The sequence below is a fragment of the Balaenoptera physalus genome (assembly GCF_965194825.1).
Source record: "Balaenoptera physalus genome assembly, chromosome: 6".
In the NCBI taxonomy this organism is placed as follows: Eukaryota; Metazoa; Chordata; class Mammalia; order Artiodactyla; family Balaenopteridae; genus Balaenoptera; species Balaenoptera physalus.
Genome location: NC_138885.1, coordinates 121165894 through 121237982, shown reverse-complemented (window position 1 = coordinate 121237982; position 72089 = coordinate 121165894).

Below are 72089 nucleotides of genomic sequence, written 5' to 3'. Positions count from 1 at the left end.
TGCTGGCCATTTTTTCCCTCTTCTGCTTCCTCCCCTCAAGTCCTCACTGAGAATCGTACAGCTAATAAGTGGTAGAGCCAAGCCGTGACTCAAATCCAATTCTGTCTGACTCTGAATCTGATACTCCTAACCAGACCAGATTCTCACTATCCACTCCCAAGAAAGAATGGATCTTGGCCAAATTAGTGCATTTCTAACAGTAATAACCCAGAAGACATTGACCATATCCTTATGAGCTTTCAGGCCCTAACTTGAATACTCTACTGTTCAACTAGGAAAAGAAAGTGAAGGCCAGTTTGTAACGAAAATACCATTTCATTCACTCATGCATGTATTTCATTTATTTATTTACTCAATTGATATGTTTAATTAATTCTTTCCTATTTTGTATTCATTCTCTCTCTTTCTCTCTCTCTATATATATATATTTGTTTATTTATTTATTTGTTTATTTAGTATCTATGAACTAGACACTGCTTGAAGCTGATCATATACCAGAGAACGGAACAGCCTAGCCCCCCATATTCTTGGAGCCTACAATGGAACAGAAATTCATGTCTTCCAGAAGGCTTCCTTTCCCTAATACATCCTGCAGATCACCAGGCTCACATATGCCCCTCAGCTCCAAAATCATCAGTGATTTGACAAACGCAGCACAATTCTTTTCCTTATCTTTCAAGGGCCCTGGTGAGATCTTAATCTAACTCGCTATCTCTAAGGCTTTTACTGAAATAATCATGCCACTTTAAACATGATGCAGTCGAAAGCCCACTAGACAAGGAGAAAAGAGGAAAGTAGATTTGAATCGCTTCTCTGCCACTCTTAACTCTGGAAACTTAAACAAATAAGTTAATTTCTTTGAGCACCAGTTACTTCATGTATTAAATTAGAAGAGGGAATATATTTGGATTCAACATATTTAAGGATTATTCATTGAACACCTGATATGTGTTTGAATTTCACTAGGCATTTCCCCATATTACATTATTCGCTTTATTTAAACCTCACTTTAATAATGCGCAAACTGTAGGTAAATGATGTTGACTTGAATAAAGTTACATACCTACTAATTCCATAGATTTTGTTTGAACAAAGGTATCCCAATTCCACTTTAAGACCTGACGAGATGACCACAAAGGACTCTTCCAGCTCAAAATTCTATTCTTAGCACCTTTGCAGTTTTTTTTTGTTTTTTTTGTTTTTTTTAATTTATGTCTGTGTTGGGTCTTCGTTTCTGTGCGAGGGCTTTCTCTAGTTGTGGCAAGTGGGGGCCACTCTTCATCGCGGTGCACGGGCCTCTCACTATCGCGGCCTCTCTTGTTGCGGAGCACAGGCTCCAGACGCGCAGGCTCAGTAGTTGTGGCTCACGGGCCTAGTTGCTCCGCGGCATGTGGGATCTTCCCAGACCAGGGCTCGAACCCGTGTCCCCTGCATTGGCAGGCAGATTCTCAACCACTGCGCTACCAGGGAAGCCCCACCTTTGCAGTTTTATCTCTATTTCTCATCCACTCAGAACCAACTCTTTAGCCAAAGTTGATTTTCCACTGTTTCCCATACATGCTTTCCTTTGCTTATGGAGCCCCCTTTTCCTTCTATCATCCTTTAAATCTCTATGTAATTGAGCAAGATGACCTTCTCTTTTATCCCTTACTATTGGTAGATATCTACTAGTATGTATTATTCATGGGGTCTAAGATATTTCGTATTTAAGCACACCAGGTAGCATGTGTGTAAATTAACCATTACATATCAAAATACCCTAGGTGTTCTATATCAGGCAATGTGTTCAAAGTCCCATTATAGGCAAACAGAACAAAAGCCCAAGGATCTATATTAGGGGTAACTTGTGATAGGGGAATTTCTCAGCTAATCTTGACAAGAACAAAGATATTCCAGGGATTAAAACATCACAGGATTTACACGCGTCCCTGTCTCTGGCATCAGAAATCAGAATATTGAGGATATAAAACCTGTGTCCATGCCAGATGGTTGGGCCATTGAAGAGGGGTTTTCTCTGTTGATCCAAGACACATATGCTGAGACCTAACCATTCTTTTGACAAATGAGGGAAATAAGCCAAGAATCTCAATCTACCCAAGAAGAGCTCACGTTCATTGCATCTTGAGATGGAACTCACACCTGAAAAGTTCCAAATTCCTAAGCGTATAGCAGGAAGATAGGGAAAGAACAGATACAAGGGAAGAGTCCTACCATGTTTCCTTTTACGGCTGCTGTTTACCCTTAATGGGATTGTTTTAAAAGCCCACCTCTCACAAATGTATCATTTAAGTGAATCCACACTGGTTGAGAAGGAAACTGGTAACCAGAGATGGTACTAGGAGTTCCAAATCTCCTCTTCACTAGACTTAGCCACGGCCCTTCTGGAACAAGAAGCCTAAAAATCTCTGCTGTATGGTCAAGATCCATCTTAAACACCAACCGCTCTGTGAAGTGTGTCTTGACTCCTCAGCTTTAAATGGCTCTGATCATTCCTATCTTCCTTTCTTTCACCACCACTCCTTCCCCTGATACATTACACCTATCTCTGTCTTTAGTTCTAAAGCTCTATCGCTACTTTTATGGCTGGATATTCAGGCACCTAGTGGAGTCCAGATGCTTTTTCCCAAGTGTTCCTCAAGACACTGGCTTCCTCTGACTTGAATTCCATATGTGCTCTGGCATGATCTTTCAAGATGCATGTCCACCTATAAAATCTGAATCACCTTGAAACTCACCCAGGAGTTCTTTGAATATTTTCCACTCTTAAACCTGTGGGGTACTCACATGAATTCAGAATTAACCTCTCCACAGTTTCCTCTTTGCTCTTGAATGCAGAATGGGATTCAAAATAGCCAACTCAACACTGTTTCTCTGACCTGACATTAACAATTTGAAGCTAGAATTACACCAGTGCTTCATAGCATGCATGGGACTCAGTTGCCTTGTCCTTTAAATGCAGCTAGTATTGTTCTGCCCATCAGTGCCTAGGAGGCTGGTAGAGAGTCTCTTTTGTCTTTAACTGCATATTTGTCTCAGCTTTGTCTCCCTCAGCCAGACCATGCAAGGGCCCAAGGTGTCAATTTTCTAGCACCCACATGGGCCAGCTGAAGTGACTCACACATGTAACTCTCCCTATAAAAAGAGCCTCTTGCCTGTGGACAAAACCTCCAAAAACTTCAGTCATTCACCAAGGTCAAAATACTATGTGCCTGTCTTAAAGACTCTCATCTGGGTCACAGTAGTTAAATGCCAACTATATAACTATAAAAACTCACCTGGGCTAATATGAACCTCAAATCACCCATGTCAAAAGACTCTTCCCTCACACCAAGTCTATGGCCAAAAACCATACATCTTGACCACCAAAAGCCTTGCCACGTGTATAATTTGCTTCCCTGAATTTCACTCTTTGGTTTTAATTTCTTAGTACCACCCATCAATGAAAAAAAATATTGGAAGATTTTAAAATTATTACCTGAAAACTGCAGCATCACTCCTCCTATCTGCCACTTAGTAGCAGAAGACCCATGCAGGACAATGCAACCTAAAGCAAACGTGCTATGCAGGGGGCTGGACTTCTAGGTAGAAGGGCAGAATCAAGTCAGTTATTCTTCCCAAATTTACTAATCAATAAGTCTCCTACACTCACTGATGGGGAGTGAGTTACAGCGTAGAGAGAAACCAGGAGCTATACTAGGTCATGGAAACCATCAGGAGCGGGGGCAAGCCATCTCTCCTGTCACAGTGTCCTATACATCACTAGCAGCACCTGGCAAAAAATTTCTCACTTCATGGATGCTCCATATATAAGTAGTCATTGGCATGAAACTGAACTGGAAAGAAACCTGGATGTTTTTCCTTTTCTGTTTTACTGTCACCCTAACAGAAAACCTTCACAAATGTGAAAGAAGCAAACTCTCCTGGCAGGTATATTAATTCCTAACTCCCCCTAGCACACAGGGTTAGTCAAGGGATGAGATATTTTATGACTCTGAGAGGTTTAATTAGAGAGTTCTTTAAAATTAAGTTCACAATCAGTCATTTCTCACTCTGGCTCAGGACACGTTTCCAACCAGCTGTTTTAACGGGTTTTTCCCACGTGGACTAGTAGGAAATACCAGAAGAGGCTTTCACCCTGGAAACACTGCTGTACTGATTTTCCAGGTGGCTGTCCCAAGGCTTAGCCAAGACCAGGCTTCCCTCGTATCTGCATAACTGCAAAATGTTAAACTGGGAAGGATAACACAAACCATCTAGGATAACGCAGTCATTTTTGCTCAGTTTAAAAAACTGAAGTCGAGATAAAAAACTAGTGATATTTTCAGACTCCTTCAATATCTGCAATGGCAAAACCCAAGTTGGAATGTAGGTGATGTGACCCCATGAACAGGAATCTCTCTGCTCTGATGTCCTCTTCATAGCCCTTGGACCAAGGGCCACCATTTTGATTGCTCTATTTTAGTGGCTGCGATGTCATACACTAAGAAACACGGGAACATGAGCTAAAACAATTATGATTCCACCCAAATCGCCTTGCGTATTTCTGTTAGGGCCAGGGATGGGGAGGTGCGGACGTTCTTCATCTAAAGCTGTTTGACCCCTGTGTGATTGAAAGCAACATCTGGTCTCCAGGCTTCCAGTGGTGTTTCTCCTATCGAAAGGTAGCCAATTGCAGACAGATGTAACATTTCCTTAACATGCTCTGTTGACATCACTGACATATACCTTGTTTGAACAACAGGCAGCCAAGCTTCTCAACACCTTTAAATCCAAAGCAATTCCAGCCCAAGATGGCGGAAAAGCTATTCTCTGCATAGATTTTCCACAGAGAGATGCAGAACGAGTCCAGATCCCATGCTGACCACTCCCCCATATTTTTTTCTGCTCCATATCCTGTCACTTAAGCCTCAAGTCATTCCCTTTCATACAATAAATGTGAATCACAGACACAGAGCTAAAGTCATGAACGGGTATATGGCCTACAAAAAACAATGGATACAGTTTAAATTTCAGCCACCCAAAAGCCCTCAGATGAAACACTCTTTTACAGCTGTCATGTCATGACTTAATTCTTACTCTGAGCCCCCAAACTCTCCCTAATTCATTCTTTCCTACCTACCTCTCTGTACCCTTGCTACTCTATACTTGATAAAGTTGGCAGGCAAATACTATTACCTCCAACTACCCAAAGAGGAACCTTTAGTTCAGAAACAGAATGTAGCTGACCAGAAGTCACTCAAGTAGCTTGTGGCAAAACTAGCATTAGAACTGGGGACCTGATTCTAATTTCCATGTTTATTCTGAGAGATAAAAAAGTCACACAGGGTTTCCCTGGTGGCACAGTGGTTGAGAATCTGCCTGCCAATGCAGGGGACACGGGTTCGAGCCCTGGTCTGGGAAGATCCCACATGCCGCGGAGTAACTGGGCCCGTGAGCCACAGCTACTGAGCCTGCGCGTCTGGAGCCCGTGCTCCGCAACAAGAGAGGCCGCGATAGTGAGAGGCCCGTGCACCGCGATGAAGAGTGGCCCCCACTTGCCGCAACTAGAGAAAGCCCTCGCACAGAAACGAAGACCCAACACAGCCATAAATAAATAAATAAATAAATAAAAATTAAAAAAAAAAGTCACACAAACACTCAAGAGTTACTATTGTGCCACGAAAATGCTGTTATTATTATTTATATTGTCAGTGTTATTATTAATTACAGCAGCTAGAATTATCTTCTCGATCATATTTTCTCAGAAAAGTGGCTGAAATAGCTCCTCACTTTGTGAATCATGTCGACATCAAGGGCATTGCTTAGATTTTCTTCTAGATCATTTCTCCATCTTGACTTTCCTCATTTCCCACTTTTACCTATAAATGGTATTTATTGAGAGCTTGTTATATGCCAGACACTATTTAAAGTGAATTAACTCATTTGATCCTCATAGGAGATAGAAATTGGTATTACCCTTATTTACAGATGAGGAAAATCAAGTACAACTAGTTAGAAATAGAGACAGGATATAAACCCAGACAGGTGCCAGAGCCCATGCCAGGAATCACTGTGCTGTAATCCCTCAAGGCACATACCGAAACCCTCAGAGCTATAGGGTCAGGTTCAGTAGTTGTTTAATTAATTGAAAAAGTTAAGTAAAGCAATAAGTCATTAAAAAGAGAAATATATACCTACATTTATTCTATGAATTTATTTAAAATTAAAACAGCATTTTTTAGCAACTCACTTTTTTCAAGTCTTTCCAAACCATTCCACTTAGTTTTCCAAAAACCAAGTCATTTTTTTGATGGAGGCTCATACCTCGTTGGTCCACACAATTATAATAGTAAGTTTTAAGGGGCATAAATAGGTTTTTCGAAGAAACACAACTGGCTCTTAGAAAACAGAAATAAACATTGAACATTCAGCACACCACAGATATCATTGCAAATGTTAGCAAGAAGGAACGAAAAACAGTAAGACCAGTAAGTTGTGTAAATGGGGCTTAGTTAATGTAGCTTCTGCTATATCTAATGCTAATATGCTATTAGATATGATATTATGTGGCATATCTAAGTGGCAAACAATATCAAAATTCTGCTGTTTTTAAATGAAAATTAATAAAACAAGGGCTCTTGCAAGTACACTAACTGTTGGTTTAGATAGAAAATGTTACATTAATTCAGCAAAGAAGTAGATCAAAGGAAGAACATAAAAGGCTTAGGAACTCTCTAATTATAGGAAGAAGAGAAGAGAGTATACAAAAGCAATTCTGAGTTTTTCTGTCTGGTGTCTAGGAGAATAAACCACAAAATGAGGTTGAGAACATTTGATGGAGGTGGGATGGCACTTTCAGACTACATAATGAGTATTATTAATTTGAAGTTAGCAGAACATCTATGAGTAAATATCAGGGCTTTGGGATCGAGTGTTGAGTCTTGGGACCAAAGTCAAGATTGGAGAGCCCAGCTGAGGCTATAAATTTGGGTAAGTTCTCCAAGGAAAAGAGAGGGGGAAAGGGAAAACAGATTTTTGAAACAACAGCAGAATCGTTCCAAAGTGTCAACAAGTGTGAATTAGGGGTCTAGAGGAAAGCAGTAGAGGGGTGGTCCACAACTTCCCTTCCTTGGCAGCTGGCACCTCTTCAAGAATCTAAAGTACCAAATGGCGCCACTTCCTTTTAAAAGCTCTAATGCCACGTGATTCTAGAAATGTCCTTGTTCCTTTTTCTCTAGAGTCTTCCTTGCATGGTGACTCCAAGACTTTGAGGAACGTCTATTCAGCCCAAGGGATCGGTAGTGGATATTCGTGTTTTGGGAAGAGAATGTAAGACAAAACAAAACAAAACCCCAAACGACAACTGCTTAGCCATCCAAGAAGCTGAATTATCTTTGAACTTCAAAGGGACAGAATTATTAAAGGGTTCATGTCTGAAGATTAATCCAGTTTGCCTGGATTAATTAAGTGAAGGAAAGAAGGCAAGAACAAATTGATGTAGATGGGATTAAAAAAACAGATTCGAGCAGGACAAGGGAGATAGGTGCCTTACGGTGCTGCCATTGAACATGGCGGACTGGCCTCCACACACTGATGAATTATGGGTGTGTTTATGCATTATCAGTGAAACCTTCTAGCTAACCCAGTAAGCTGGTCCACCCCTCTCTAGAAAATGGATGTGTTTTTAGTCCAAGGACCACTGGCACAGTCCTGCAGTTAGTGTTCTCTTCACCCAAGGATGAAAAAGTAATCTCCCGTCCCGGCAGAGTTGTTGACACAATTAACTGTCAAAGTTCCATTCTTCCCCTGGGCCCAGTATCCCTGGTGTTACTATGCTTTAATCATATGCTCACACATACACACCCACACTCTTAGCTGGGTCTTTCAGCTACACTATATGCCTAAAATACATCTCCCAACCTCCTCATCCCAGCTCTAGAGCAGAGCAAGTTCCCTGCATCTCAGTCCCCAAGAGGACTTCCATTCCTGTCTGGGAAGGAGGATTTTCTTTCAGGCGAAAGACTCATTCTCATTTTTGCTATTTTCAGCTCTCTGTGCTTCTGGCTAGAGAAAAATAGATCCAGTTCCATACTGGGCATTTGTTGAAAACTTCCTACTGAAATATTACTGTGGTTTAGTTGTCTGCATCAGAACTTTGGCTAGATCAGAAAAAGCAAAAAAACAACCAAACAAATTAATATTTAATAGTTGAATCATACACTCTATTCTTTCATAGATGTTTTCCCAGCAAACCTTAAAGCCCTCTACTTAGTTGATCATCTGCTATTTACTCCAGCCCTTTTCATTCTTACTTTGCACTTTTCAATTTTTGCACTTCTACTAAGTGAGAAGCCTAGCAGAGAATTTTAGTACTGGAGGAAAGAAATGACCTATGTTCCCCAGAGAGTGGAGTTTGGACAGGACTTGGTGACCATCCATAAATTCACTAACAGTCAGTGTCCCTAAGATATCTGCTCAGGGTCACACATATTGGTACCACCATTAAATCAAACACCATGTTTGCAGATCTTTAATTTTAGTGCCATTTCTCCTTAGATGTGTTACTTTTCTTGATAGCTAGTAACTTAAAGGAAAAGAATTAACTCATTTTAAAGTAACACTATCCACTCTACTCATTTTGGAAAATTAGAAAGTGATTTAAAAAAATTAAAATCACCCATAGTCTCACTCCTCCTGATGTAGTTGTCATCAACATCTGGTTATATTTACTTGTCTTTTTGTCCCCCGTATTTTATATATTTGGACATTTTTGCACAAACTTATGATATTGCTATGTTTTAATTATATATCTGAATTATTTGATGTATATTTTATTGGAAACATTTCCCACCCTAATAAAAATTATCAAAATTATTTTGGTGGCTACATAAGATTCCAATATAAAAATTTGTCATCATTTGTATAATCCTTCCCTACTGTAAGACAATCAAGTTATTTCCATTCCTTATATCATATACATCACTGTAATTACCAATTTGAGGATAAATGATCATTCACAACCATCAGCCGCTTGATCTCAGACAAGTTACTTGAACTATCTTTAAAGTCATCTGTTCCTCCATCTATAAAATGGGGATAATAACCCTTAACTCCTAGGGTGGCTTAGAGGATTAAGTTCATATTTGCAAAGTTCTTATAATAGTGCCTGGAACCTAGTAAGTAATATAAAAGTTTTGATGAAGAAATAAGTAAATTTTCAGTTCTTATTATTTGCACAGGCCAACCAAACACCAATTCAGTGAGCCCCCTTGTGCTGGGGGTTACGAGGAAGAAAAGAGAATTTTCTATAAGAAATAAGAAGCTCCTGTCATCCTTCTCTCCTTTAGTGAAGCATTTGGTGACCCTACACAGAGCACATAGCAGGTGATATTTCTACACCCAAACACAAAATGTTTCTAATCTCTTCAGAAAGCAATGTTCTTCTTTCTACAAATCAATAGCTAAATAAGTGGATGATTAGTGTCTATAATGAGATGATGAAATTTTACCCATTAGATCATTGTAGAGAAATTCTTGTCTGTTCCCAAAACATATGTTTCTCCCCCTGAGGATTTTACAAACTTTTATTATTTTATTGTGTTTATGTTTAAATTTTATATTATGTATATTTGTTGACAGAATAAATACAGGCAAGAAGAAAAACAATCTAAAATCTAATTAAGTGTAAACACAAATATTTTTGTGACTATCTTTTCAGTGTATATTCAGGTTTTCCATTTGTGCCTAAAAAATATAGTGTCTATTCAATACTATACCTATTATTTTGTAACCAGCATTTTTACTTAACATAATACAAGTATTGTTCCATACCGATAAATGTACAGCTGTATTATTTTGTGAAAAGCCATTTGATGAGTGTACCATAACTGGCTTAAATTAACCCCATTAATGCACAGTTATAACCTTCTCACTCTTGTAAACAAGACTATAATAAACATCTTGAGATAAATATCTTTGTATACCTGTCCAATTCTTTCTCTTAGGATAAATTCCTCAAAAGAGAATTGTTGATCCAATCATATATATATTCTAAGGCTTTCGCCAAATTGCTGGCCAGAGTATAAACTCCCACCAGCAGAGAATGAGAGTGTGTGTTTTCCTACATCTTTGTCAACACTAAGTTTCATTCTTGTGGTTTTCCACAGCGTGATAACTAAAATGTAGTATCTCATAAATATATTTACATTTCTTTAATTATAATAAAGTTTAAACTTTTAAAAGATATTTTATTTTAAAATGGCTATTAAATAGAGTCTAGGAGTAAGGGGCTGAAGACTAAAGATACTTGTAATGTAATAGTTCTTAACGTTATTTGGGTGTGTGAACACCTGGATTTGATGAAAACTGCTGGGTGGAGCACAGATACACAAAATGCTGAATACAATTTCCTACATCTCCTATAGTTTATCTATGGGCTTAATAATGTCCACAGAGGTGTCTGCTTTAAATTAGTGTTAAATGAGAAATCACAAATTCATCATGCTTCCACCCTACTTCACTGGAACACATCCAGTCAGTTTCTGTTTTCCAGTAGCTGTGCACAGAATTAGAACTAATTCTGCCAGCAACTTCTCCAGCCGTGCTATTATTTAAACAAAGTCTCAACATGAGAAAGGTAAGCCAACTGGAAAGCTCCAGCCTTGGTAATGGATGATTTGGGTAGATGAGCCATTTTTCTTCAAGGCATTTGAGGCTGTGAGGTCTAAGAGGGGAGCCCAGGACACGAGCAAAGGAGCGCTGAGGTTGAGTCATTAATCCTCAAATAAGTCACATACAGCTCCAAGAGCTATTAGGCCTTACAGATTTTATAAAGCTTATGAGGGGAAAATGAGTACAGGCGATCTCCTCTGAGAAAATCTGCCGTAAAATAGCCAATCTTAAAGAAATACATTAGGGGATAATTATTAACTTTTCTTAGGGATTTTTCTTTTGACAATGGGTTTTATTATAGGTCTCTTCTAAATAGTACCTAAGAGCATTTAAAAATAATTCCATTTTCAAAAATGTGATTTACTTCCCACTTATTGTGTAAAATGTCTTGTTCTTCTGAGACTAAAGATGTTCTATGCCAATAAACTATTTTAATACATCATCTGTGGCTCCTTGGGAGACCACAAATCTTGATAGATAGCAGGAGTAATCCACTGTGTTATTACAGAGGCTGTACTCAGAAGGATAATCAATAGATTGGTGTCAACCTGAGGAGGAGAGGGGGACCATCACTAGTGGATTTCTTCTTGACTTTGACTTGAGAGTATTGGTATTCCATGTTTCTGCCAGTGATCTGCATGATGGAATAGTTAGTACAACATTAAGCTTTGCAGGTGACACAAATCTAGAGTGGCTGGCATTTTGCATTGGAAGATTAAATGCCCTTGTATATTTGAAGAGTGTTTAGAAATAAAGAGAACTGAACATGAAAAGGATAAATGAAGGAGAGTGTCACTGGAGAGAAACAATGTGAGCAACCGACTGAAAAAACACAAAGGATAGAGGACCTACCTGTCTTAAAATAGCACAGCACCCAAAAGGTGCTGTAAGAATCAGATTTGAAGATATGATGACCATGGTCCAATAACTGTGCTTCAATTTTAAAAGAAACCACTCATTTATTGATTCCATAATCAAGCACCTACTCAGGGCCAGACCCTGTGATGCTGAGATATGTAAATATAGGCATCATTATCCTGTCTTTCCAACAGATCATTTTTTGATCATAAAATATATTTTACTAGAGGCTAAAATTCAGTAAATTTTTTCTCAGTTTTGGAGGAAGCATGAAGATTTTAGAAGACTGCTGAGGGAGAGGCACAGAACAAACAGGGTTAAAAGGTAAGACCTCAATTGAAAAAATGAAGTAACTGGGGTGTTTCAGCTACCTTCAGCTGGAGGTAGCCAGCTATTTTGCATTTATTTAGAGTGGAAATTCTTTTAAACGGGTCTATACACTGCACAATGGTGTAAGTAAAGACAATGTTTGGGACAGTCAAAGTTAAAATAGGATTTGAGTGGATAATATGGGAATCTGATTTGTAAAACTCTGAAAACTCAATAATCCCTTTTGGCTGGGGCCCCTGTTAAGCAGAGGATATGGTTCATGACCTCCCATATCCCTTCTAATTGATTCTGTCTATAAGAGCTCTACTTCAGCAATGCTTTTCAGATTCCCAAATTGGAAATTAGCCCATCACCTGGACAAGAGTAAACATTTTTTGGACTTGTTCGACTCATAGGCATTTATCTCCTTACTGAATTACAATTTATTTCAGCCACTGTCTACATGGTCTTAAAACTCTAATTGATATATGAGATGATGGGCCCTAAACTGAAGTACCTATCACAACGATGACATTTTAGAGTTCGTGGATATTTCTCATCATATAGACACAACTCCATTCCGTAGATGCTCTTCTTAACCTTTCCTAGTGTTTATTTCTAGTAACTATTCTCTATTTAAAAGGTAACATGTATTTACTAAGGGTTTAGAAAATTTATTTAGAGAATTTAGAAAACTCAGGTAAGTACAAAAATAGAATAAAAATTACCCCAAACCCTATCACTCAAAGATATCCACTATTCACATTTTTATTTCATTTGGCCCATGATTTTGATATTTATCACTTCCCTCTGTGACACACACTTTCACATGTAAGATATTCCTATGGGCTTACCCAGATTTGGACAACTTAGCTGCAACATGCAAAAAATAGCTTTTAGTTTATTCACAACTCCAAGTAATTACATCCATTTCTCAAATTTGAAGCAGGACAACAATGTAAAATGTGGAAATGTGGCATAGTGGTTGAGTCCAGGTTAGACTTCCTGAGTTCAAATCTAACCCTGTCACATTGGTGTGATCTTGACCAAGACAGTTAATATCTAAGTCTGTTTCCTCATCATTAGAATAGCTAATAAGATTGCCTATCTTTTGAGCTTATTGTGAGAATTAAATGAATATTCATAAAACATGTCCAGTACAAGGCCTGCCACACAGAAGAGACTCAGTGAATATTGGTTTTTTTTTTTCTATTATTATTATTCTCCAAGTGAGAGCCACTGCTCTGATGTAGCCTCCCTTTTTGGATGTTACATATAGTGATCATCTGTCCATATTAATAAATACTATTCTAAAACATAACTTTTAAATGTCTGCATAATATTCCATCATTTGCACTATGACAAGTTCTTTAACAATTCCCTTTATAAGATATTTAGGTTGTTTATAACTTTCCAGTTGTTATAAATTGTCATGTGGAAATAGAGTATCATGGAGCCTGCAAAAGTCCAAAGCTCTTAAGATGCATTGCTGAACTGCCCTCCAGAAGATCTGGACCATCTTACAGCCCCACCACCAGTGTATAGGTTTGGGGGCCACTCCTTTCACTCCCCAAAGCCCTATCTACCTTCACTTAAACCTCAGGATGATAATGAAAAATTCAGTTATTCCTCTGCTTATTAATATCCACCTGGCTGGTATTTCAAACTCAAGCTTCACAAAACTGAGATTAACTCCTTCTGACTTCCTGTCTCTCAGGGCCAACAACAGCTTCAGCAGTATATGTTTAAAATTCACCTGGTCATTTACTCTTGTAACTCTCCCATCTTCTGTATGAAACTGTGACTTTTCCTCCAGAATATCTTTGGGTCCTACTTTCCCTTCCACATCCACTGTCAACAACCTAATGGAGGGCTTCTCTTGTCTCTGGCTAATACCATTTCAATACTGACCCAACAAACCCCTTTATATCCCATCTCTCTCTTTTGCAGCTTCTTCCACCTTGCTGCCATATTAATCTGATCATACTGGTCTGCCCTAAAAATCCTCCAGAGGGTCCACACTCACTGTGGAATAAAGCCCAGACTTCCTAGTCTGGCATTCAACATCATTAAGTCTGTCCATATTCTGCCTTCCTTGGGCTCTGGTCTCTCTGCTCCTTTAGGAAAACCTTGCTCCCACCATGCTCTGCAGTATCCACCTGCATATATTTGTTCCTATGGTTTCCTTTACCTATATGATCCCTTGGGAATCCTCCTTCCTCTATCTGTTTTTTCAAGATTGAGCTCAATGTCATTTTCTCCATGAACCCTTCCCTGGCTCCTAGCCCTAAACATCTCTTTCCTCTAAATTCTCATATTCCCTCATTTGCTTGGGGAGCTGCAGTAGGCAGAATAATGCTCCCCCTACAAAGACATTCACATTCGAATCCCCAGAACCTGGAAATATGTTATGTTATATGGCAAGGGGGAATTAAGGCTGCAGATAAAATTATAGGTTGCTAATCAGCTGACCTTAAGATAAGGAGATTATCGTGGGTTATTTGGTGGGCCCAGTGTAATCACAAGAGTCTTTAAATGTGGAAGAGGGAGGAAGAAAAGTCAGCGTCAGAGCAATGTAATATGAGAAAAACCTGATCAGTCATTGCTGGCTTTGAAGCTGGAAGGGGGCCACTAGCCAAGGACTGCAGGCAGCGTCTGGAAGTTGGAAAAAACAAGAAAACAGATTCTTCCTTGAGCCTCTGAAAAGGAACACAGCTTTGCTGACACCTTGATTTTAGCCCAGTGACACCCATTTTGGACTTCTGACCTTCAGAAGTATAAGATAATAAATTTGTAGAGGATTAAGAGATACAAACCATTATGTATAAAATACATAAGCTACAAAGATATACTGTACAGCATGGGAATATAGCCAATATTTTATAATAACTATAAATAGAGTATAACCTTTAAAAACTGTGAATCACTATGTTGTACACCTGAAACTTACATATTATAAATCAACTGTATTTCAATAAAAAGGATAATAAATTTGTGTTGTCCTATGACATTAAGTGTATGGTAATTTGTTATAACAGCAATAAGAAACTAATACAAGAGGCATCATACTGTGGTAAAAAGAGAATATTTGATGTAAATATACCTGAATTTACATCCCAGGTCTGCCACTGACTAAAAATGTGATACTGAACATGTTTTTGGTTTTGGTTTTGGTTTTGGTTATAACATTTTTGTACCTCAGCTTTCTTATCTACAAAATATAGGGAAAGAGGTTTACATCATAGGGTTGTTGGAAGGATTAAATTACAATTTTTTATGTATTTAATGCCCAAGATAATGTGTCTGGCACACAATAGCACTCACTAAATCTTTAACAATTAGTCCTGCTATTCCTTCATTATGGCCTTTAACACGTTCATTCTTTAATCATTGATATATTGGGAACTTGCCTTGTCTTTGCCAATATATTAAAAGTAGTTAATGTGGATTTTTTTTTTTTTACTTTTTTATACCAGGTTCACAGTAAGCCAGATGGAGGGAAGGAAGGAAGGAATAAATGAAGGAAGGGAGGGAGGGAAGGAAAGAGAGAAATTTGAATAAATTTATCAATTTTCAGGTGGCACTTTCTATTATATCATTCTAAAATATTCTGCCAATATGAATATGAAAGAAAAATGTTTTATAAAATTCTTCACAAGAGAAGAGAAATAAAAGTATGTTTTGTTGTGTTGTATAATTAAATTTTAGCTTTTTATGAATGTTCTCCATCAATCAATGATACATTTTCAAATTGCAAATAGCTTATGATTATCAAAACAAACAGCAAAAATAAGCCACAAATTGATACAAATAATTTTCTCTCTAAGGTGCTGATTGAACAAAATGGAACCTCATTGAAATCCAATTAAGAAGAACTCACCAGGAAGCCATAATTGACCCAAGGCATCTTGTGGGTTTACAAAAATGGCTCACAGAGTGAAAGAAACTATTGTTTTTGCTTCCATCTTTGTTCAAAATATTGTTTTAAAACATCATCTTAGAAACTAGTTGCATATTAACATAGAAGTTTTACATTATGGTTAAAGGCAAAGAAGAATAGAGGGAAAAATGAAAAAAAAGGAGACTAACAGTTCATTTGCTCTGCTCTATCCCAAGCCCATGCTGAGTGCTTTTATATGCATCTCATTTAATTAAGGAAATTGGAAGTTTCAATTTGTGGACTCCAAAGTAATCCACTGGGTTGTGAGTGAAGGATGTAAGAGCACGCTGACAACAAACTGGTCTCTCAATGCTGGAATACAGACTTAAGCCCTGAGTTAAGGGAATTCAGCTTTTGTTGAATTAATGAAATATTTTTAGCCCAGCAGGATTTGTTTTTTAATTTTTTTATTCTGGAATGAATCAAATTCAATTTCCTGAGATTCAACCTTCCAGTCCAATTTTCAAGGGAAAAAAGTTTTAAAAAAAACCAGTATCTCCCTCTTTTGTAAAGAAAACAGACCAGCCCTGATCAACCATGACACACGGTGCACTTTGAAAGTGGCAGGTAGGGCTCCTCTCTCGCCATTGATGTCTCACATGCAAAGGGACAACTTGTCTACCATCATCACCAAGCATCCACTAGGCATCTAATGGAATGGAGAATTATGCAAAGAGAATTCCACAGACACAGCTCCCTGTCCTCCTCACCTTCTTAACTCATGCAAAATTAGCTCCCTTTGATTACAGCTTTTTCAGAGGATTCTGCTGGTATCTGATACATGCAGTTTGTTACTCTGAGAAAACTGTGTTCTGCCACAAATCATAAGAACAGACTATCAGGCTGCCAAAACTTGTCCCTCTATCCTCTATTATTATTGTTGTTGTTATTGTTGTTGTTAAGCATTCTGCCCAACCAAGAATTATTTTCTGGAATGTGAATTTAATACAAGCAACTACCAAGACCATCTTTTACCTATTTCATGTTTCATCTATATCTCAGTACAAAAATAAACAAAGTTAATGCAATAACTACAAATGGTCTTTCAAGAAGAAGAGTTATCATTTACATCCCCACAACGTCATAAAAGTGCCAGAGTGCCAGAGCGCAAATTTCAATTTTATTTATTTTATTTTATTCAGCCCCAATTGCTCAGTCCTAGCCACTGTGTCATATGGCATCTCATTTAGCACTCATAATAATCCTATTGAGTAATTACTATTATTGCCTTTCTAGATAAAGACATGAAGATTTACAGAGGCCAGGAAACATGCCCACATACTGTGAGCAAGTTGCGGTCATGATTTGAAGTCAGTTCTGATTTTTTTCTCTTCCACCATTACTTAATGCTTTCTTACACCCCCGCGCACTCTTGTAACAAATTCAAAGCTACAACCACTCTCCTCACCTCCATTTCAACTGTTCTCTGCTATACTTTAAACATCTGCTTTATCTGCAGATAAAATGTGCTGATTGTATGATTGAAACCCTACCTGACCGACTTAGAGTTACTTTTAACAGAATGAGACTAAGCTTATCTCCAAAACATTCATTGGGCAGATTGAAATTTTCAAAGCAGATAGACCTAATAATGTAAAAGTTATTAATTTGTCACATCCCCATTTGGAGACATGTGCTAACGATTCCCTTTTCTTAAGTCACTCAAAAAAAGAACAAGCCTCAAATAGTATAACGAAGAAACCAACCAACTAATGGAAAAGTGCTATATACGTGCATTTCCTTAGTGATTTTTACTTTGGGTAGAGAAATTACGAATTATGTCTGCATAATGGGGAAGCAGTGTGTCATACTGCTTAAGAACATCACAGGCTTTGGAAATTCTGGCTCCTGCGTTTATTAGCTGTGAGAGTCGGGTGAGTCATGTAGTCTCACAAGATCTCAGTTCCCTCATCTCTAACATGTTAATAATAATGGTAGTAATAAGAGTTAATAATAGTAAAACTCATATAGTCATTTGAGGCATGAATGAAATATTATATATTAGCAGCTTAGTACAGTGAAGGAGAAATGGGAAGCACTAAATAAGTAGTCACATAAGAATATTATTTTATGGTTTTTTTGGTCTCCAGAATGTAAATAGAAGATACTAAACTTGGTCTCCTATCAACTGAATTATTTAATGAGTTGCAGCATTATTCCCTGATTCCTCCAAGCCATTTTTAAAGCTTTCAAGTTATACACAGGCAAAGAAACACCACCAACAAAAATTATGATTAGTACTAAACATTCTCTGTGCTTCCAAGGAATATCAGGGAGTAAAGGACCACAACAGTTACATGTTTTCCTAGAGGTCAATTTCAACCATTTTTATGGAAGGTGGGAAATGGAAAATGTGTGTGTGTGTGTGTGTTTCCCCCCAAGGAAAAAAGAGAAAAAGGAATGTCCATAGAAATAATTGTTCTGACATGTCTATTATAATATGAGAAAATTACATCTGAGATTTTTATATTCCAAGATAGGATATTCCTAGATAAGTAGAAATTTAAAAGTGAGGATTTGTTGGTTCTTATTATTGAGTCCCCATTACACAGTACTAGCCACTGTGACATACGGTATCTCATTTAGGCTCTCAATAGAGTTCCCATTGCTTCAGCACCACAAGAAATAAAGGAGAAATTCAAACACTACAGCACCCACCTTTGCCAGATCTACTTTAGTACCTCTGAGCAGACATCTAGGAATAATGGAAAATGCTGAATTCAGGGCTTAGGAGATAAAGATTTCCTAACTCAGTACTTTCCCAGCCTCAAAATAACATTTTCTTACTGCTACAGCATTAGAAAATCTAATTCAAACGGCTTGTTCACAAAGGCAGTGGGTGTGTAAGCCATGTCTGCTGGACTCATATGGCGTTACCACAGCCCTAAAAAAGAAACACACCTAGAGTCAAAAGATCTCAGTCCAAGAATGGCTTTCCACATTTCCTATGGGAATCCAGAGGAAGTTTCTTCACAAAACTCATATTATTTTCTCTAAATCCAGGGAAATTTGGCATGTGATCTGATAGCGATTGAAGGTAAGCTATCTAGCACCACGTACGTTAAAATGCTTTAATTTCCTGGAGGGACGAGTTTCATGTTAATGATTCTGGGAGCCCCACTTTGTGGAGTTTCTCTGCTTCTTCTAAGAGAGTCAATCACCAGACCACCAAAGAGTAAATATTTTGATGATGCAACAGATCCACAGAACCACCATGCTTTGTGGGATTCTCTACTGGGAAGTACATTTTGGAGTAAGAACATCTACCAACAGACGAAAAAGAAAAGACAGTGAACTTATCTTCATTTATAACATACTACATCAGCACAAAAGGTGTTTCATTAACGAAAATTCCCTGTGCTGTTCATTTTAAGGTTTTCTAGACCCAGACAGTCTGCTTTTTCATTCTTGAAGCTTTACCTAATAATTTCATATCCAAAGTGCTCTACATGGTAAAGAATGCATTTTCATATGACCAGTTTGGGAGTGAATCACATTATCTAGGTCTTTATTAATCCAGACTAGAAAAAACCTATTTGGCCCAGAAAAACATGCTTCTGGAAAATAAGTAAACAAAAGCTAAACTCAGTCATAAAGTTCCTACAATGTTTTCATATATTGATTGTCAAAAAAATTATTTCTACATCATAATCCCAAAGTAAAGAAACAGAGAATGTGAGACAGAGAGAATGAGAGAGAGACAGAGAGAGAAGAAGAAGGAGAAGGAGAAGAAGAAGAAGGAGAAGGAGAAGGAGAAGGAGGAGAAGAAGAAGAAGAAGGAGAAGGAGAAGGAGAAGAAGAAGAAGAAGAAGAAGAAGAAGAAGAAGACGAAGAAGAAGAAGAAGAAGAAGAAGAAGAAGAAGAAGAAGAAGAAGAAGAAGAAGAAGAAGAAGGAGAGGAGGAGGGGGAGGAGGAGGAGGAGGAAGAAGAAGGAGGAAGAGGGGGAGGAGGGGGAGGGGGGAGGGGGAGGAGGGGGAGGGGAGGAGGGGGAGGGGAGGAGGAGGAGGAGGAAGGAAGGAAGGAAGGAAGGGAATTTAAATGCTTAAATGGTCGGCATAAACATGTATTCAAATCTCAACTCAATCCAACAACCATGTATACTGTGGTCACTCAATATATATTTAACTAATGAATGAGTAAAATGGATGAAAAGTTTTAGATTGTTATCAGCAAATATTAGTAGTAGTAGCAGTAATAGTATTAATAACCAACACTTTTTTAGTGCACATATTAGCCAGGCACTGTTCCAAGCACTTTACATGTATTAACTCATTTAATCTTAGAGTGACCCTAGGACATTGGGTAATGTTTTCACCTCCATTTTACAGATAAGAAAACTGAGACACAAAGTTTTTAAGTAACTTGCCCAAGACTACATGACTATGGTTGCAGAGTCAGGATTTGGACCCAGGCAGTCTGGTTCCAGAGTCCATGCTATAACCACTATATTTTCTGAAAACTTAACTCCAATTGCCTTAAACAATAAAGAAAAACATTGGAAGTCCAGAGGTAGACTAAGACCCAAGGGTGGTATAATCAGTGATCAATATTTTTAATTCAAAAGGACCCAAGTTCTTTTGATCTATCTGTTCTGCCATATGCATTGTTGGTTTTGCCCTAAGACAGGTTCCTCTGTGGATACAAGTTGTGCTTGTTTGTATTTGGAAAAAGAGAAGAGAGAGAAAAATTGGCTCTCAACATTCATTATAATATAAACCTCCATCCAGGCTAACTGGACCAACTTAGGACTCAGACCCAACTCTAGACCAAAAACAGCCACCAAATAATGACATAAACTGAGAGTCATCTGGGATGGAACAATATTTCAAGAGTTAATCAGTTAGTCCACCACAGTATTTTGGCTTAGAAATGGCTATAGGTAAAGCCTACAGAGACCAATCTTTATATTCTGTCTTCAGAATAATCATAAGCCATAATGATTTCATCATAAACTTTATGAATTAGAACATCTTTAAGTTAACCTCCAGTTCTGGAAATCTATGATCTTATGAATTCATTCAATTTTATTAACATTTCTCTGTGGAAAAATGTTCCTAAGGAAATATTTTCATATACCTGAATTTTTCTAATAAAGCGTAATTAATTTGCAGCAGTTGCCTTATCCATAACTTAGAAGGGAAAACGTGATGGAATAAAGGGTAAACATAAGGCATTGACTTTGCTGTCTTTGCTATCTTAGGAGAAGATATTTTTCGTCATACACTATGATCTACCCATGTTTGTCCTCATGTTAAGTGCAGGAATGAACCTTAGGCAGACCCGATGCATGGACTTGCTAAGAGATGCTACACCTGGGAAACTGATCTTTGATTCAGTTGGTCTTACAGAGAACACTCAGGAAGGTTCCCAGCTTGTGTTTTTACCCTGAGCTGGCACACAAGTAGGCTGTCTCCATACCATCAGCAAAGTCCATGAGAATACAACTGCACCCCAATAATGGAACAGGGGTGGTTATCACCAATGCAAGAAGTCTACCTCCATGTAGGTAGTATCAGCTGCTGCTACACATTCCTGCGGAGACCTAGAGACCTGGGACGCCTTCATCTGGGAGCACACCTTATTGTCTCCTGCTTTTGTAACGATCTTCAGCTTCCATATCCTTTGCCATTAAAGAAACATTATATTCTATAACTGTGTCTACTACCCTCTTACCATCAATCACAACACTGTCCCATGGAGACACTTATGCAGTTACACAGGAAATTGAACAAGAGCAGTTTGAGAGTCAATCACTTTCTTTAAAGTCTCTGTCTTTAAAGTCTCAGTCTAGAAATGGCTGAAAAGCAATTTTTCTGAGGTGTCCTTATGGTTCTGCTGGCATCTGGGAACAGCCTAAAATGATTGAAGAGCTCCACTTATATTAAACTTCCAGTGGGTTGATGAGACAGACTACATCTGCCTTGGCAGTCAGAGTAATTCTCTACTGAGCTGAGTTCTTTAGAACCTTGCTACTCAAAACAATGTTCCACATACTAGCAGCACCCACTGAAATCTAGTCTTGAGGGTCCTGCCCCGGATCTACTGACTAAGAATCTGAATTTTAACAAGATCCCCAAGTCTTTCCTATACACATTAAAGTTTGGGTATCTATCACTGCTTTAAAGGATTGCCTTCTTTGGCTTAACGACAATTTACTCCCTTCCATTTCTAAATTAAATAGGAAATTCACGTTGAGTCAGTCAAACACCCACTTACAATTACCCATCCTTGGAGCCATATCTTCAGAATAATGTGGTGAATGAGACAGACATACACAAATGATATACTCCCATAAGTGCATGTGGTACCTCTAAGATTCTAGATATTCTCACCTTATGAACCACTGATATAATTATTATATGAATAACCAATTACCAGAATTAAGTCTAAAATGTTCTCTTAAAAAACTATGTGAAACGCAAAGCTATCTAACTAATTTAAATAACGGAACTGTTTAGCCCAAAGTAAAGAGACTTGGGAAGGCATCATTGCCATTCTCAAACATGTGAGGCTGGTCACAGGAGAAGGGGCTAACTGTCTACAGAAAACAGAAGACAGAAATAGTATAAAAAGGAAGATGTGTCCAAGAGGCAGATTTCAACTTCATTTAAGGAGGAAGTCCTTAAGAGAACTATCCATGGTATTAAATAGGCAGTTCTGAAAATTATTATCAAAACTGCATTGAGAATCAAATCCATTCTTTGACCATGGCCTAGATGATATCAAGCTTCTGCATGTCTGCCCATCCTCTTCCTTGTTCACTGCATCCTCCTCCCATCATGCTAGCTCTGCTCTTTCTCTGACATGTGTACCAAGCTCATCCCACTGAGGGGTCTCACACCTGCTGCCACCTCAGTGTGAATGACCATCCCTAGCCATTTCCCTGAGTGGCATCCTCACCCCAGGCAGGTCCCTGCTCAAATGTCCCTTCTTCTGAGGGCGTCACTGACCCTTCTATCTATAATAATCCCCCTTCTCCATCTCTCTCTCTATTAATCAGTCATGCTGAGGTAACTCAAGCCTCAAATTCTCAGTTTTTACAACAACTAAGGATTTCTCTTGCTCATATGGTACGTAGGCTCCTGGTTGGCTGCAGGCTGGCTATGCCTCTGCTCAGGTCTGTGGTTCTGGTCCACAGGCTTGTTCACATGACGGAGGAGAAGAACAAGAGTCTTAGCTAAACCTCGTGACCATTGTAAAAGTTTCTGTCCCAAACTAGGGAAATCTGAGTAAGAGTGCTGGATTTTATCAATGTCAGTGTCCTGGTTGTATATTATATGATGTTTTGCAAGATGTTACCATTGGGGGAAGCTGGATTAAAGGGCCATGGGATCACTCTGTATTATTTCTCACAACTGCATATGAACCTACACTCATCTCAAAAATACAAGTGTAGTTTTTTAAAAGTATCTGCCTTATCAGATGTGGCACAAATCACATCTAATCACATTCCACTGGCCATTGTGAATCATATGAATAGGCAATGAAATATATCTGCCCAAAAGGAGGCCCAGCAAACCACATGGCTATGGATGAGGATGTATAGTTTATGTAACAGTCAGGATCCCATGCGGAAAACAGAAACCACATTAGGTTTTTCAGAACAGACAATTTAATATAATGAATTGTGATGTTAAAATAATTCTTGAAGACTAAAAAACCAGAAAGAGAACACGGAGGTAACAGGAAATAGTAGCTGCAATAAGCATCTACCATCCTTAGGTTGGAGAACAAATGGAAGAAGTTAATCAAAAGAAATTAGAAGCTTGGAAGAGGAGAGGCTCCCTCAGAAAAGACAGGGTGCTGCCCAGCTGATGCGTGCACCCCAAGAATCTGGAAGATGTGCTACAGTCTTCATTTCTGAAATTGGTCACAGGCTTAGAGTTGGTATTTATTATTTCCTTCTTTTATTATCCCTTCCCTGTTCCTCTGCCCTCAGCCAGCACCACAGGTGGTTGGGTTCTTTCCTTGGTGGCGTGACCCAAACCCTCATTCTTAAAGGGCCTGTTTCTCCGTGGTCCCACCTTTGTATTGGTTGCTCTGGTTTTCCTTACACTTTTACTAGAGGACGTGGAAAGACTAAAAGGTGCCCAGAGGAATCCTTTGGGTTCCAGTCTGTTGTTCCCTGCCTCCATCATATAGCTGCAGCCCAGTTTCCCTTGGTAATTGGGATCAATTTCCCCCGCCGATAGGATACCCCCAAATGGCCAGTCTCAACTTCCAATTCAATGAAACCAATGCTGCATCCCCCTGTGGAAGCATGCCTCCCTTGAGAACCAAGGCCATCAGGACTGCAGACCTCAACAGCCTGGGCACTGAAAGTGAAATTTCTGCAAGAAGTTTATCAAAAATAATAGAAGAACCATTCCTGCTTCTAACCTTGATTCTAGGACCCATGTATTTTGGCTTGGGTAGAAACAGCACCATAAACTCATCACTGATTTTTACCCCCTGAGATAGAACCCCAAGGTGTTGTCTCCTCACAGAAAAATTAACTCAGTTTTCAGTTGGTCATTATAACATTCTAGCAGGTCAGTTGCTTCTGAGTGGTAGAGTATGTGATGTCTTTGATGGTGGAGCTAATATTGGCAATCTCCCTTCCTACCATCATGGAGCTTACTTCACAGGTGACTGGGCCCATGTGACTGAGTATCTCTATTCCAATTATATTTTAGGTAACTGGAGAAATAATCATAGGAGGTGTCATTGACCCACTGGGCCCAATTGTGAAAAAGACTTGGGCCAAAATTTCATTTATTGCTTGAGACCACAAGCTCCCAATTGACTGGCTGACCACAGAATTGTTTTGGGTCCCCCAGGAATTAGCATCAATTTAGAGACAGTATCTATTAATCCCCTATTTTATGAGTATTTCCCTTTCCCCAGTATTTCCCTCTTCCCATCTCCTTTCCCATAAGTCACTTTGGTAAATGGAAGAGTTAAGTGAGTGTTTGAAAACAATAACACAAGCTTACCAAACTCTCTTGTCTTCTTTATTTTTCTTCATAGCCCTCATCACTACCTGAAATTACATCATATATTTATGTTTATTTGGTTACCTTTTATCTTCTATCTTCTTGATTAATCTATAATATAAGCTCCATGAAGACTGGATGTCTTACCTATTACTGTATCCCAAATACTTAGAATGGTTCCTGGCCCTTAATCAGCACTTAATAAATACTTGTTGAATGAAAAAACATTTCTAGAAGGCAGTTTGGCAATGGGTATCAAAAGCTTTAAAAAATGTGTAAAGCTGATGGCCTAGAAATTTAGCCTCTGGAAGTTTATCCTTAAAAATACTTTAAGTAAAATTTAGTATTTGAAGAACTGCTTATTTATGGCATAAAATTTGGAAAAGACAAAATAACCTAAACATACAATTAGAAATTATTTATTTATTCATTCAATAAATACTTATGAGTGCTAAGTACTAGAACAGGGTGAGGCGCAAGAGACACTATAGTTAACAAGACCAATATGATCGCTCAAGGAGCCCAGAGAGATAGATGTCAAGAGACTATTTTACTTTTTAAGTTTGTAATGCAGCAAATAGCTGAACGTTAGCTTACAGATACTTGACTAATAATAGCAATAATAATGAGGATACTTTACATTTGCATAGCACTTCTAACGTTTCAAAGAAATTCTCCAGCTATTATATTTCTTAAAATTAGGTCACATTAAACTGCACTTGAACTTCATTATTAGATATTTTCTGAGAAGAGATTTGAGAGATTGTTGTCCCTTTTACATTAATTATGGACATATAAGATGAATTAATCAAATTCTGCTGTATTTGTTATTAGGGTCAATTGTGTAGGAAAAAAGCCACTCTCTGCAGGGTTTAGAGTAGGATGCAGCAGAGAAGATTAAGCAAAAACAAAAGTTCTTTAAATGGTTTCAGTTTTAAATAAACCCTAAGACCATTGTCACTATGAGGTATCATTAATAATTTAGGAGAATACCACCATTTTGCAAAATCAAGTCAATTAGCAGAAGAAGATTTACAGTGAACCTGCAGGGCCCCTCACTTGCATGAGCCCCACCCAAGGCATTGGGAGGGGATTCAACATGGTATTCAATGGCTGTTTTTGTAAAACGGACAAAAAAAATTTGTTTCCCTCAATCAGCTTAGACTGTCATCCCTTTCCATCAAACTTCCCCTCTTTCACATTTTTCTTTTGTTAGGTTGTGCAGGAGTGGCCATAGGCAGGGCTACCTATAAGATATGCAGGGCCCCCAGCAAAATATTTTTGTTGGGCCTCTATTTATATAAACAATTTTATTAAAAATATATTAGAAAAGTCAAGGGTCTATGTGAGATATGGTCAGAACAGTTAGAACAAGGCCTAATGAGAGCTGATACATAGATCTACCCCCCCCACCACACCCACGCTTAAACCTAAGGGTTAACAGTGGACCATCATTAGCTCAGAGCTCCAAACTCATCCTGTGTCAGACGTGAGTGAAAATCACCCTAAATCAGCCTGTTAGCACTATTCTGGTGGCCAAGTATCACAAGATGCCATGAAAGAAATGCTGCATTGGCTAATGAGTGTAATTCACTCACCAAGACACTAAATCTGAGTCCCATAGATCACTGGGGCATCTGGTCAACCCCATATATGCGGTAGAAGATCAGAGAGTATCCCGATAGTTGAGAGGAGGACCAGCATCCATACAGGCCCAGGTCCAGGGTTAAGATGCCCCATCCAGAGGGCATTGCCTGTCCCAGCCCATCTCAAAGAAATTGGATGATTTTAAGGAAGGCACTCCAAAATGCATGGCCTCCTGAGGCACAGCATCCAGTGTGGCAGCCTGGCTCACTGGGTTCAAGGGTAATACTAGCCACAGAGTTTTTAATATGTAGTTTAAGGGATGTTGACTTACAGGATACATTTAGTTAGGGTTTGTTGAAATATATTTATTTGGTTTGCCATTATTTCCATGGGTAATCAAATTATTGCTAGCCATCTCAATGCAGAAATGGCTTCCAGGAATACTCCTACTACCCACTATGCTAACTCACCCAGCACCCTGATACAAAGGTGCAGGGCCAGAGGTCATGTCATGATGTGACACGTGCACTAGGAGAATGTGGATAGCAGGTAGTGGCAAGAAGCAAGGTTCAAAAGTAGGGAGCCAGAAGTTAGTCTATGGAAAAAAATTACAATCATAACAGCTCATGTATGAAAGAAATATTGATGGAGAAATTTTCCCCAATTTAATGATCTCAATAATTCACATAAAATTACCAATAAAAATGTGTGAGACCAAAGAAACTTCTAAGCCATTAACACTAAACTTGCTAAAAAAGAGACTGAGTTACCATTTTATTTTCTATACAGAAAATATTACAAATTCATTATCATATAACGAGATGACCAGAGTACGCAACTAAAAATGTAAGAAAAAGTACTATAGAAGTATGTTAGCAAGTCTACGAATAGATCGACAATGTTCCTGGATTTTGTGACTTCTATGGCAGTCAACTTTAAAAATTTGCAACTCACTGTGATTTCATTTCTCAATCTAAAGAAATATTTACTTTCATACCTAATTTTGTATTCACTTTTTAAAGAAGGTCTTAAAAATTGTATAACATTCCAGGCTCACAAAACCTAGATCTATCCCTGTTTATAGGGTTACATCTTCCTGACTTCAAAATAGCTGACTTGATTGAAATTTGTCTTTGGCTATAAAAAGGGACGTGGATTTATGAGTTCCTCTGGGTAGTAACTACAGTATTTACTCCCCAAAAGGAGCCATTCACACTTAGACTCAAATAAATACATATATTCTTATCAAATGAGACTTTCACCAGATGTAAACCTGTGCACAAATATTCCCTAACCTCTTCATTCTGTTAAGAGATTGAATCCTATCATGCTTGTTGAAGTTCCTGTTCCAGAAAATTCACTTAATTCCTAAGCAAGGTTTACATTAATTTCATCTTTTTCTGACCAGCTCCTACTTTCATGAAATTCTCTTGGGAGGAGTTCCTGAAGTATTGAGGACTGTTTCGGCCAGCTGTGAAGGGCTAGGCTAAAGGCCAATGTGTGTAAATACGAAGAAGGTTACCAGGTCAGCAGATCCTGGCTGGGTTCTGCTTGGGCTGCATCCTCTGAGGGGTGGTTCCACACTTCATGGCTGGGGAAACTGACACCCAGAGCCACATATTCTATACCCAAAACACACCACAGTGGAACTGGAGCACTTGAGTTTAGGGTGGTCCCTTTCAATGCGGTAGATGGGAGAGAAGAACCGGATACCAGTGGGAGATATTAGAAAGCTGGAACACTTTAAAGCTAATCTTACATAATCTGATTTTAAAGCAGTTTCCACGGGATAAGGCAGGAATAAACACAAGGTACATCCTGTTACAGTCAACATGAAAAGAATGAGTTATGACCAGTAACTTACTCTAGATTCAGCTTCCACAATTAAACATGCCTTTATTCCCTGAATTTGTGTTGGCCAGGGCAATTAACATGAAATGTGATGACAAAAACAAAATCAAAATCTCAGTGACTTAATAAAATATAAACATTTCTAACCTACACAAAGTCTAGTATGAATGCATGTGTGACTATCCTCCAAATGGTGACTCAGGAACCCACGTTGCTTCAATCACATGGCTCTGCCTTCTTGTTGCCCTGGTGGCATAAACCTGGCAGATGGGAGGGTTGAGAAAATGAGGACCATGCAGGACTTTCTGTATACACCAGGATGGAGGCAGAGTTTATCACTTCTGCCCATGTTGCACTGGCCAGAACTCAATCAGGTGCATTCACTTAGCTGGAGGAGAGACAGGGAAATCTCACTTAACTGTGTGTAAAGAAATGAAAGGAAATAAGTTTGGTGCCCCTGGTAGTGTCAACATAAACCAGCTAAACCTTGAGTTTCGATGTCAGTTCTCCATACACCAAAAAACACATTTGCGTGCTGAGAAAACTTTAAACATCTCCACTTGTTGCTGGCAATCATTTATTCGATTTTATGCTTTAAGTTAATATAGAAATGTTAGAATCTGATTTCTATGATTCTTCTTGTGTTTAAGTAAACTGAACATCTCTTTTCTCTTATTTGGTTCTAGGCTGATACATGCTACATGGAGTAAAGCTGGTGGAGTAAATATTTAAAATTCAGAAATGTAAATCTGAGCTCCCTGGTGGCCCAGTGGTTAGGGCTCCAGGCTTTCACTGCTGTGGCCTGGGTTTAATCCTTGGTCGGGAAACTGTGATCACGCAAGCCGCGTGGCATACCCCCCGCAAAGAAAAGTTTACTAAATATTTGGGAATTCCCTGGCGGTCCAGTGGTTAGGACTCAGTGCTCTCACTGCCAGGGCCCCAGTTCCACCCCTGGTCAGGGAACTAAAATCCCATAAGCCGCACCACGTGGCACGACCAAAAAAAACTGAAACAAAAACAGAAATGTTTTCTCTTTTATCGATCTGCCATCTCTTCCAGGCCTTCTGGTTAGATCACTGATACCCTCTGGCCCCTGTCATGTTTTATTTCAGTCCAATCTCCTTCCCACAGGAGTTTTACAAGGCATTTGCAGTTAATTTGATAAACTAATTTAAACTGAGGAGTTAGGCTGGTTAATAACGGTTTCAAATATTATCATGTCCCTGTTCTGATTTGCATTTTAACCAGCGTTTTTCAATGCTTTCATCAAAGCTTTTTTATTTCGAGGTCAGCCTCCTAAGATGTTGGTGGGAGTAAATGGGTAAAATTTTCCTCTTATCTAAAGTCAGGCCTCCTTACGTGGCTAATTCCACAGCTCTTCTTGGAGATTCATAATGTACATGAGACTATTACAGGTCCAGGGAAATCCTACAATAAAGACATCAGTTTCCTTTGTTTATTCCAGTTTTCCCAAACTTTTTCAACCACAGGAGTTTTCCTTAATTGCTTTTTGGTTTGGGGTTTTATTGTTTCTTTTTGTTTTTGCATAACTCATATCCAAATCAGGAAATATTTCTAATGGAGGAAATATAAAGCCCAACAGAGGCCCAGGAAGGGCGAGGCAAGGGATTTGCACGTGGCCTCACGAGCCACCCTCACTCTGTCGGTGGGACTATCGCTGGCTTCAGCTTCTCATCCTTTCACGTCCCACACGTGTTTGTTGAGCTCCTCATTCTGAGTTTTCTCCATCAAAATCAGCATTTCCCCAGTGATAGATTAAAAAGAAAAAAATACGAATCTCAACAATCAGCCCCCTCGTGAGAATTCCAATCTCTTTCCTATTTAAATTAAAGAAAATTCACAGCATCACTGTTTCCTTTAGTCTGTTCCACATCAAAAAAATGTAAATCAAATTTCAAATTTTCCCACTTTGGGCTTTGCACTTAAAGAGAAAAGAAGAACTTTGTCCTCTCAGAGGGAAGGACTTTTAGAAAAAAATAAACCAAATAAATCCAATAAGCCCCCTGCCAGCAGTCCCCCTTCTTGTCCACCACTTACCCGCTGGGGGAAAAAAAATAAACTTTCCATTTGACTCTCCCTTGCTGACAGTCTCTTCTAACTGTATCACAAATCGAACTTGAAAATAAATAAATGAATCAAACCGGCTGCTATAGGATGGGAAATGCAAAGATGTATGAGTAGGACGTTTATGAGAAAGGAAACCACAGCATTAACTGATCTGAAAACATCCAAGTCAGTGTTTTTGATGTAGCCCTCCTTAAACGGGGAAATAAGGGGTTCTTCAGTAATAGTGAGTGATGGCCACATAAAATGAAAACTTAAAACTTTGTGCAGATGATTCACCAAAACTAGACAGCAAAAAGAAATGTAGGATAATCTCGACCAACTCTCACCCATTTCCATCTCCTACTACGAATCCACAAAAATCAACCATCAGGAGAGCAAAAGACAACACCAACCTGGTTGTCGGAGTTACTGAAATGACCAGAAATGTCACCTGTGTGCTGACGAGTGGTGGTTTCTCACCTATAGTTATTTCCCATTGATCAGACATGACGCCTCCAGCTAGGTGAGATTGGAGCAAGATGCTGAGTGCCTCACCCCATGCATCTCCATTCACTAGAGGTGTGCGTATAGATCTCACCTCTCCCAATGGACTGTAAACTCATCGGCAGCTGGCAACACTTTTGATTACTTTATATCCCTCACGATGTTTGAGACACTGCTTTAAACTTCGCAGGCATTCAGTGGGAGGCAAGGTACAGATCACGGGCCAGAAGTCACGACTTTCAGGTCCTTGTTATATTATTATTAACCATGTAAACTTAGGCAAGTCATAACTTCTCTGGACCTCAGTCTCTTCATCTGTATAGTTGATATTTTTTATTATATCACAGAGTTGTTAAAAGAATGGGGCGCAGAGCCGGGGTAAAGAGGTGGGCAGTAAACAGCAGGCATATAGGACTTCAGAACTCGCTCCTCGTTTCAACCCCAGAAATTCTGTTTTTGCTATTTTATATGTTGGAATTCCATGTAAAAGTTTGTTTGGAGAAATAATTGTGATGCTTAGAAATATCTGAAAAACATTATGGTGTGAGAATGTACTTGATAAACTGAGAGGTAGTGTAACTTATCTTTACAGTATTGTATTGAGGTATAATTTGCATAAAGGACATGAACACACCTCAGGTGTACACTCAGTGATTTTTATATATGTATACACCCATGCATATACCACTCAGATAAAGCGAGTAAACATTTCCTTCACCCAGAAAGTTCCTTCAGTCCACTCTCCACTCATTAGCCCCCCTTTCACACACATAAACCCGCCCCGATAACCACTGATCTGATTTCTATCACCATTGATCATTTTCACCTATTCTAGAGCTTCATATAAAGGTATGTACTCTAGTATGTACTCTTTTGTGTCCGGATTCCTCCTCTCAACATATTATCTATGAGATTCATCCATGTTGTTACATATAATTGAAGTTAATTTTTTCATTGCTGCATAGGTTTCCATTGTGAGTAAGTCACAATTTGTTTATCCATTCACCTGTTGACAATCTATGGAGCTGTTTCCAGCTTGGAGCTACTATGAGTAAAGCTGCTATCAATATTTGTGTTCAAGCCCCTTTGTGGTCATCTGTTTTCTTTTCTCTTGGATAAATACTTTCAGTGGAATTGCTAGGTTAAAGTGTAAGTGCATATAAAACTTTACAATACACTGTCAATCAATGTACCCTTTTATAGTCCCACCAGCTAAGTATGAGAGTTTCAGTCATTCACCAGCATTTAGTGGTGTCAGTGTTCTAAATTTTAACAATTTTAATGGGTTCAAAATATCTTCTGGTTTTAATTTGCACTTCCTTGATGTTAAACATCTTTTCATATACATATTTGCCAATCTAATATCTTTTTTTTTTGGAGTGTTCAAGTTTTTGCCCATTTTTTTAAATTGGGTGATTTGTATTTTTGTCATTGGTTTCTAAGAGTTCTTTATATATTCCGAATAAGAGTCCTTTCTTAGCTAGATGTATTGTGAATATTTTCTCCCTGTCTGTGGCTTTTCAGTTTTTTAATAGTGTCTTTGAAGAGCAGAAAGTTTTTAATTTTTATGAAGTCTCATTTAAAAACTCTTTGCCTATACAAGATCTTAAAGATATTCTCTTCTTTCTTCTAGAAGCTTTACAAATTTAGCTTGCACACGACGGGCTATCATGAAAACTGTATATTTTCATCTATGAGCTTCTTATATGATCTTAAACAAGGTGTTTGAGGTTGAGTAATACCACCTGGACAACTTGATTTTAGAATCTTGCTATTAGATATCAATAAAGAATGTCTAAGTCGAATCTCATTTTGTTTGTCCACCTAGCAAGTTGTAAAAGAATTTGAAGTTGGACACCTCTGACAGTGGAAGGGGTCACCAGCCACAATAATTTCAAGACAAGAGGCATCCACCAGGGTTGTTTCTGGCAAACTCAGACACATAATCGCTCTAGATTCAGGTCTCCAGACTCCAGGTTAAGAATCATCCTTGGATATGTTCCATTAATAATGAATCACTTAACAAATTCTCCTTCTGTAGCATGCCTGTGTTTATTGCAACTATGGAAACACTTTTGAGGTGTCAAAAACAGTTGAAGACTGAATTCGTCAGTCTTCTGTCCCAGGTCAGGGACAAGGGGCATCAGACCTAGTTTAAAAACCAAGACTTGTAACTTCTGCATTCTTCAAGACTGAATTTTGAGACTGAACGAAGAACGTTCAACCCTGGTGTTCTATAACTCCTTTGGGGAGCTCTTCTAAAAAGACAGATTGTTACTGAGCCAGTTTGCATCACCATTTGGTTTAATTATTATTCGTAATTGGGAAATAATTAGATAAAACGATGATGTAAATCCCAGTGGAAAATAGACATCTCTTAAGAACTCTAATGTTTTCCGTCACTTAAAAGGAAGGGGATATGACTTAGTGGAGGAAAAAACTAATTAGAAAAGCAGACACATCTTTTCCCTCTCCTCATATTTCAGGCATGCTGGCAAGTGCTCAAAAATGATCAGAGAGTGGCCTATTTCTCAAGGACCCCAGGAGAGCATGATAATTTAAATCATCATCTCAGGAAAGCGCCTTGAGCACTTGTCTTTGCCTTTTTATGATCTTCGGTCAGGAGAGAGAGTTTGGCTCTCCAGACTGGCATGGCCACGCAAAACATTGGCTGGAGGAAAACTGGGGTCACACCCACACCAAAGTGAATCCAGCCAAGTTAGGATTCCTGCCAGGAGAAACACATTTGAGCAAAATGAGGAGACAGAAATGTTTAAAACCGTGCTGCTCCCACCCCCAGCCCCCAGCAAAATGAAAACAAGACTTTATCCAGGGACACAAATAGGCTTTTGGAAAAGTCTGACAACACAAGGAGATGAGAGGGAAGTGATTAGATGTTCAGATGTGGCCCTTAGCAACTTCAGAACCTGATGTAAATCTCTCTAAAACCCTGTCCGGAATGAGATAATTTTATCTTAAAAGTTGAAGTAACAGTAACAACAACAACAACAAAATCAGTTAACTTCTCGAGAAAAAAAATTTAACAGACAATTTTATAAAAATGATATCTCAGGGAAGTTTTATTTAAATATCCCCACTTGGGGATATATGTATATGTATAGCTGATTCACTTTGTTATACAGCAGAAACTAACACACCACTGTAAAGCAATTATGGACATATATACACTACTACATGTAAAACTGATAGCTAGTGGGAAGCAGCCACATAGCACAGGGAGATCAGCTCGGTGTTTTGTGACCACCTAGAAGGGTGGGATAGGGAGGGTGGGAGGGAGATGCAAGAGGGAGGGGATATATGTATATGTATAGCTGATTCACTTTGTTATACAGCAGAAACTAACACACCATTGTAAAGCAATTATACTCCAATAAAGATGTTAAAAATAAATAAATAAATAAATATCTGCACTTGGAAAATGTAAATGTTTATTAATAAATCATAATGTAGTCACAGGAAGATGAAAAACAGGAAGGCTTGAAAATAAAGAACTAGGATTGCCAATATACTACATGCTCTTGACACATGCCCCCAGCTGGTCCTGTTAGCCTTCCATCCCTTGACAATTAGACAAAAAGTAAATCTGGCTCTCCAAGCTCCAATTCTTGGCTAGAAACCAGAAAATGTGTGAATGATCTTAGACCTGTATCTCTATAGCAGAAAGCTCTAGGGTCAACTAATCTAGGCACAAATATTAATCCCAAAGTTATGAGTTCTCAGAACTTCAAGTACAACCTGATCCTGAATAGATGCCCTTTCCTCTTCACTTTCGCCCACACCCCTTCACTTATGAAAACAGTAACTCCCCAGACTTGTTCCAAGGTTCATGGGAACCCTTGCCTACAGGCTGTGGGGTGCACTTGGAACTGCACGTTCCAAATTGTTCAAAAATATTTACTGAATGACCACAAAATAAAGGGCCCCTGTGCTTGGCCATATGACATGCAATGAATATTGTGGATAAGAGGAGCTATTGCAGGAAAAGGGTTTTCTGTGATGCTAGTTGAGTTGGAGGATTAGACAGATGGTGAGCTAGAGGAAAAGCACTCTTGGCAAAGGCACTTAGATATGCACACAACCGACTTGCGCAAGAGAGTGAGAAAGGAGTGGGATGGAGACTTGAGAGTAGGAATGCAAAGAGAACCTGGGGGTTCAGACTGCGGGGTGTCTGATATGTCACAGAGTGCTTGAGCTTTCACTAAGTGGTGAGGACTCCTTGGAAAAATAAACACAGGTCCTGTCCTACAAAAGTCCCTCAGTAGAGCCTCCATTTCATTTGGCTCTTCGAAGAAAAGATTAATGGGAGTCTGTTGAGGGAGAGGAGAACTAACGTCATATGATTATTGGAAGCTTTATGTGAATGGTAAAGAGATCAAAAGCACTGGACCAGATTTTCTAAATTTATTCAGGCTTATAGATCAGACTACGGGTCATTTTTAACAAGGTGAATAAATGTAAATCTTTGTCTCTACATGACGTGATCTAATTGACCTCTACAGTAGTCACTATTTTGATTGATGTGACTTTCAAATCCACAGTCCATCTCTCTTGCCATCAATAGCATGCTGAAAAACTGGCTCTCTGAAAAAAAAAAAAAAAAATGCTCTGATTGGTAGCATTTGCCAATTTCCATGGTGTAAATACTCCTACCATGGCTGATTTTAAGCTTCCAAAAGTAAAGTCACCGAAAGGAGAGTTGAAAAGATATGCACAAAATCTACTCTTGCAAAGTCTACTCTAAGAGCCAGCTCTAGCACACCATTGCACCAGCTCCTAATTTTTCCATCTCTGAAATGTATCCATTTTATGCCTTATCTTCTTAGGTTCAGACTCCTGGAGCATCCCAACCAACTTGCCTGTGTTCCTGTGAGATTTCCTGAGTTTCTCCTGCTCCTCCCAGGAAACATCTGGAAACAAGAAGGGCACACTGATCTATTTACCCTCTCATTTCACATTTTTACTGGTCCCAAGAAGGATGGGAAATAAAAGAATGAATCCATTTAGATCCATCTTCTTCTAAAGTAACAAGTAAAAACCCTTGCCTAGCTAAGGGTTCGGTTAACATTATTAGGTTCAAAACAGAAAACAGTGTGTTGTCTTTTCTATAGTACACCACGTGAAAAATTCACTCAAAAAGTCTTTTTGGACATTTTGGAAATCCTTTTATTCATAAAACTTCTGTTTACAGTTTTGCATGTTTATGCTATTCAGTATAGAATGTTTGGAAACAGTGCAATATTTGGTTTTTTTCCTCTCCAGTAATTTTTTTGTAATTAATGTCGTGGATTCTTTCAAAATCAAGAGAAAAAATATTTTAAGAGTGTTTTTCTTCTTTCTTTGTTGAAACACGGTTTAATGTTTATTATCATAATTTTGATTGCTATTGAACCGCCTCATGTGATGTACTTTTTACTTCGTGAGCTATTATTTGGCTTACACTCATGATTTGTGCATTAATACCATTCAAGGTTATGCAATAACAATCAGAAATTATGATAATAAACACTGAACCACATTTCAACAAAATATGATAAACTCTTGTGGGGTTTTCTAATCTTTTCATTAACAAAGCGTCTTATGCTTCAGTGACACTTTAATTACCAAGAAATTACCCAAGAAAATATGTAATTATTTCTAGTAATTGACAGTGACCCTATATGTAACACTTCTTTATGTTAAAATAATTGCTAAAACGTGACCTTTTTTTCCCCAGACATGTGACTTAATTGATTACATTCTGTTTTTCAAATAAAAAGGTAATAAAAATACCATCACTAAAGCGCATAAATGATTCCAGTTCAAAAGAGGACTGTTTTAGTGATCTCAACAATTTTTGATAATACTAGTATTAATGAAATTATCTTGATAAACTTAGGGTAATTATTTCAGTTTCTCAATTTATCCAACGTACTATTACATTTTCTTTCCCAGAAAGGCTTTGCCAGTCATTCCAAAACCTAATGTATATTGCAAAGAAGAACATTCCCTAAGTGGCTATGCAAAAGATCAAAATCCTTTGCTTATATATGAACATTCATTTAAAGTTAAAGAAAAGCTCCTCTCAAAAACTAAAGCCACTCTTGGGATAAAATCATTCTGATCTCTTCCAGCTTTAAAATTTCAATACTTTATGATTCTATAAAATCTCTTCCTAACTTAGACACATTCTTTAAACCAAAAAACCAGCAGTTCAAATGTGCCCATCTCTCTGCTTCCTATTTTTCACATCTGACAGTTTGGTCTAGTGAGAGCCTTAACTCAAGAACCAGAGATTACACAACTCCTTCCATAAACCTCTGCTTTTTTATTCTTTTCCTACTGCCCCTTTCCTTCTCCTAGTCAGGACAAAACATCTACCAGATAAGCCTTTGTCATCATGCGCTGTCCCTTTTGAGACTGACCAACATGGGGATTTTTTTTTTAACCAACAACAATATACAACCATAACCCACGTAATAGCATAGTATCAATGTAGTTTAACTTTTTTTGTTTAATATTTATTTAGTTGCACCGAGTCTTAGTTGTGGCACGTGGGCTCCTTAGTTGCGGCATGTGAACTCCCAGTTGCGGCATGCATGTGGGATCCAGCTCCCCTACCAGGGATAGAACCCCGGGCCCCCTGCATTGGGATCATGGAGTCCCACCCACTGCACCACGAGGAAAGCCCCCAATGTAGTTTAATTTGAACAAAAATCAATACAGATTTCCACACAATAGAGAAGGACTGAATTTTGTTTTAAACTTGGGCATTGCAGAACACAGACACCCTCTTGTGTGTTTCTATCTTCTTTGTAAAATCACCTTCAGGGTCATTCTCCTACTGAAATTTTAGAACACACACAAGTCTAAAACCACAGTAATAAAAGCCTGACATTTCTGCTATGTGATCTCTAGGAGGATTAGCATGAGAGGCTATTTTGGGAACTACGGATGCTTAAAGATTTGGTGAAGCCACTTGAAGGGAAAGTGGGAAGGAGCAGAGGATAAGGTAAGTGATGGGTCCTTGGTCCCTCGGCTGTTCTGAATTTATCAGTTGTACATATTAGGTTTTCTGGTTGGTTATAATTTGAAGAAAGCCTTCACTGTCTCTCAGTTTATGGATTAGAAAGTGGTAATCTGTGAGTACATGTGATTTATCCTCAGTCAAACACCTCTCCAATGGCAGTGCCAGGCCTACAGTACAGCATAAATGACTCTCAGTCCAGTGCTCCCCTTCCTAGAAGACATCTCTATCCTGAGACAGAAAAGGGCTCCAGTGTTTTGATTAATAGTCTATGGATTGCTCTTTAGAGCTATCACCATGTTTCCTCAGGGAGATAAAGTCCGCCAGGGAGAGATCTAAGGCAACAAGCATCACTGAACAAAAATATTGGCCCTGAATCAGGACTCAGCTTAATGTAATATGCCGGAGCATGTAATATAATCCTCTCTCTCTTCATCCAGGCTCCAGAAAATTAGCCAGCCATGCCCTTGGGAAGCTGTTACTACACATATGCGATGTCTAGATACAGAGTAGGGGTGGCTGTTCGTTATGTAGACACTCGCTATTCATTGGCTGAAAGCTTTAGCACCACCTCTTCAACACAGTGGGTTTAACAAGGACAACAGCAATACCTAGTGCCTTCAGTTTACATTCTGATTCAATCCTCTCCTACATATGCCAGGTGGTTCCTTCTTTCCTATCCCATTCACTACAGAATTCATCTTCTGCCCCTTACTGATGGAGAATGGTTTTTTCAAAGGAATGGGAAGTCTGAAAGCATAATACTTTCAGAATAATTGTTCCTGTGCTTGTTTTCTACTCGTCTCCATAAATTCTAAGTTTGAAGGCAAGAAAGGGCTTTTTATTTTTCTATGCGCTAGAGAGGGTCTCATCACTCAACGAATCCCGTGAGCTTTAACATTCTCAGCACTGTGTCCTTCTTCTGACCTTAAACTTTCTCACTGCCTGGAAAGAATGCTTTTCATGAGAACTGACAAAAGCCCTACAAGCTGAGTTGGACAATGAGACAAGCAATGAACAGGGCAGATTATTGTCAGAGGAAATGGCGACTTCCTCATCAAAAATTATTTGTTTAACATAAAACCCCAGAGTCTACAGCAAGCTAACAGACCTGCTTCGTTACCTCTAGCAGATACATAATTTCTTAGGAATATGTAATTTCTTAGGAACACAGAACAAGGGTGGCACTTGCAGACCTCAAAGATTTTATTTCACTTTGCATTAGACATACCTTCGCCCCATATCTGGCATGGAAGTGTCCTCAGCTGCTTTCAGCCCAACCTCAGGAAGGGCCCATTAGCTGGAGCAAAAACACTGCACCCCTTCTGCTACTTCCCTTTGGAATTCCACTTAAAAGACCCTAAGCAGAGCAAAGAAAGGAAGAGGGTGGGGACCAAAGGCAAGGAGGAGAAAACCAGCCTGTCCTGAGCACCCAGTGGCTGGCAAGCTTCTCCTGAGTCAGTGATTGAGCGTAGGATACTGTCTGATGACAACGGACTAAGTGACAAAGGAAAGGTGCTTAACCAGCTGAGCTGAACACCAAAGTCCTCATCTTTAAAACAGGACCCAAAACTGCACCTCCCTGAGTGGAACTGTTGTGACATTTAAGTAGGATAAGGAATGTCAAATGATGGACCCGGTGCTGACTCAAGTTTCGCATTCAGTAAATGTCAACGAATAGTATTGTGTCCTTTAATCCTCTTAACAATCCTGGGAAGAGAGTGTTATTCCCATTTCACAGATGAGCAAAATGAGGCATAGACTGCAAAGGAGCTTGTACAAGACCACATAAGCTTTGCTATTCACACGCTACCTCCCTTGTAGGTAGCAGCTTCTCTAGAGAATTTCAAACTCCCATGATTTTTTGATAAATGAGCAGAAAAATGATGCAGTTACACCTAAACCTACTCCCGTGTTGTGGGGTCTAACTCTACCCTTGGCAGGAGGGGACAGCTCAGCCCGGGCATCAGAGAGAAACAGGAGAAGACCAAGTCTTTCCCCAAACCACCTACAGTGGGCTTTCCCACCCAAGGGCTTGGTGGAGCAAAATCTCACCAGTGCCTGTGAGATTCCAAACTGCCCCCCCCCCATAAAGGGAGCCACCAGGCTGTAATTGTTTCTTCGTTAATTTTCCACCTCATGTGAACAGAGTCAAGGTTCTGACCAACATACTTCAGATAACACCCAAGTTATTGTTCCAGATATTGTGGTTCCATTATTTCAGTGAGGAAGGATAGGCTGCAAAATTTAAGTCCCAGGTTCATTGTAAACAAAGAAAATCCATCAAAAACGGAATATCTCAAGAGAAACCCTTTCCAGGCTTTCACTACTGATTGCAAAGGATAAAAATCTTTCAGTTTGCTGATGGCTTGGTGTCCCCGTACACATTTACAGTGAGGTGACTGTTTGGTTCAGATGAAGGTTTATATCTCCTCTAAAGCAAGCCCATCAAAACAGTGCTTGTTAAATATATAACAGTGCTTGTGTGGATCTCTGAAGCTTTTCAGTGTCACCCGGCTTAGCGTCCAGACCCAATACAGTGCCAGAGAGAGGAAATGTTGTTAAAATATCACTCCCAGACGTTTGAGCTCTTGACTACTGAATGAACGTTTACCAGGAAACTGCTTCCATTTTAAAAGCCCTGAGTTAGAAGGCCAGGGACTTGGCTTTCTTCTAGTCTGACATACTCACTATGGGGCCTTGGACTAATGGCCTAACCTCTCTGTGCCTCTCGTTAACTGTCTGTAAAGTGGGAATAGTGGCTGTCTTTATCTCTCAAGGTTTATGTTTGTCAGGGCTCTCCAGAAAAATAAAACTAGTAGGATAAGGAGATCTGTCTATCTATCTATCACCTACCTATAGAGAGAGAGATTAAGGAATTGACTCACACAATTGTGGGGATTGGCAAGTCCGAAATCTGTAGGGCAAGTCTAGAAATTCAGGTAAGAGTTGATGTTTCAGTTTTGAGTCCAAATTCCATAGTGCAACAAGCTGGAAACTCAGGATGAATGTCTATATTGTGGTCTTAAGGCAAATTACTTTTTGGGGAAACCTCTGGCAAATGTGGTCTTAAGACCTTCAACTGATCGGATGAGGCCCACCCAGATTATGGAAAGTAATCTGCTTTACTTAAAGTCAACTGATTATAAATTAATTCTATCCACAAATACCTTCACAGCAACATCTAGATTAGTGATTGACTAAACAACTGGGTACCATAACTTAGCCAAGCTGACACATAAAATTAACCATCACAGAGCTACTTTAAAGTTCACCTCAAATGAATTCACACATAGGAAAGAAATTTCAAAGATATGAAGAGCTGCACAAATATTATTTTGTTTGTTTTTTAAATAAACATTGAACTTCTGTGTCACGTGAGGCTTTGAGGAATGCGGAGATGAATAAATCAAAGGGCTGCCCTCAAATTGTTTACCATCTAAGTGAGATGACAAGATTAATGCAAGGGGAGTGAAATGCTACTAGGCTTCCCAAGGAAGTGCTGAAGGGACAGTGTGAAAACAGAGTTGCCTGTGGGTCAGAGAGGTTGTTACGAGCCAAAGTGTCCCAAGGAGCCTCTTTGAAAGAACCTCCTTCCCTAGAAAGGACTTTCCAGTCATTTACCCCACCCTCCTCCAAATTATGTCCCCTATCAGTCTCTCTCTCTCTCTGTCCCTCTCTGTCTCTGTCTCTCTCTCGACATTCTACTCTTTTTTCTTTGTGACACATTGCAACACAGGACTTTCATTTGCTTGCATGTCTCACTGTTGAAGTGTTCTCACCCAATTTGAAATTCCACAAGAACAAGGAGGTCCTATTTGTTCTTGTCACCATTATCTCCCCAACATTTGACACAGTGATTAATACGTAATTGATGTGCAAACCCAAACATAGAAAAGAATTAAAAATTGTACCATATACAACCCACACTACTTAAGTTCAATTGTTCATATTTTTGCCATTTTTTGCAAGATCTCTCTCTCTCTCTCACTCTCTCTCTTTCATTTGTCTCTCTAGTTCTATTGCTAAATCATTTGAAAGTAAGTGGTTGATGTCATGATACCTTATTGCTTAAATATTTCAGCACACATCTCCTAAAAATAAGGTATATGTCCTATATAACCTCAATACCATTAGCCAGCCTGAGACAACAAACAATAATTCCCTGATCTCTTTCAATATCTAGACCATCTTCAAGTTTCCCCATCTGATATTTAAAGCTCTTTTATTTTTATTAACCAGTATCTAATCAAGATTCTGGAAACATTTCCCAACACACACAGACACACACACACACAGTTAAGGTCTTGAAGAACCAATTGAATTGTTTTGTACAATGTTCTATATTCTGGATTTGAGTGCTTGTTTCCTTATAGTATCATTTAACTTGTTCTTCCAGTTCCCGTATATCCTGGAAACTAGAAGTTAGGCTTAAAAGTTTGGTTAGATTAAGGTGAAACATGTTTTCTGATTGCGTCCTATCAGGAGGCACATGTGTCAGTACCTCCGCTATTTGGAGTGCCACAATCAACCACATGATCAAGATTGTCACCACCTGATCTGTCTGTTATATATTGGTGCATTTTCCCCTTTGTATGAGCAGGAACTCATTCAAGCAAATTTTTGAAAATGTATTTATAATTGAGATCCAACTTAAATTCCTTTCCCTGGGACTGAACGGTATTCAAAAAGCTAGTTTATTTGTAGAACTTCTTTATTCCTTTCCCTTTGGAGGGAAGGTGACTGCATTGAGGGCGGAGGTGTCTTCAGTTACCTTTGCAGAAACTGTTGCTTAGCTTAAATTCAAGTCTTCATGAATTTTAAAATAAAAGCACCCCCTCCATATATTTTAAAAGTCAGCATTGTGTACAAATCTTTGACTGTAGCATTTTTCACTCAGCATTAATTAACATATCAACTTTTCATCCTTCCTGTAAACTGATATTATTTATTAAACTCACAAGAAAAGACACGATTAATCTTTATGATTCATTGTTTCTCCTACAAAGAACTAAAACATACAGAGAGTTGAATTTTTTTTCCCTACTGGGCTGCATAATTGGGTTAAATCAGTGCTGCTCAAATCAGCGTACCGCTGGGGGTATGTGGCAGTGTGCTGGGGGTACTCAATAAACATGGAGCCTCCTTCTGAAGCATCTTTTTCCTTAATGATTTGTAATTTAAAACATCATTACATACCAAAATAAACTCATATTATATTACAGAATAAAATGCAAAATTCATATAAATTTAAAGATAGAACATAAGACCACTTTAAGTAAGCCACCATTCAGTACCCTCTATACTTCCTACCACTCCCCATGGCCTCCCACATGCTCCCAAGCCCACGAATGAGCACACTCCTTTGCTCTTTGAAATTTTAGGTTAATCAAAGCACCTGGCTAAACTGCCAGCAAAAACTTAAATCAACAAAAACAAACTTCTTCTGGAAGATTTACCTAAGATTTCCAACAGCCACTCTCTCCAGCCCTACCCTCTGCCACATAAACTAAGTAGGGGAGCTGGAGATTGGTATATGGGGCCCCACCCATGTTTAATGATACAACTTGGTAAACATCACTTACCTTCCTGTGCTCCCACATCCAGGCAGAGCTCCTCTCATGCTCAGTTCTGTATCTTCCTTTCTCCTACACCCCATCTTTTCCTTCACAAACATTTATAAAAGACTTACTGTCTTTTACAAGGTGCCCAGGCACCTTTCCAAGCACTTGATTAATGACGATGCTCTTCACATCAACCTTATAACGTAGGTACTAATATCATCACCATGTTACAGGTGAAGAGAGGTGACTTGCCCAACACAGCTAGGGACTACTGGAGCTGGGGTTTTACATCAGGCAGCCTGGCATTTTAAAAACAGCATCTAGCCCAGGGCTTTGCCCTTAAGACCTCAAATAATGGGTTTGATAATTTTGTTGATATAGCAAGAAAATCTGGAGTCATCTTTGGTCCCTCCTTCAGCCTTATATTCAAGCAATCACCACGTTCCCTAATGCCTTGAATAGTTCTTTTACCTTCTTTACATCCCCACTGCTCCTGCCCCAGGTCAGATCTTTATCTGGACACTGCCAGAGCTTCTTGTTGGGTACTTTTTGTTTTCATTTCCTTCCCTCCTCCAATCCATTCTTCATACTCTCGCCAGAATTGTCCTCCAAAGCACAACTCTGATCATGCCGAACTCTTCCACACAAACCTCCTACAGCTCCTCTTTGCTTACAAAATAAAATCCACACTTTGTTAATGGCATTCAAGACCCCAACCTACCTCTCCATGTTTATGTCCATCTACACTACACACCTTACCCTACACTCAGAATAGATCAGTGATTCTCAAACATTTTTGTCTCAGGCCCTCTTTTAGACATGTAAAAACTATTGAAGACCCCCAAATTCTTGCTTTCCTTTACAAAGCACACTGTTCTCAATACTATTGCCAGGGCTGTTTTGAGAAATAGCCAGCATACCCTCCCCAGAGTGAGTGATAGAGTGGATTGTATCTATCAGTATTTACCACATTAAAAATTAAACAGGTTTGGTGGGGCTAATGGCGGACTCTGGGAGGGCTCACGCCAAGGAGTACTTCCCAGAACTTCTGTTGCCAGTGTCCTTGTCCTCACAGTGAGACAGAGCCACCCCCCGCCTCTGCAGGAGACCCTCCAACACTAGCAGGATCAAATTGATGTTCAAATTGACAGGCTCCTGGATCAGAACTAACCTTTAAATGGTAGCAATAAAAGAAGCTTTGTGAGGAATCAGCCATTTCTCGAAAGAGCATCAGAAACAAAGGTCTCAGCAGAAGCAAGAAGAACTACAATCCTGCAGCTTGTGGAACAAAAACCAAATTCACAGAAAGATAGACAAAATGAAAAGGCAGAGGACTAGTTACCAGATGTAGGAACAAGACAAAACCACAGAAAAGCAACTAAATGAAATGGAGATAGGCAATCTTCCAGAAAAAGAATTCAGAATAATGATAGTGAAGATAATCCAGGACCTCGGAAAAAGAATGGAGGCAAAGATCAAGAAGATGCAAGAAATGTTTAACAAAGATCTAGAAGAATTAAAGAACAAACAAACAGAGATGAACAATACAGTAACTGAAATGAAAAATACACTAGAAGGAATCAATAGCAGAATAACTGATGCAGAAGAATGGATAAGTGACCTGCAAGACTGAATGGTGGAGTTCACTGTTGCAGAACAGAATAAAGAAAAAAGAGTGAAAAGAAATGAAGACAGCCTAAGAGACCTCTGGGACAACATTAAGTGCAACAACATTCGCATTATAGGGGTCCCAGAAGGAGAAGAGAGAGAAAGGACCCAAGAGAATATTTAAAGATATTATAGTTGAAAACTTCCCTAACATGGGAAAGGAAATAGCCACCCAAGTCCAGGAAGCACAGACAGTCCCATACAGGATAAACCCAAGGAGAAAACACGCCAAGACACATAGTAATCAAACTGGCAAAAATTAAAACCAAAGAAAAATTATTGAAAGCAGCAAGGGGAAAATGACAAATAACATACAAGGGAACTCCCATAAGGTTAACAGCTGATTTCTCAGCAGAAACTTTACAAGCCAGAAGGGAGTGGCATGATATACTTAAAGTGATGAAAGGGAAGAAACTACAATCAAGATTACTCTACCTGGCAAGGATCTCATTCAGATTCGATGGAGAAATCAAAAAGCTTTACAGACAAGCAAAAGCTAAGAGAATTCAGCACCACCAAACCAGCTCTACAACAAATGCTAAAGGAACTTCTCTAAGTAGGAAACACAAGGGAAGAAAAGGACCTACAAAAACAAACCCGAAAAAATTAAGAAAATGGTAATAGGAACATACATATCTATAATTACCTTAAATGTGAATGGATTAAATGCTCCAACCAAAAGACACAGGCTTGCTGAATGGATACAAAAACAAGACCCATATATATGCTGTCGACAAGAAACCCACTTTAGACCTAGGGACACATTCAGACTGAAACTGAGGGGATGGAAAAAGATATTCCATGCAAATGGAAATCAAAAGAAAGCTGGAGTAGCAATACTCATATCAGGTAAAATAGACTTTAAAATAAAGAATGTTACAAGAGACAAGGAAGGACAGTACATAATGATCAAGGGGTCAATCCAAGAAGAAGATATAACAATTATAAATATATATGCACCCAACATAGGAGCACCTCAATACATAAGGCAACTGCTAACAGCTCTAAAAGAGGAAATAGACAGTAACACAATAATAGTGGGGGACTTTAACACCTCACTTACACCAATGGACAGATCATCCAAACAGAAATTTAATAAGGAAACAGAAGCTTTAAATGACACAACAGACCAGATAGATTTAATTGATATTTATAGGACATTCCATCCAAAAACAGCAGATTACACTTTCTTCTCAAGTGCGCATGGAATATTCTCCAGGATAGATCACATCTTGGGTCACAAATCAAGCCTCAGTAAATTTAAGAAAATTGAAATCATGCCAAGCATCTTTTCTTACCACAACGCTATGAAATTAGAAATCAATTAGAGGGGAAAAAAACGTAAAAAACACAAACACATGGAGGGTAAACAATACGTTACTAAATAACCAAGACATCACTGAAGAAATCAAAGAGGAAATCAAAAAATACCTAGAGACAAATGACAATGAAAACACGACGATTCAAAACCTATGGGATGCAGCAAAAGCAGTTCTAAGAGGGAAGTTTATAGCTGTGCAAGCCTACCTCAAGAAACAAGAAAAATCTCAAATAAACAATCTAACCTTACACCTAAAGGAACTAGAGAAAGAAGAACAAACAAAACCCAAAGTTAGCAGAAGGAAAGAAATCATAAAGATCAGAGCAGAAATAAATGAAATAGAAACAAAGAAAACAATAGCAAAGATCAGTAAAACTAAAAGCTGGTTCTTTGAGAAGATAAACAAAATTTATAAACCATTAGCCAGACTCATCAAGAAAAAAGAGGGAGAGGACTCAAATCAATAAAATTAGAAATGAAAGAGGAGAAGTTACAACAGACACCGCAGAAATACAAAGCGTCCTAAGAGACTATTACAAGCAACTCTATGCCAATAAAATGGACAACGTGGAAGAAATGGACAAATTCTTAGAAAGGTATAACCTTCCAAGACTGAACCAGGAAGAAATAGAAAATAAAAATAGACCAGTCACAGGTAATGAAATTGAAACTGTGGTTAAAAATCTTCCAACAAACAAAAGTCCAGGACCAGATGACTTCACAGGTGAATTCTATCAAACATTTAGAGAAGACCTAACACCCATCCTTCTCAAACTCTTCCAAAAAATTGCAGAGGAAGGAACACTCCCAAACTCATTCTGTGAGGCCACCATCACCCTGATACCAAAACCAGAAAAAGATACTACCAAAAAAGAAAATTACAGACCAATATCCCTGATGAATATAGATGCAGAAATCCTCAACAAAATACTAGCAAACAGAATCCAACAACACATTAAAAGGATCATACACCATGATCAAGTGGGATTTATCCCAGAGATGCAAGGGTTCTGCAATATACGCAAATCAACGAATGTGATACACCATATTAACAAATTGAACAATCAAAACCATATGATCGTCTCAGTAGATGCAGAGGAAGCTTTTGACAAAATTCAACACCCATTTATGGTAAAAACTCTCCAGAAAGTGGGGATAGAGGGAACCTACCTCAACATAATAAAGACCATATACAACAAAACCACAGCAAACATCATTCTCAATGGCGGAAAGCTGAAAGCATTTCCTCTAAGATCAGGAACAAGACAAGGATATCCACTCTCACCACTGTTATTCAACATAGTTTTGGAAGTCCTAGAGACTTCACGGCAATCAGAGAAGAAAAAGAAATAAAAGGAATCCAAATTGGAAAAGAAGAAGTAAAACTGTCACTGTTTGCAGATGACACAATACTATACATAGAGAATCCTAAAGATGCCACCAGAAAACTACTAGAGCTAATTAATGAATTTGGTAAAGTTGCAGGAAACAAAATTAATGCACAGAAATCTCTTGCATTCCTATACACTAAGGATGAAAAATCTGAAAGAGAAATTAAGGAAACACTCCCATTTACCATTGCAACAAAAAGAATAAAATATCTAGGAATAAACTTACCTAGGGAGACAAAAGACCTGTATGCAGAAAACTATAAGACACTGATGAAAGAAATTAAACATGATACCAACAGATGGAGAGATATACCATGTTCTTGCATTGGAAGAATCAATATTGTGAAAAGGACTATACTACCCAAAGCAATCTACAGATTCAATGCAATCTCTATCAAATTACCAATGGCATTTTTTACAGAACTAGAACAAAAAATCTTAAAATTTGTATGGAGACACAAAAGACCCCGAATAGCCAAAGCAGTCTTCAGGGAAAAAAACGGAGCTGGAGGAATCAGATTCCCTGACTTCAGACTATACTACAAAGCTACAGTCATCAATACAGTATGGTACTGGCACAAAAACAGAAACATAGATCAATGGAAGAGGATAGAAAGCCCAGAGATAAACCCACGCACCTATGGTCAACTAATCTATGACAAAGAAGGCAAGGATATACAATGGAGAAAAGACAGTCTCTTCAATAAGTGGTGCTGGGAAAACTGGACAGCTACATGCAAAAGAATGAAATTAGAACACTCCCTAACACCATACACAAAAATAAACTCAAAATGGATTAGAGACCTAAATGTAAGACTGGACACTTTAAAACTCTTAGAGGAAAACATAGGAAGAACACTCTTTGACATAAATCACAGCAAGATCTTTTTTGATCCACCTCCTAGAGTAATGGAAATAAAAGCAAAATAAACAAATGGGACCTAATGAAACTTCAAAGCTTTTGTACAGCAAAGGAAACCATAAACAAGATGAAAAGACAACCCTCAGAATGGGAGAAAATATTTACAAACGAATCATTGGACAAAGGATTAATCTCCAAAATATATAAACAGCTCATGCAGCTCAATATTAAAAAAAAAAAAAACAACTCAATCCAAAAATGAACAGAAGACCTAAATAGACACTTCTCCATAGAAGACATACAAATGGCCAAGAGGCACATGAAAAGCTTCTCAACATCACTAATTATTAGAGAAATGCAAATCAAAACTACAGTGAGGTATCACCTCACACCAGTTAGAATGGGCATCATCAGAAAATCTACAAAGAACAAATGCTGGAGAGCATGTGGAGAAAAGGGAACCCTCTTGCACTGTTGGTGGGAATGCAAATTGATACAGTCACTATGGAGAACAGTATGGAGGTTCCTTAAAGAACTAAAAATAGAATTACTATATGACCCAGCAATCCCACTACTGGGCATATACCCAGAGAAAACCATAATTCAAAAAGACACATGCACCCCAATGTTCACTGCAGCACTATTTACAATAGCCAGGCCATGGAAGCAACCTAAATGCCCATCGACAGATGAATGGATAAAGAAGATGTGATACATATATACAATGGAATATTACTCAGCCATAAAAAGGAATGAAATTGGGTCATTTGTAGAGACGTGGATGCATCTAGATACTGTCATACAGAGTGAAGTAAGTCAGAAAGAGAAAAACAAATATCGTATATTAACGCATATATGTGGAACCTAGAAAATGGTACAGATGAATTGGTTTGCAGAGCAGAAATTGAGACACAAAAGTAGAGAACAAACGTATGGACACCAAGGGGGGAAAGCAGCGGGGGATGGGGGCTTTGGTGTGATGAATTGGGAGATTGGGTTTGACATGTATACACTGATGTGTATAAAATGGATGACTAATAAGAAAAAAATAATTAAACAGAAAATTTTAAAGTATTGTAACATTAATTTTTACATAAAAATAAATGTACTAATATAAATAACATTATTTAAAAGCCTATATTTTCTGAAATAAAAATATATTAGTGACAAGAGTGGTATTGTTTCACATTTTTACAAATCTCTAATGGTTGAATAGAGGACAGGTAGATTCTCATATTTGCATTCACATCTAATCTCTTGAAATATCACATGACATATAGCTTCCAGAAAACTCCATTGTATGTTCATGAGAGAATGAAAGTGAAAAGGGCAAATATCACTTTAACATTATCATGAAAAGACTGTGGGAACCCCAGGGTTCCTGGACCACACATTGAGAACCACTGCTTTAGGTAAATTTCATCTTGCTTTTATACCTGTTCACCCTAAGCTTGTGACATTTCTTCTCTTTAGAGTGCTCTCCCCCCCTTAATTTATTATTAAAACTCAACCCATCCGTCACTGTTCAAAGTGTCACTTTTAAATGACCTTTCTCCATCTCCAGTAAGAAGTCCTTCCTCTTTCATGCTTCTGTAGTACTTTGATTGTACCTTGAGTTACACTTAAAATACTCAATCACTTGGACAACAGTCATTGAGTGCCTACTATGTTCTAAATGTGAGCAGTGTTTACACTTTCTCTACTACCTTTTCCCTACCTACTCCCCCTACATTAAGACTTATCTTCAGCCCCGTCCTCCTCAAGCTGACAACCAAAGCAGTACATTAATGGTAGAATTTTAGGCACACTGGTATGGTACTAAGGAGATTTTTTTTTCAGACTCAGAGGACCTTTCCATAGCTCTCAAATTACACTACATAAACCATCTGATTCTGCCATTACTTAAGAGCTCTCCTATACTTAAACCACACTAAAATAGGTCCGATTCTCTTTAGTAAGCAGAAAATTAAGAGCAATTTATCTGATAAACGTTTATAGGCATAAACTGAACCACTCTAGCCCTTGTCCAATACACCATGAATATTCAATTTGACAAGTAAGTATTACATCAATTGTTGAAGAGTTTGAATCCCAGATGAGTGGGATGACCCTGTAGTCCCATCTCTCTATAATGCTAAGTTTCAAATGAGCACTAAGTATTTGAGTGAGGAGACCCAAATGATGTAACTTTAGACATGACACTGGACACTTCTGGAACTCAGTTTCTTCTACTAGACTAGAAGCCCCTTGAAACCAGAAACCATGTCTTTTTGATCTCTGCCCACAACAGTGCACAGAAAATAGTAAGTGCTCCATGATTTTTTGTTGAACAAATAGTTCCATGGTGAAGAATTATGGTAGATAAACCCCAAAGTCCTCCTCAGTTAGAAGAGCACAGGGCCCATGTGTCACAACCACTCATTACATATTTGGTGTCCACACGAATAAACAATTGAACAGTATTTAATCTCTGATTCTACCATGAGCAGGATGTTGCCCTAGGCACCACGGTGTCACAGTAACGACTAAGATATGCTTCCTGCCCTCACAGAACTCAACATTTAACCCAATATTAGCTGTTAAGACAAACATCTGTGGAGCAAACAGAGCAGCTAAATTCATGCTTCTTTATCTGACTTGGAACACCAGGATATTTGAAATTCTACCTCTGACTGGCAAAATCACTTTTATTTCTGCTTTTAATAGACACATAACTAAAGGGAAGGACTAATGGGATGTCAAAGCAGTATCATCACAGCCCCTTAATTGATTTGAAGGTGCTTGTGTAACTATTCAAGGCAAAATGATGTTCTCACTGATGGGAGATATAGAATGTACAATTTGCATCTCATCAGAAAAAAAAGAATTCCTTGGTTTCCTCTACAAAGCACTAATGTTCTCAATACTGCTGACTGTGCTATTTTGAGAAATAGCCAGCATGCCCTCTGCACAGTTAGAGAGTAAGAGGAAATATTGCCTCCTCAGGTGTCAAATTTCCTTTCTGTAATGGAAGGATGTGTGGGACAGCATTTCAAACATAGTCACAGAGGGAAAAGGAGGCTGACAAGTAAGATGGATGAATGAGAGGGAAAACATGTGTTGAGAAGGAAGCTGTCAGGGGTAGATCCCGTTTGTGCATCAGGAGTGTCCTAATTAAAAATGCCCATCATAAGAGCCTTTGGGGAGGAAAGAAAAAAAGGAAGCCCACTTCTCTGTAACATAGGAGATCTCAGAGAAAAGGCAGGCCTCTGGGGCTCAAGTGAACTGCAGTATTCACATAGGTGGCTGTATTCTGGCATCTAGGATATTAACTGCTCCTATAACTCAACTCAGGAAATCTGCACCTTCATCCAGAATGCCTTTGCTTTGAAGGAATATCACAAATACAGCTGAAATATAGACGTTGGAGACACTGGGGTGTCACTATGCAATTTGGGGCTCAGTTTTTCCAACTTCTCATCAGTAATGATTTCCTTCTTTCCCGTAATTAGAGTCCTAAGACTTCTAATGTTTACAGTGACATTAGTCAATTCCCTAGATGCACTAGGCCAAATTAAATAAAGGACCGCAGGGAAATTTATCTATAGAACATGAATCTTTAATGAGCCTTCATCCCTATAACTCTTATAGTAGAGAGAGACTTGCAGGAACAGAGTCTAGTCACCCATGAAGGCTGGGTAGACTTGAACAGATAAATGAGCATTCCTGATCCTCTTTTGCTTCTTGTATAATATAAAGGGAATGGATTAGATAATCACTGAGGTCTTTTCCACTCTGACCTTCAGACTCTATCATTCTCCTCAAATGTGTGTCCTCTTTCCTAGGAAGTGGTAGGGGCCATTGTTAATATGTAGTGGGTTTGCGATGAGAGAGGAATAGTGGTAGTTAAGAGTACAGATCTCCTATTAAATGACCCACGTTCAATTTAACCTCTACCACTTACTAGCTGTGTGACCTTGGCCAAGTTACCTAAGCTCTCTGCATCTTGGTTTCTTCATCTATTACATAGGGATAATAATAGTACCTATATCTCACAGTTGCTAAGATTAAATGAAATAATCAACACAAAACATTTGTTACAGTACCTCCTGTAGAGTTAACATGCAAGAAATACTTGCTGATATGATGTGTATTATGCATCTAGAGATTTGAGAGGACACATTATCTGCAGAATGTGGTTAGAGGCAGACCTGCCAAAATTGAGTGATTTCTGGAGATACGAAGGAGAAGAGAAACTTTTCTTATAAAACAAGTAAATATTACTTGTTAATGTCAAATTTTATTTTATAGTGTAAAAGGAGAGCAATAATACACTGGTTTGCATTTATAGTCTTATAAATAACTTTTATCTTTTTATCAATTTATTGAAAATAGACTTGACTAACAAAGAGTATTTCATGAAAGGAAGAAGGAGAACAAAAGGATAAATAAAGGATAGAGCAAGGGCAAGAGAGATGAATAAAAGACCAGCTTCTATTACCTTATATCATTGCTTGGTTTCAATCTCATTTCTATGTCTATTTATGGTTCATATTTAATTTGTATCTGTGTAATAAGTACCTTCTTCAATATGATCCAGAAGGAATGCAAAGGTAGACTCAGTTTGGGGAAGCTAAAGTAGCCTATGTACGTGATTTGGTCACATCCAAAAATTTGGCTTTATTAAGAGAGGTTCCATCCTGGATCCCAGGAAGAGTGTTACCATTGGCAGCAGCCATTCTTAGAGTTTTCTCCATATTCCAAGACATTCCTGGTTAAATACAACTAAGTCACTCATAGAGTGTCCCTGAGGGTTTGACTCCACCAGTGGTGGCCTTGGTATAACCATGGGAACATCAGGCCAAAGCCTAAGTCTCAAGAAAGACCTTAAAACTGACCAGAATGCTATATCTGACACCAATGTCTTCAGAATTTGGCAGTATCAAACCACACCCACAGATTTCAAGCTCAAGCCAGAATATATTTACTAGTCCAGAATATATTCAATATATTCAGAAGTCAAATATATTCAACAATATTTTCAATAGTTATATGGTCACCTGACTCCCAGCTCCCCACTGAAAATAACTTGATAAAATATACTTGACAGGCATGAAGTTCAGCAGAGAAAGGCCAGGTAAAGATCATAATCCCATTAAATAAAAAGCACACCTACATTAATATTTTTCCAGTTAGCAAAATTAACTCATTCATCTTATTGAACTATAGTATTTATTTATGTATTTTACTGATGCAAAAACATCATAACACACAACCTAGAACTATACACAAACCAGATAAAAGCAAGGAAAGAAGAAAGGAAGGGAGAGATGGAAGAAGTAAGGATAGAAGCCTAGTTCTAAAATTAACCCAAACAAAAAGAAAGCAATCCAAGAAACACCAAACCTAGCTAGAGTCTGGGGGAGATTGTGTGAGCCTTTGTATGTCTGATTCATTCAGTTGTCATTGCTTGACTTTTCTATTGTCTTATTGACTAAATCAGGTCAAGCACACAACCAACTGTTTGAAAATAAGCTGATTACCCCTTTCAGGGATAGAGATGATACCTCCTGGAAAACAAGTTTCAGTTATGCTGCATGATACAGAATATTCTACAAAGTGGTCATTCAGTGATCATTTGTTGATTGGCTAAGCTACACTAATAGTGAAAAAAAATTATGCTGGTAAATAGTCTAATTACCACTTCTTAAATCAAAAGCTACATGTGAAATCTGTCACCTAGATGAACTTAAGCATTCTTGAGAATGTTTATTTTTAAGAATTAAAAAATAAATAAATAATCAATCATTTCTAAGAAAAATTTCCGGTTTTTCTTTCAGTTGATAGTATACACAAGGACAAGAAATGCTAAATATAACTAAATATGACAGCTTTCAAAGGGACTGAGTCTTTGTGAGTTCTAGTAAATGACATACAAGAGCAATGTCAGGAGGAGATCTTCCTCCCCTCATGTTATCTATTGAAGAGTAAATGAGAACCTGCACTGCTAAATTGGTCATTTTTAATCAATGTTTAATCATTTAGAATAGACAGAATGTATATCTCCTTTCATTAATATTAAATGAACAGAAATTTTCTATATCCTAGGGTACAGAGAAAGGAATTACTGACCATTTTCATGAAGATTTAAGATTTTTGTGGAAATTTAACAGATGCTACATGGAAAGCAGAGGTGTTTGTAAAAGAATAAACTCTAAATGGAGTAAATAGCAGAGCCAAGCATTTCAGTGTTTTCTCCCCACTTTAATAGATTCACATGGCACTCAGTAGACACCAAACTGCAGTGACTACTCAAAGCAAAATAGTTTTCAAGCAAATTCCTTCAAGCTTTCAAGGAATCCTGCTAAAAAGAGTAAGAACATGGAGGACAATCAATGAGAAAATAAGAAAAATGGAGCAAAAATAAATGGAAAAAAAATGGGGATTATTAAACTGGAATTAGACAGAAAATGACGAATTTGGAAAAGGCAAAGATCCAGCATATATGTAATTGGTATTTGAAGAGATTAGAAAATCTGAAACTGAAATAATTTTTTTCAATGCTCTAAGAGAAGAAAATATTCCTGAAATAAAACTGGACCAAAATCTATAGATTAAAATACTACATGATGTTCAAGGAGGGATGATACTAAATTAACAATGCAGACAAGTCCCAATTAAGTTATCAGACTCTTGTGGGCATTAGGTCAAGAACATCAAATCAACTAAGAGCATAAAAAATTATCAGGTTGACCTCTGGTTTTCCTATAGCCACACTCAGTGCTAGAAGACAGTGGTAAACTGCCTACAAAGTTCTGAGAGAAAGGCAGTGTGATTCAGTAATTTAATACTTGGCCAAGGTATCATGAAACTAGAAAGATCAAAGGTATACATCCTCATATATTCCAAAATTTGGGTAATATAGGAACCATGGACACTGTTTGGGGAAAATAATGACTTGAAAGTGAGTCTCAGCCAATTAAGACATGAATGAAGAAACCACAGTAAAAAGACTGATTCTGAGCATTGAATAAGTTTAAATATAGAATCAAGGCTAAATAACTTTGAGCAGAGCATATAAATGTTATAAACTATGGCAGTGTAGAAATATTATGCCTAAAAAAAATTGAGAGATAAAGAAAGGAGGAGGCAGGAAAATAGTGTAAACATGCTGATCTCCTCTTCTTTCAGAGTTAGGGAGTCAGAATATGCAATTTAAAGCAGATAAATACAGGCTTAAGTGTAATATGTTAAAGCACAAAATAACCTCTAGAGAAACTAAGAATAATCATATAAACAATACAAATTGGGTGGTGGAAAGGAAGGAAGAAAGATGGGAAGAATTATTAATATTAATTTTTCATCAATTATAGATAATAAATAATATTTAAAGGTGATAAATAATAAAAAGAAGTTATAGAATATTCTTAGGTCAACAACTTAAGAAAATCAACATTAAAAATGAAATAAAAACAGTACAGGCCAAGCAATAAGAGATGTAAAAGAAAGAAATGAGCATTAAAAATAAAAATATCAGAAGCATAGTTTGTAATAGCAAAAGACAAAAAAATAGATGGCTATCAAAAGGGAATTGGTTAAACTAACTTTTAAAATAGCCACATAATTGAATAGTGTACAATTATTTAAAGAATGAGATAGAGCTTTTGGGGAAACAACCTCCAAGGTATGTAGTCAAGGAAAAACAGCAAGGTGTCAAATAGAGTACACAAGATTTTTCCACTTATGTAAATAAAAAAGATGTTCAGTGTACACACACACACTCTCAATGCAAACATAAATCCTTGTTTAGGAAGGGAAACATTTGCAATTTTTCAGAAGAAAGTATTAATAGAGATATTTCTTTTTGGGTTAAAGCCTGGTGTTATAGAGTTGAAGAGGTCTAATTTTTTACTTCTTTTTGTACAATTCATTAGTACTTTGACAAAAATAAAATAAAACTAGTTCAAGAAAATGCATATGTATATTCACATATATATGCATATGTATACATATAATTATATAAATACACATTTCTTAACAGAGTTTAATAGACACATGTGTATAATTAAGGAAGCATCACAAACCAAAGGAATGAACAATGAATTAGCCAATAAATTTTGCCAGTAAGAAAAAAAACCAAGTTAGATATCTCACCTCATGTAAAAAATAAATTCCAGAAGGATAAAAGATAAATATAAAAATTAAAACAAAACTAGAAAAAAACTGTAAAGAAATATTCAATTGATATTCAGTCGGTGAAGGATTTTCTAAATATTATAAAAGACAATAAAAAAGTGAAGAAGCATCTGTAACAATATGACAGTGAAAGGGGTTCATATGTTTAATACTTTTAAAGCCTTTATAAACTTATGGGAAAACATATTTATCTCAGAGAAAAATGGTCAATATAATAAAAATAGATAAATCTATATATTTTTATTGAGTACCAACTTTGGGAATTTAGAGGTGAGCTAAGAGCTGTCATGGACTTTATAGTCTAGTGAGGGAAGAACATACTAGAAATAGGTGGATTCTTACCTCATAATTAGTTGGTCAAAATGGGCGGGAGACCTAAATAGACATTTCACCAAAGAAGACATACAGATGGCCAAGAGGCACATGAAAAGATGCTCAACATCACTAATTATTAGAGAAATGCAAATCAAAGCTACAATGAGGTATCACCTCCCACCAGTCAGAATGGCCATCATCAAAAACTCTACAAACAATAAATGCTGGAGAGGGTGTGGAGAAAAGGGAACACTTTTGCACTGTTGGTGGGAATGTAAATTGATACAGCCACTATGGAGAACAGTATGGAGGTTCCTTAAAAAACTAAAAATAGAACTACCATATGACCCAGCAATCCCACTACTGGGCATATACCCTGAGAAAACCAGAATTCCAAAGGACACGTGTACCCCAGTATTCATTGCAGAACTATTTACAATAGCCAGGACATGGAAACAACCTAAATGTCCAATGATAGATGAATGGATAAAGAAGATGTGGTACATATATACAATGGAATATTACTCAGCCATAAAAAGGAATGAAATTGGGTCATTTGTAGAGATGCGGATGGACCTAGAGTCTGTCATACAGAGTGAAGTAAGCCAGAAAGAGAAAAACAAATATTGTATATTAAAGCATATATGTGGAATCTAGATAAATGGTACAGAAGAACCTATTCGTAGGGCAGGAATAGAGATGTAGACATAGAGAATGGACACGTGGACACAGGTGGGGAAAGGGAGGGTGGGACGAATTGGGAGATTAAGTTTGACATAAATACACTACCATGTGTAAAATAGATAGCTAGTGGGAACCTGCTGTATAGCACGGGGAGCTCAGCTCGGTGCTCTGTGATGACCTAGATGGGTGGGATGGGGGTGGGGGAGGGAGGTCCAGGAGGGAGGGGATATAGGGATACATACAGCTGATTCCCTTCATTGTACAGCAGAAACTAACACAGCATTGTAAAGCAATTTTACTCCAATAAAAAAAAAAAAATTGACCTTTATAAAAGGAACCACAACTGGTTACTTTCTTTTACAAGCAATTAAAGCATTTTCAAGCCAGCTGCTACTCATTAACAATTGGGATATATTTTATAATATCAGTGGATATACAGACAGTATCAATGCATCCCTCAGTCTACGCTATGGGCTAGGCCATAGACGTGCATTATCTCATTTAGTCCTCACAACTCCAGGACATTGCTATTATTATTTCTCCCATTTTGCAAATGGGAAAACTGAGGGGCTTTAAGAGATTATGCAATTTATCCAGACTCACATATTCGGTAAAAGGCTAAGGCATGAATTAAGTCCTCTCTAACCGCAAACTTCATGCAACCAGGTAACAACATTTGTAAAGAGCACAATTTCTGAGAAACATATCTATGCTCCATAGACACAAGCTGGCTCTATATATCACACAAATGAATGCTTTTGCAGCATAGATAAACTAATTTACAATTTTTTACTTTCTATGATATATTTTCACTTAAAATGTGTGTGTGTTCATCTTTGTTGGTTTCATTTTGCCTCTGTTAAGTCATTACTGCTGCGGTTTGATTAAATGAAATGATTGCCCTTGAACTCTCTCTATACTCCAAGGCAGCAGAGCAGGAAGAAATATATGGCACCAGTGCCATAGCAGCACAATTCTTAGGCCTCCTCAAGCATTATGTGGCCGGGGTGGTGATTGCTATCAACAATTTTGGGACTCCTAATTTAGAGTAGTAGATTCATGGCCTTAAAATGTAAACCTGTGGCTCAGCCAGGCAGCCTCTCTCCTGTATTCAGGGTCCAGCTTTTCAGCACACAGCCTCTGCGTTTCCCTTCACACGACCACTGCACTCAGGAAAACGTGGACCAAGTCAGCACGCAAGGACAATAGGACAGGCATTTGCTCTGTAAATAGCACACAGCATGATTACTAGAACAACTGACTTTGTATGAAGAGAAAGGAAGAAGAGGATGTGTGTGTGTGTGTGTGCACGCAAGCGCATGCTTTCCACGCACAAAACAGGAAATTATTCATTTTATGATCATTTACAAGACCTTGTATCCAATGCTTGACTAAATGATGACTTTCTGCAGTTGCAAATGTGTGAGCTTGAAAAACAGAATTTCACCTCAGCATCGCAGTATTTACACTGGAATTTTGTCCTAGCTAAAATCTGAAGTGCCCACAAATCTCATGACTGGGGGTCTGACATCTCTTTCTGGTTTGTTGAATTTATTTCTTCTGGACAGCTTTGCCGTGTATTTTTATTGTGTGAGGCTGGTCTACATTCTAGCAAATTTGCAGTTGATTACCCTAAGCTCATTCAGGACCAGTTTCCAGAGATGGTTTGTGTGACCTTGTGGAAGCAAGTTTAGGACAATGATTTTTCTTTGCAAACTCATTAAACCTTTTATTATACTTGTACCAAAAAAAAAAAAAAGAGTTCATTTAGGGATTAAAAACTATGTCCTCTCCTGGAAGAGATATGAGGTCCTACTTTAGATAATGCTATTAAACATATCAATATGTCCTCTTTCTTGGACATGCGGTACACTATGGCCCTTGAATCCTGATAAAAGTGTTACTACACTTATTTTTCATTATAACATATATGTGTGACTTTGTAGAATGTATTTTGCTTGAGAAATGGCCCCTTGGCATCCGTCCTGTTGTTAATCCTTTGCTGAATGTCATTGTGCCACAGACAATGTGCACCTTGCTATGAGGAAAAGGAGGGGATTGCTAGTTAGGATGACATCACCACAGCCAAGCTTCCTCCTTCCTCACCCTGCCTCTCAGCTGCTCAGCTCACCCGCCTGGATCAGAACGTTGCATTATAAGCAAATGCAGTGCTTTCCCACAGTCATCTTCTCATGCGCTGTGGCAAGAAAGCACAAAAGGAAGATGACACACACCCTGTTTCTGAGTAAGGAAGGGAGGGAGTGTCAATACTGATACTGTTCAAACATCAGAGAACATGAATAAGGACAGATTGTTGAAGACACCAATCAGGAAATTCCAACTATTGTCTCTCATCAACCCAAACTCTGTAGCCCTTGAATACTGAGGTCATTCTCATGTTACCCCTGTTTAAAGTCCCTCAAAGGCTCCCTCACCCCCAGGATAAATGCGAAGGGCCTTCACATGGCACAGCAGGTCATCTGTGCCCCAGGCTCAGCCCTGTGTTTCTTGTCACTCCTTGACCCTTTGTTCACTAAAGCGGAAGTAAGCTCTTCGAGGACCCCACACACTCCAAGTTGTTTTCGCTCCTGGCCCTTTGCTTAGGTTCTCCCGTCTGCCTAGAACTCCCTTCCCCACCTTCCCCTGGCTAGCATCGAATCCTGTAGTTCTTGCCCTCCCAAAAGACTTCCTCTCCTTCTCTTTGCTCCCATAATGCTTTGCATCTGGGTCTCTTTCTAGTTAGGTTAATTTATTACCTTCTCCTATTTATTCATGTGTTTCCCTGAAGCACTGTGAGCCCCTTGAACTATGAGACTGTGTCTTATTCACCTACCTTTCGCGAAGCCCTGCAAAGACTCTGGCACATACTAAGAGCTAAATAAATATGGGTTGAATAAGTGAATTATCCTGAAAGGTTGACCTTGAAAGGGAAAAACTGAAACATATAAAATTAGCCTAATTATTTCTTTGCTTTGTTACCTTGAGCAAGTGACTTTTCCATCAAAGTCCTAATTTCCTCACCTTCACAATGGGCATAATGTGTGACAATTAAATAAGGAAATGCCTAGAAAGTGGCTTAGCCAAGTTCCTAACATGTAATAAGAATTAAATGAACGTTAGGTATTATTATTAACTAAATAATTAAAATGAAATCCATCCTTTGACTTCTAACATTTACATTTGTCAAGAGTTAAATTTTCAGAATTATTTGGTGTTTGTTCTTGGTGGGGATATTTTTTTTTTTTTTGGCCTCCTTTTGAGGATTACGTTGTGTCGTGTTATTCTTTTATCTGAATTATGCTGATCCTTTCCTCAATTTTTCTACTCTCTGTGTGAAAAGAAATAACCAGTAATTCAGGTGCCCAGTAATTCAGGGCTGGGTGACTCACACACATGTTGAGTCAGCAGGGACTCCAATTTAGAACCACATCAGCAGACATCATCCTCTGTAAATATTTCAAAAATTGATGGACGTGGCTGTTTTCACTATTCCAAATTACCGTATGTGTCTGTCACTCAAATCTGTTTCCATTCACAAATAAGTTTCATGATGTTCTTCTTGAAAAAAAGGAACCATGAATCTAAATTTCAAAATACATCAGTTTTAGTTGTTCTCACTCCCATCAAGGTTCAGCAAGGGAAGGGCAGGTTTATAATTTGGTGACGGAAGTAAATTCTACATGACCCCCTAGGTCAGCAATGTCTTAAAGCATGTTAAAAACTAAAGGTCAAATCTCCAAAAGTCAGAAGTTATTTTCCAAGGGCAGAAATCTTATTTTATTTCTTTTAAGACCACAAACACGCTGATTTCCCTAAAGGTCTTGGAGATTTGCTTGGATTGTAAGTAGAACTGGAAATAAAGTTAACTTTAGCACTCTACTAATTACAGACCACCCTGGTGCTTGAGGCAGGCAGCCGACTTCCAGTACCACAAATATGCCGTGCTCATTTCCATCTTCTTGCTTTGACTCACACTTTCTCCTTCCTCTATAACAACCTACTGCTCTCTTAGATCATATCCTGGCTCTGCGGCTCATTAGCTCGGAAACCTTGGGAAATTTACTTAACTTTCCCTAAACCTCAATTTCCTCATCTATAAAATGGGGATAAAAATTGTATCCATCTCAGAGAGTTGTTATAATACATTAGACAATGACTTAATTTTAGCCCAATTTCTGGCATTACAGGGCACATACTTCATGACAAATAGATGCTGCTGTTGTTATGGCCTATCTTACCCATCATTAAAGGCCCAGTTCACCCTATATCTCTCCCAGATAGTTTCTCCATTCACTGTTCTCTCTCTTGTGTGGGTTTCATTCTTCACATGTTTATACTATGGTAAGCACTCTTCATACTATGGTTCATGATAATATATATAACACATGATTACATATATTACATAACATATATATGCATGCACCACATGCATTATATAGATTATAACATAAATATTAAAAATTATAAAATAAATAAAATATATAATATGCAATAAATATATAAATAATAAAATATAATGGTATATAATATAAAATAAAATAATATGAAGAAACAAGTATAAATTAGGATATTTAGCACTCTTCATACTATAGTACATGCCAATACTCAGTACTCCTTCCAGGCACAGAGGAGGATTACACATTCCCATCCCCTTGCTGTCCTGGATGGGGGGAACCCACATGAGTAGTTGTGGCCAATGAGTTGTGAATGGAAGCAACATACCACTTTCAGGCCAGGGCATTTAATTGCTGTTGAGAGACCCTCTAGAGCTCTTTGCTTCAGCCCTAGTCATTGGTCCTGGAAGCATCTGTTGAAATAAGGCCCCATTGAGTGACTACAATGAGTAGAATCCCCTGACATCTATGCTGTGTCTGTAGTTTAATGAGAAATCTTGTTTTAAGTTTCTGAGTCTGGGAAGGGAGGTTATTTGCTACTGCAGCTATTCTGATACAGATATAGATACAGATACAGATATAGATATACAGATATATGATGGTTTTATCATCTTGACTAGAATGTAAACTCTTTAAGGAGAAGGAGCAAAGTCTTACCCTTCTCTGCACCAGTCACAGAACTCAGTAAGTATCTTCTACTTAACTTGGGCCAACCTAATAGTTTCAATATTACAGCTGAGATCCAAATGGAGAACGCTCCCTGACATTAATTTCTAGTCATTAAAGTGGAAATGTGTTAAACTAGTCATCCAAAAAAAAAAAAAAAAAAAAAAACATACTCGAGTAGGACCCTAAGGCCAATAATCAGTTTTCTTTCACGGTAGACCCTAAGAGCAGCAGATGAAAAAATCTCAGAAACCAGGTTTAGCAGCTGTAAATAAGGCTGATGTAGGTCATGTGACTCAGAGAAGCATAGACTTAAGATCTTATTATCAGAAAAGAAGATTTAGGAGTGGTTTTAAGGATAAGATTGTTAAGACATAATTTTGTGAAGACATAATTTTGTGAAATCAGTTAGTCATGGGGACGTCTGCCCACGAAAATGACTATTTGCTTGTTCTTCCGATGATATTTCTGATGCCATTCAGGTTCCTACAAAATAATGTCATTTGGCCCAAAGAGACCATGGCTCTCCTGGGAAAAAAATGGCATGACTATTTATAGAGAAAGTAGAGCATTTTATATAACCCAGAGAAAAATCCACTTTGTTCTGCTGAATTATGTGCTAATGGTTAGCCTGGAAATGTCCAAACTTATCAAAAGCCAATCTTGAATGGGGATGAGAAGTCATATACCAAGACTTAGTGGGTGGATATCAGATATTTGCAAACAAGGTAAGAGAGGGTAGACAGCCAGATGACTGAGGACCGTCCAAGTTTCAAATGAAAAAGCATATGAATAAGGTTTTCCTCTAAAGGTTCCCACATTTTGCTGATAATCTGAATCAACAAGCACATTTTTAAGAATACAGATTACCAGGCAGCATCTCAGACTTACTTATTCAGAATCTCCCGGGATAAGGTGGAGGCTGAGAATAAGCATTATTAACGTTGCCAAGTTAAACTTGATGATTAGTTGGATCTAAGGACCTCAACTCTACTCAGTTTTCCTAGAAAAGAATCATTCCTTCTGCAGCTGGGGATGTTCTGGGTCCCAAAGTGAAAATCAAGGTGCTGCCCATCCCACAGAGAAAGGCACCTGGAAACCTGGGAGAATGAAGGGAAACTTTGGTAGGAACCATTCCAACTTTTCCTCCTGCCATTTGAGATTCAAGAACTAAAAGGAAGTTGGGGATCCAAGGAAATCTGGGTGGTTCCCAGCATAGGTTTTAATTACATAATTCTATTTCCAGGTGTTTTCCTGAGAGACAGAGCCTCCGTGTGGTTACTGACAAACCTGAGAATACTTCAGCCTTCTGTGTTGTCATTTTACCTGCATCAAGAGGAACTCAAGGAAATGTAAATAATGTATATCTTTTCTTAAAAATCAGTGTAAATATTTCATAGACTGTACAGTAAATAATAAATACATTTGGAAAAAAACAGTATAAATATTTGATTATTTATAGAGCAACTGTTAAGCCTGGAATTACATATGAATGTTCCAAAAAATCCAGTAAATCCTAAATTACACACAAATGGTTTAAAAGTGACCCTGACACAGTCATGGGCACAGTTTTTTTAAATTCCTATGTTTGTTTCTTAGCCAGGGGAGTGTTAAATCAAAATGCCACAGTCTATAACAGCTTGCTTGTGAATCATCTGAAGTTTTGGTAACTCCCCAGTTCCTGTGCCTTCTGATGCTACTTGGCGTGCATCTTGAAATAATAAAACGCCCTCTGCCTATGAGAGAAATGCAGGCATACCACGCCATACAACTGCTGCTTTTCATGCAAAGAGTTTCCAATCCTGTAACGGTTGCTCACACAGAAACACTGGATAATAAACATCCAAAGCCTCTTACAAACCAAGCAGGTAAAATTTTCTTACACCCAACAGCGGGTCGAATCTCTGAGTAGGAAGCTTCAAACAGATAACTGTTTTTCTTTTCAGATTATCAGGGATGTGTTTCATATTCATAAAATAATCAATCCATCCTGCTAGCAGACTCCTGGTCTTTAATCTGTTCCTTTTCACATCTCTCTGCTCTTTTGGAATTATATGGAATCCCCGTCCCCATGACCCACACAAGTTCGTCTGTGTTCTCCTCCACTTCTGTTATTTCCTGTCATGTATGCCCTCTGAGACTCAGTCCCAGCACTGCTCCCCTGGGAAATCATTCTCACTGAAACCTGCACATGCTTGCATGGCAGCATCAGTCCCCAGGAATAAAAATACTTGTTTATATTATTTATTCACCACTAGATCCCAGAATCTAGAAGAGTGCCTGGCACTTAATCAACTTTAAAAATATTTGTTGAATGAATGAATGAATGCACGTGTGTCTCCCCCAGGGACCAGGGATACAATTTTTATTCACTGTGTTCTCAGGGCCTGGTACAGTCCCTCACACAGAGTAGGTACTCAGTAAAGAGATGTTGGGTGGATAAATAGACTTTATTAGATAACGTGTCTGTATGTGGTGAGGATAAATGCGGCATGTGAAAGAGAGAGAGAGGAAATAGGGGCTGTAACAAACTACAGCTTCACTCTTCTCATTGAAACATATCCTCGGGGAAGATTAGTAAGTATATGCTTTGATGAAGGTTTATGAAGGGGATAAAGAGTATATTTTCTTCTAAAATAAATCCCCATAAGATTAAAAAGAAATGTTCCTGGTTACACTCATACAGTATTATAGGGCACATACCTCTAAGAAGCCCAAAGCAACACCAAAGTTAGCACATTAATTTTTGCATCAAACTACCCCTGTGTGGTTGAGGGAGGTCATTTATTCACCTCATTTTCCCCTTGGAGGAAGCAAAGGCAAATTAAAGGCAAACATCTAATGATTTGCCCAGAGGCACACAAAGATGCAGCAGCAGTGGATCCAGTTTCCTCTCCACGGCTCTTGAGAGCATATGGCTCAAAGGGTTTAGATGAGCAAGTCTGGCATTGAGAATCACCAACTCTCTACAATCCACCAAGCAGTAAAAGCTCACGGAGTCTGAGCACCATCTGTGACTTGACAGCGAAAGGTGTGCAAAAGAAAATGAGATATGGTCTCTGTCCTTGTGGAAGAATCTAGTTGAGGACATAAGACAAGACAAACACCCAGGAAACACTTAAACCCCAACACATCACATTAAATGGCAGGTGTAATTGAGTGGGAGAAATGATGTATCATTTAAGGTTCTTTGATTGTCTGCAACAGTGACTGAAGCAGAAAAGATATATAATGCAAGGACAGGGAGAGCCTGAGAATAGGAAAGAAGGTTGCAGAAGCAGGAAGCCCCAAAGTGCCTTAGTGAAAGGAGCTACTTCAAAGCTTAGCCCAGCCACCATTGCTGGAATGAATGAACAATTGCCAACCATTTCTTTCTTTCTGTAATTCTGTTCAAGATTCAAAGTCCCAGTAGAGAGAGCCCAGTTGGCTAAGCGCAGTATAATACTGTCCCCTTGGCTGTACTGAAGTAATAATAGGAAGGATAAAAGTGGAAGAAGCCCCTAAGGACCTCTCAGCCTCTCATGTAGGAGGGCAGAGCCCTTTGATTTATCATTCTTCTGTGACCCTACCCAATAAGCAATCTCCCAAAATGGCACTGAGGTGCTGTCAGGAGGAAGGAAGGGCCATCAGAGGATGGCAAATGAGATTTACCAACAATTCCTGTGAAAGGAATTCAACAGAGGGGGAAATCCCTGGACATGAATCAGCTTAGAATCATGGAAAAAAATGGGACTTGAGATTGGTCTAGAAGCACTTAATTAGGTGGTGAGCATGTAAAATCAAGATGAAACCCACAACTAATGCTAACTAAAGCGGTGAGGACAGGAAAGGGTAAATATTACTGTCAGAAAATTAAACAAAGTCCACTGAAATTTAAAAAAAAAATAATAAAATATATATTTTTTAAAAAACACAAGACTATTTAGCTAAAGGCAAGAGAACATACACCAGTGAAGAAATGTACCAAATTAGCAGAGAGGTTAAAAGTCAGGTGGTTTTAAGTTCTAGCAAAGATGTTAATAGTGGTTATGTTAAACTTGCTCTCTGGGTAGTGTTGAATGAGTCCATATATCTGTGCCATTTACACGACTGTTCAAACAGGACCTACTTTTCATGGGTAAAGAGTTTTCAGACAGGTTCAGGAAGGACTAGCATAAGGAAATTGTTCAGGTTCACAGTTTTTTAACAGTTTTAGGTAGTTCTAAAAACGCACTGCATTCAATTTTGATATCTTTTAAGCAAGTAGTGAATTTTCCTTTTAGAGCACTTGGCTACAGTTGAAGTCACATTTTATAGTAATAATGCTATAATTTATACTTACATAATACTTTGCTTATTTTTTCACAAATGTTAAGTCAATTGAGCCTCTCAAAACTTCTATGCCATACCTACAACCTCTGTTTCTATTCTCATCTTACAGAAAGGAATTAAGCTCAGAGAGATAAATGACTTGTCCAAGATAACAGGCAGCGTCATCCAGCTGACTTCATACATTTATTTTTCCAAGTCATGTTTAATAACGAGGCAACAAAATATTGCACCCATGTAGCAACATTAGTAACCCATGTTCTCCAAATCTTTTTAAGGATAATGATGACATTACTGTGATAAAAAAAATAATAATAATAGTAACAGCTCTTTTAATAGAAAAAAGAGCCATGGAGAGGATATTTCATCAGTTAACAAATATTTACTCAGTACTTCGCGTTGTGCAAATTCTCCTCCAAGACAAGCCAGGCCCCGAGGAGCTAGACAAAGCCATCAGAGTTGAACTGGATGGAGAAACAGGGAAGAAGCAGGACTGGCCTGTGACAAGAGTTTTAGAAGAAAGGAATCCAAAGAACTCCAGGGCAAGGCTGGAGACTAGCAGTGAACAGGCTATGGAACCAAATTTTCAGCCTGAGAAAGCAGAAAAGACAGGAAGAAACCAGAGAGTAACAATATAGAAGCCAGAGGCCCTAAACAAAATGATGGGGAAGGAGAGCTGGAGGATGAGGAGTTTCCCTGGGGCTTGCTGTAAAGCACCTACAGCCTCACCCCAGAGTGAGAGAGAGATGTTAAGTAAACGGGCTAAGCTAGCTCCCAGTTCTGCATGAAAGGAAGACAAAGAAAGCCTAAGAAATAATCCCCCTCAAAGAGTTCCTGATTAAGTTGGAATGGTAAAACATAAACATTTGAAGATACATTTAATAGCGTACAACAGGAAACCAATACGAAACAAAATAAGTTAATACGAGAATAGCCATTCAGGGAAGGAAGGGACCACTCTAGGCTAGGGCAGCCTCTGAAAATTTCACCCAGGAACAACACAGACCTTGAGAATGTGCTTGTGGCCCATATGTCTTGCCAATTTCCTTTGAAATGTAATTCCGACTTAGAGTTTACTTCTCAGTTTATCGCTTTTAGGGAGTGTAACCCTTGCACCCTATATTTATTTTTTCTCTTCCTACACTGGATGATTCCTCTGAAAGCCAGCCAAAGTATCCAATCAGTATGTCTTTTTTATCTCATTTCAAAGACTTATGTTGGGTGGCTCTGCTCTGTGCTTGGCACTAGACAAAGTGCTGGACTTGAGTGAATAAGGACAGAAATTAATAAGACACAGGTCCCTGTCCTCAAGAAACTCAATTATTCAGAAAATTCAGAAACATAAACTAAACTCTTAGAAGTCATGGTGGAAAAGGGTACAAAAGGAATCAGTATAAAAGCTCAGAGCAATGAATTCTAGCATTAGGGGAAAGAATTTTTTAATTCTTTTACTCAACAAATATTTTGAGTGCTGCCCAGTGCTGAGCGCTGTGAAGAAGTCATCCCTTAATATGCCATAGTCCATTCTTAGGAATAGTTTACATTTTAAGTTGGGGAAGAAGTCGATCTGAGTGAGAACCAAGAAAAAACATTTTGGTCATCCTGAGACTTGGCATCAAAAGGATAACACATGGTTGCAGAATGGATCTAATTTGGTATCATAGTGATGGAGGACTAAGGAGTTAGTCTACATTCCCATTATCCCTCTCAAACCACATATGGTTCTTTTCCAAACTCAGGGATTTGCCACAAGCAAAGGTAGCAATCCGAAATATCTGTCACTTAAACAAGAATCCCTGTATTATTCATCAAAATGAACACTCATTACAGCAGGAAGAGTCTCTGCATCAGTGAGATGAGACCCAATTTGAAGAGGTGTCAGCCCTGCCTTGCACCACCTGTATGTGTTCTGGGGCAGGCAAAAGGGAGCTCAGAGCCGATGTCCTCATGGGAGCTGATGTAAAGGTCTTTGGCTCCCCTTCCTGTAGACTGCTCTACGTTCTTAGCCTGTGCAAGACTCACAGCATTTCTGAAGAACTAAGAAACTGCCACTCAAATCATCTGTGGCCACTGACTATTATGTACCTGTCTTAGTTCATTCTGCTCTAACAAAATGCCACAGTCTGGGTAGCTAATAAACAATAGACATTTATTTCTCACAGTTCTGGAGGCTGGGAAGTCCAAGATCAAGGTGCAAACATGATTTTGTTCTGGTGAAGTCTCTCTTCTTGGTACATAGCCGGGGCCTTCTAGCTGTGTCCTCACAAGGTGGAAGGGGTGAGAGAGCTCTGTGTGTCTCTTTTATAAGGGCACTAATCCCATTCATGAGGGCTCAACCCTCATGACCTAATCACCCCAAAGACCACACCTACTAATACCATTACCTTTGGGGATTAGGATTTCAGTATGTGAATTTGCGAGAAAACACAAATATTCAGACCATAGCTCTACCCCATAAGGTTATTGGGAAGATACATGAGGTAATAAATTACAGGGTTTAGAACTGCCTGCTACATAGGAAGCATCATGTAAGTAATAGTGGTGGTGGTAATATCAGTAGTCTCCCCAAATATGTCATATAATTGCTTTTCAAATTACTAGCAAGCCAGGAGAGAATGGGAAAATCAGTTAAATGACTGGACTTGAAACATGGAGAAAGTGTGTAATTACCAATTTTTTAAAACTCAGAATGATGCTCATCTCCCTGGTTATAAAAACAGTGTTGCCATGCCCTTCTAGTTTCATAGAATGGGATATGCCATGTGTGTATATATTTGTGGATGTGTGTGTGTGAGTGCCAACTATGGTATAGTGAGGCCTATACCAATATCCCTGATGAACACAGATGTAAAAATCCTTTCAAATTATTAGAAAACCACATTCAACAATACATTAAAATGATCATACACTATGATCAAGTGGAATTTATTCCAGGGATCCAAGGGTGGTTTAATGTCAATAAGTGTGATTTGCCACATTAACAAAATGAAGGATAAAAATCATATGATCATCTCAGTAGCTACAGGAAAAGTATTTGACAAAAATCAGCATCCATTTATGATAAAAACTCTCAATAAAATGGGTATATGGAGGACATACCTCAACATAATAAAGGCTATATATGACAAGCCCAGAACTAACAACATACTCAGTAGTGAAAAGCTAAAAACTTTTCCTCTAAGATCAAGAGAACACGAGAAGGGTGTCCATTCTCACCACTTTTATTCAAGATAGTATTGGAAGTCCTGGCCAGAGAAATTAGGTAAGACAAAGAAATAAAAGGCATCCAAATTGGAAAGGAAAAAGTAAAATTGTCACTATTTGCCGATGACATGATATTATATAGAGAGAACCTTAAAGACTACACACACACACACACACACAACTGTTAGAACTAATAAAGAAATTCAGTAAAGTTGCAAGATACAAAATCAATATACAAAAAATCTGTTGTGTTTCTATACACTAATAATGAACTATTAGAAATAGAAATTAAGAAAACAATCTCATCTACAATTGAATCAAAAAGAATAAAATACCTAGAAATAAATTTAACCAAAGAGGTGAAAAACCTGTACACTGAAAACTATAAGATACTGATGAAAGAAATTGAAGAAGACACAAATAAATGGAAAAATACTTCCTGCTCATGGATTGGAAGAATTATTGTTGTTAAAATGTCCATACTACCCAAAGCAATCTACAGAGTCAATGCAATCCTATCAAAATTCCAATGGCAATTTTCACAGAAATAGAACAAACAATCCTAAAATTTGTATGAAACCACAAAAGACCCCAAATAGCAAAAGCAATCCTGAGAAAGAAAAACAGAGCTAGAAACATCTCACTCCCTGATTTCAAACTATCAGTTATAGTAATCAAAACAGTATGGTACTGGCACAAAAACAGGCACATAGATCAATGGAACAGAATAGACAGCCCAGAAATAAACCCATAAATATATGATCAATTAATGTACAACAAAGGAGCCAAGAATGTACAATGGGGAAAGGACAGTCTCTTCAGTAAATGGTGTTGGGAAAACTGGATAGCCACATGCAAAAGAATGAAACTACATCATTATCTTACACCATAAACAAAAAGTAACTCAAAGTGGATTAAAGACTTAATGTAATATATACAATGGAATATTACTCAGCCATAAAAAGAAATGAAATTAAGTTATTTGTAGTGAGATGGATGGACCTAGAGTCTGTCCTGCAGAGTGAAGTAAGTCAGAAAGAGAAAAACAAATACCGTATGCTAACACATATATATAGAATCTAAAAAAAAAAAAGGTTCTGAAGAACCTAGGGGCAGGACAGGAATAAAGATGCAGATGTAGAGAATGGACTTGAGGACACGGAGAGTGGGAAGGGTAGGCTGGGACAAAGTGAGAGAGTGGCATGGACATATATACACTACCAAATGTAAAATAGCTAGCTAGTGGGAAGCAGCCACATAGCACAGGGAGATCAGCTCGGTGCTTTGTGACCACCTAGAGGGGTGGGATAGGGAGAGTGGGAGGGAGACGTGAGAGGGAGGAGATATGGGGATATATGTATATGTATAGCTGATTCACTTTGTTATACAACAGAAACTAACACACCATTTTAAAGCAATTATACTCCAATAAAGATGTTAAAAAAAAAAAAAAGACTTAATGTAAGACCCGAAATCATAAAACTCCTAGGAAAAAACATAGGCACTAAGATCCTTGACATCGGTCTCAGTTATGATTTTTTGGATTTGACACCAAAAGCAAAGGCAAAAAAAGCTAAAAAAAAAACAAAGAACAAAAAGCAAATGAGACTATATCAAACTAAAAGCTTCTGCACAGCAAAGGAAATCATCAGCAAAATGAAAAGGCAATCAACTGAATGGGACAACATAGTTGCAAATCATATACCTAATAAGTGGTTAATATTCAAAATATATATAAATAACTCATACAACTCAATTGTAAAAAAAAAAAA